At 40.8% G+C, this 71,466-nt stretch overlaps 4 protein-coding genes and 1 pseudogene across 17 annotated transcripts; 4 read left to right on the forward strand and 1 right to left on the reverse strand.

Moving 5' to 3' along the window:
• Positions 1-4,711: 4,711 nt before the first annotated feature.
• On the forward strand, positions 4,712-10,508 carry LOC131310014 (protein NEOXANTHIN-DEFICIENT 1). Of its 14 annotated transcripts, none has more exons than XM_058336778.1 (11): positions 4,716-5,268; positions 6,010-6,166; positions 6,308-6,391; positions 6,490-6,539; positions 6,734-6,776; positions 7,394-7,466; positions 7,632-7,670; positions 7,941-8,112; positions 9,672-9,750; positions 9,827-9,883; positions 10,095-10,508. In XM_058336778.1, exons 2-11 carry the CDS (start codon positions 6,102-6,104, stop codon positions 10,354-10,356), a joined length of 924 nt encoding a protein of 307 aa, XP_058192761.1. In that variant the 5' UTR covers positions 4,716-5,268; positions 6,010-6,101; the 3' UTR covers positions 10,357-10,508. The 14 variants fall into 14 exon arrangements, with proteins under 14 accessions (XP_058192766.1, XP_058192768.1, XP_058192761.1 ...); XM_058336780.1 differs by having other exon boundaries at positions 7,944-8,112; XM_058336774.1 differs by having other exon boundaries at positions 4,717-5,268; positions 6,490-6,553; positions 6,734-6,780.
• A 3,557-nt stretch (positions 10,509-14,065) lies between these two features.
• Positions 14,066-20,734, reverse strand: LOC131310181 (RNA polymerase II C-terminal domain phosphatase-like 3). Its single transcript, XM_058337066.1, has 12 exons — positions 19,574-20,734; positions 19,315-19,447; positions 19,157-19,212; positions 19,013-19,073; positions 17,558-18,931; positions 16,435-17,046; positions 16,180-16,326; positions 15,810-16,078; positions 15,604-15,715; positions 15,249-15,506; positions 14,719-14,765; positions 14,066-14,616 (listed from the first exon to the last, which is right to left on the reverse strand). Exons 1-12 carry the CDS (start codon positions 20,260-20,262, stop codon positions 14,553-14,555), a joined length of 3,822 nt encoding a protein of 1,273 aa, XP_058193049.1. The 5' UTR covers positions 20,263-20,734; the 3' UTR covers positions 14,066-14,552.
• Positions 20,735-23,477: 2,743 nt separating this feature from the next.
• LOC131309497 (acetylajmalan esterase-like) lies at positions 23,478-33,177 on the forward strand (annotated as a pseudogene).
• LOC131310182 (uncharacterized) lies at positions 25,657-26,423 on the forward strand. Its single transcript, XM_058337067.1, has 2 exons — positions 25,657-26,120; positions 26,206-26,423. Exons 1-2 carry the CDS (start codon positions 25,809-25,811, stop codon positions 26,290-26,292), a joined length of 399 nt encoding a protein of 132 aa, XP_058193050.1. The 5' UTR covers positions 25,657-25,808; the 3' UTR covers positions 26,293-26,423.
• Positions 33,178-34,885: 1,708 nt separating the features above from the next.
• On the forward strand, positions 34,886-51,831 carry LOC131311319 (B3 domain-containing transcription factor FUS3-like). The gene is made up of 6 exons (XM_058338722.1): positions 34,886-35,262; positions 49,570-49,659; positions 50,305-50,405; positions 51,104-51,150; positions 51,250-51,326; positions 51,429-51,831. Exons 4-6 carry the CDS (start codon positions 51,129-51,131, stop codon positions 51,663-51,665), a joined length of 336 nt encoding a protein of 111 aa, XP_058194705.1. The 5' UTR covers positions 34,886-35,262; positions 49,570-49,659; positions 50,305-50,405; positions 51,104-51,128; the 3' UTR covers positions 51,666-51,831.
• The last annotated feature ends 19,635 nt before the right edge of the window (positions 51,832-71,466 follow it).

A 71,466-nucleotide genomic window follows, 5' to 3' on the forward strand; every position in this document is an offset into this window, starting at 1 on the left:
GATGCTCAATCTAGCTTCGTTACACCTTAAGTCGAATTGGTGGCTCAGTTAGAGGTATCCGCTAACTTGAGCTCAATGTACGCAAAAGGAGCCATAATCAAACAAAGGGAGTACAAACAATGACTATTCATTCTTTTATAGAAGCTTCCTAAATGGAGTAGCAATAAGAAATATCCTTACCCTCCTTTGTGACTGTGAGTGGAAATAAACTTAAGAAATCCAACTCCTACTACCATAGAAGCACAAACAATGACTATTCGTAAGAGGAAAAAAAATTATCTTGATTCATCAGAAGTTGAACAGGTAAGCAAATTTATGCTCTCCTAGTACAGGGATCAAAGCTTCTATTTCTATTAGCATCCTGTCCCGTAAAAGATCATGAGCTACCCAGAATCTGACTAAAATCCTAAACCCCAATATTATCCAAACCCCAACTTCCATTTTTACTTCCAGCCAACACAATTGACACTACTTTCACAACCATATACCCATTAAAATCCTAAAATCTGATTAATTCAATGCCACAACCAGATACCCATCAAAATTAAGAATCAAGAAAAAAAGACTGATATATAACAATTGACCCACATGCAGCAAATTTTAGTCCAGTCAACTAATTCACTGGTACACTAGTCTATGAACAAAATCAAACACTTGGCCCACATGCAGCAAATTCAAGCACATAGATCTGAAGCAGATTATATTTTCGAGCACAAAAGAGAGAGAGAGAGAGAGAGAGATAAACCAATGATAACAGTCGACTGAGTCAACTGGGCTCCGAAGAGTGGCGACTGCGGAGTGCGGACTACCAGACTGCTGCAATTGATTTCCTGAAAAAACCGAGAGATGAGAGACAAGATCGAGAGAGAGAGAGAGATAAACAGAGAGAGAGAGAGAGAGAGAGATCTCACGATCGAGTTACAGTCGACTGAGTCAATTGATCATCGTAGCCTGCAAAAATAGAGTTACAGAGACATGAGAGTGTGCAATAAAGATTAGAGAGTCCAGATTGAGAGAGAGACTAAGAGAGATCGAGCGAGAGAGAGATCTCACGGAGTAGTCGCTGCTCTGGAGCTGTGGAGTGGAGTCTGGTCTGGAAAGGTTCGAGAGGAATCAAGAGTGGCCGAGTGAATAGAGATTAGAGAGAGAGTCCAGATTGAGGGAGAGACTAAGAGAGATCGAGAGAGAGAGAGAGAGAGAGAGAGAGAAAGATCGAACGGAGCAGTCGCTGCTCTGGAGCTCTGGAGGTGGAGGCGAGTCTGGAGTGGCCGAGTGAAATGAAAACCCTAAGTGGGAAGTGTGTGTATATATATATATAAATATATACAAGGGTATTTTTGTAAATACCCAGTTTCGGTTCGGTTCAGGGAACGGTTCGGTTATCAGCTCCACCGTAAGCGAACCGAACCCGTTCGGTTATCTTCCAACCTCCACCATATCCGCACCAACGGGGAATTTTTCGGTTATGGTTCGGGGAAAAAAAGCGGTTTCGGTTCGGGTACCCAACGGTTCGGCCGAGATTGCCATCCCTAATCATAAGCTCTGTTGCATTGGACATTATGAGGAGAATGTCCTATCTGCCTGGTTTGGGCTTAGGGATTCACCAGCAAGGGATCCCGGAGTTCCCTACCTTTCCTTCCTGCAAGGGCCGCTTCGGTTTGGGGTACATCGCCTCAGCCAATGATGCCAAAAGAAGGAAATGTGCGGGAAAACCCCGAATCCTCTATGGTGATCCCGACAGCTACTTTGTCTGCGAGAAGGGAAACACTGTTTACACAAGGCAGGCTGAGCCCTTTATTGACTCAAAGACTGGAGAGCTGCTACCGAGTTTTGAGATTTTCGCTAATGACACCTGGTCAGATAGTGATGAGGAGCCAGCAAGGATGGAATTCAAGAAGAAGCTCAACCAGCCGAAGGTCAAGACTGACTGGCTGGGATCCACGCGCGACGGACTCACTACATCGCGCAACTGTTTCAGTCAACACGTGACGGTCCTCGTGGGGATGGGATGTTGGTCATTTTCTGTTTTATAGTATTTTAAATCACTGTGAAGCGTGTTTAAAACCAGACCCTCTGTCTTGCATGCTAAAATTTGTAGCTTAACTTAGAACTCTTAGTCATTTAGCTTGGGAATGCCCATGGGTTGCTTCTGAACATGTCTCAGAGCCCAGGCATGCAAAGCAATTCCTGGAAGTCCAGTCATGGCCCTCGCGCGACGATCTGACTCCATCGCGCGATAGTCAGCCTGTTTCCAGCAATTGCCCTTGCATGGGCAACTAGGTCTAAAGGCCTCTATTTTGGTACCCCCACTGTTTTGGGGTTGTATTTTATTCCTGTTATCCCCGTTTGTAATAATTATTTACTTTCAGTACATATAAACTGCTTGGTTTGAATCCTGGGTGTGCACTGGTCCTTCCAGAGCCCAGAAGGAGATAAAATTGAACATGTTGGAAGGATATAACCATCGCGCGATGGTATGAGTTGGTCGCGCGACGGTTGACTTGCATGCTGACAGAGCCATGCATGCAAGTTGGCTGCTGCCTGTATCACATTCATATCAATGCACTGTTTTGATGCCCGGTAACAGTGTTGGGGTTTTATTTCGTTTATTTTTCAAGCATGCCTTCCATCCATATTATTTTTTGATCACATGTTGCAAGGTGTTACAGTTTTGAATCCCCAATTAACTGTTCCCCCGCTCTAATTGACTAAAAATTGGTTAATAAAAGAAGAATTGCAAACTTTTTCACAAAATGCTTAAGTAGAGACCGATCTCCGAATTGGGCGAGAGGGGTGCCTTAAAAGCATTCCCCTCTCGTAACCTGGCTCCCGAACCCAGATATGGTTATGACGGATTGGTTTTTTAACTTTTTCAAATCAAATAGCGTGGCAGGTGCTTCGAAATACGGTTCCTTGGGTGTCGGACCTTCAAAACCCAAGTGGCGACTCTGTATTTTGCGAGCGCTTATCGTCCAGCTAAGCGCTCCCTCGAACCGGCATTTTGAAAGGAACGAAATTCTTTTGAAAGGGCACGCTGCCCACAAGTATATAGTATAAAAGTTAGATAGATGTTATTATTATTTTCCACGGAAAAGGGGGAAGATTATTAATTGGTGCAACGAGTGCAACGACTTGAGGAGTGCAATTTTGTTCACCCTCCTTAAAAGAGGGTGAACATTACCCTCTTTTTTATTGGTTGAAATGGTGTAGGTCACATTCATGTAATACACTTTTTGATAAGCATGACATCACTTTGTGGTGGAATCCACACCATTTTCAAGCAATAGGAATGATGGTAATGTTCATCCTCTTAAGTGGAGGGTGAACAAAACTTAATTCCGACCTGAGGGCCGAACATCATTAAGGGCAAGATTAGCAAGATGTTGGGGGATAGGAACCTCCCCTCTCCCTTCAACACTCCAACCTAGCACCTAATAGGGATTGTTTAGCCAACGAATATGCATGTATTAATTGGTTAACAAAAATGCTAATTTTGTGGTTGGTAATTTATACGTTTTCTTTGCATGGTCGGATCAATAGTAAAGAAATGTACTACCTCCATCCCAAAATGTGCCTATTTTCTTTTTGGGATGTCTTAAAAAATTGTTTATATCTTTTAATGTATAATATCAGTATTTGCTCGTGCCTGAAGGTACGGCTTGAACGCTCAATTAAAGTTCTACCGTATATGAGTTTTACTTTCATAACAAATAAAATCAACATGGATTGTGTGAACCAACATCTACATATACTAGTGTTTACCCGTGCCTACGGCAATACCCACTCCGGCCCGTGCCTACAGCACTACTCACATCGATTGGAATTGAACTTACCATTTGAATCTTGATAGTAGCTCAAAACATTATTTTAATTTTTAGATAGCTATAAAAAATTTAGAAAAGATAAAGGAAAATAGAGAAAAGGATAGCCAAAACCAAAAAAGTATTACGTATCAGAGAAAGAGCGAGAGAGCATGTTACCGAGGATAGTGAATTTTGGGTTCCGAGTGACTCACCAGCAAAGGCGATGACTGTTTGTGGCTAGACAATTAGAGGAGAGGGAGAGAGAGAGATGGTGACTACTGGGTTTTTTTTTAATCAACAAAACATAAGCTGATTCGTAGGGGAAAAAAAAAACAAATTGATGGCATTTTTATAATATATTTGTAAGAGTGAGTGCTTTCTTAAGAGAATTGGATAGCACTCATGAACTCTTGAATTAAATGAATCTTAGCCATTCCAACAATTTGTCTCCACATCCTTTTGTTTTATAATATATATATATATATATATATATATATATATATATATCAATTAAAGTTCTGCTTCCATAACAAGTAAAATCAGTCCAAAATCAATCCTTTTAGAGAAGTAAGTATTTGTGAAATTGATCATTGCCGTTGGTAGCGAAACATGGATGATCTAGATTTATAGAAACTCTTAATACATGCTAACCATAAGATTTATAAATGAAGGGTCTAGATTTATAACTACGGATATAAGATTTAAAAACTGAGCTCTGTTACTATATAGATTTTATATATTTAATACGGATCTTATTTGATAGATTTCAGTTCATTCTCGTAAACAAAGATTTTGAAATGATAAAAAATATTATAAATTGTGAGATATAGACAATTTTTTGTAAAGTTCTAAAAAAAAGAATCATGCACAACAAATTGTACCGGATGAAGTATAATCACTGTCCTCTCTTATCGTGTTCGTGTGGGCTAAACGAAACTCCTTATCCCTAAGTTGTGGTACCCCAACGCAAGCGAAAGAGACAAGACAGACAAGCGCAGAAAAAGGAAAGGAAATACTACTAGTAGTAGTAGGAGTAGGGAGAAAGGAGGAGGCCAATTGGGTAGAGGTGGTTTTCTGATACTGTGGGATTTGATGTGAAGATGAATTTGTTATACTGCGGAAGCGGAATTCAGTTGGCGCCAAATCAAAGGCCGTGGGAAATTGAAACTGGGTTTGCAAACGGAATTGGATTCGTAATCCGAATTGGATAAATACTAGTACATGGTTGCTGATGTCATCTACCACTGTCGGTTTCCATCTCTCTCTCTCTCTTAAAAATCTGCGACTCATTACTTGTTTCACATTGGCAGTTTTGTTGCTACCCCTCACTCACTAGACCAGACAGCATACCCTCGCACCCACATAGGAATAGGAATAGGAATCTCACACGCTGAAGCTTTCTGTCTCTGGGTTTCCTCTTGATTTCTTCTACTCATTTGGTATTTGGGTTGTGGCTGAAAAATTAGTAAGTTGCACGGTCACTCATTTTCTCTTTCTTCCATACATTAATGTAGTCTTTCCTTCCACAGTACACCTCTCTCTTTAACCGGTTAGGTGTGCTTTCTTTTTACATTCTTTTGGTTCATATATGTATGCTGTGCAGTGATCGATGTGGTTTTCTCCTTTTCTTAAAGACCAAGCTCAAATATCGATCTTGTTCTGGCTTTCATGTTTTGATTTCTCTTTTGTTCCAGTTCAATTGCTAGATGGGTCCAAATGCACTGTCCACTTCCTTGGCCATAAGGACAACATATGTGCCATTTGAACCCAGAAATCTACTTGCTTCTTAAAGTTCGTTCATATTGATGATGGCTTTGCAGTTCTGTTAGCTACATTTCCTTATATTTGAATCTCCTTGAATGCCCTTGTAGTCAGGTTGATACTTGATAGTATTACCATTCATCCATAAAAGTTGTAACTTTTAAGTGAAACTCAGTGGGCTTTGGCGGTTTTGCTAATGGTTTAGAGCTCCCTCCTTTTAAATTTACTGTTTCAGGTATATCTGTACCTGTTTCAACTTGCAACTTGGGCAACTTGCATACTATTGGCTGCACATGAAAGCCATAAATATATAGTAGTCTGATACATGGCTTTACTTTCTACAAGTTGCTTGGTAGATTAGTAGTTGTCTGTAGTACATTGATAATTTGGGGCAGCTTTGTCCAAAATCATATGCTGATGCTTTATAAAAATTGTTTTCCTGTAGGCAGTATGTGGAAGGAGCTCAAATAATTTGAATTGGGACTCTCCTAAAGATGCTATTGTTTTCTATTCCATTCTGTTGGAGGATTTAGTCTTATGGAGGTTAAAGAAGCAAAACCTCCTTCGGGGTATGGCAAACCTCCATGGGAATTCAAAGGCAGGCAAGAGTTTCTCTTGTCTATTTTTTATAACTCAGGGTGTCTCTATCATCTTACGTGCTGGGGATCCACATAACTAGCCAACTAGGTGTGGCTGTTTTTTGGTTTAAACATCAAAACGTGATGGTCTGCTTCCTGTTTCAGTGCTTTGTATCAGCTTCACCTTGTGAAATCAGAAACTGCTCGCGCTTTCATCCCCAAAGAGTTCAAATTAGTTGAAGCTTTCGGGTGTATATTTACGATACTTTTCCTAAGAAGTTGCAATTAAATGAGATGAACGTAGATATTTTATTTCTCATTAACTAACATGAACCTGCCCTCTACAGATATACACTGGGTGGCTTCTTTCTTGCCAGCTATGATGACAGCCCAGCTGGTATCTTTGATGAGGTTCTATGTATTGACCTTTAGATTGCTTCCTCTGGCTCAAGTTGTACCTTATTAAATTGTGGAAAAGCACAAAACGCTAACACATGCAATTACATAAACATCAATTTCTGCGAAAAAAATAATTACCCGTAATTGTGAACTAGCAAGGTGACTTGGCTATTTTGTTATTGTTTTGTGCAGCTCGTGGTGATTGCCGGAATAGTATGGAATCCACCTACATCTTGTGCGTAAGTTTTTCGCCTTTTTCTTCTTTGTCATGCTAAAGTAATAGCAAATAATTGGTTTAGGACATCTGCACATGTAATTTCTGTGATAGTACCCACAAAATGTTTACTAGTCAGTTGTAACAAACAAAAATCTGAGTATGGGTCTGCGTTCACTATTCAATATTCATGCTGAGGGATTTGATGCAACCACACCAAACTTCAATGCTCATCTGGCTTATAAAAAATCAAGGTGAATGCCCACCACTCACGATTAGCTTTTTGGTGACTTAAATGTGTCTTTTTTTCTTGTTAATCTTCAGCAAACAAATTGAAAGGAGCATTCTCCCAAAAAAATAAAAATAAAAGGACCAGTTTTTGTAAAGATAATGGTTACATGGTTCGTCTGTACGCCTCAAAGCACCATAAATCTTCAGCCAACTATGTATAAAAGAACCAAACTAGAACAGTTTGTCAAGTGTGCACCTGACCATTAACCGTTCTTACATGCTGATTTGACTTGTCTGGTTCATGCTACGATGGAACGCATTGATTAGACAATGGAACCATAACTTAAATGTAATATTTGCTGTACTATATATAACTTGTAAGTAGGTTTAAATGTTTCTATGAACAGATGGGCTGCTAGGGTACTTGTGAACAGTGATGAGGCTTGTGCACATGGAAGAAAGGTGGGAAGCTCCCTAATGGTATTTTGGAAATATCGACAGTTGGAAAAACTTTTTCTCCTTGTATTGACATTGGAAATTTTGAAAACGGAAGGGCTGGTTAAGAAATCCTTTAATACTGTCAAGGTTTCAGTTTGCTATTTGGTCTGGTGATTCTACTTGCCTTTCTTGTATTCATTTTTGCAGGATGTGGGACTTCCTAGTCAAGTTGCCAGGTTTTCCAAGGTGGGCCTTTAACCAACATTTCATTGTTCCTTTCATACTTGAAAATTAGAACATCTGTGTTGCTCCTTTTGGCTATTGTTTGATGGAGGTAATTCTTCAAAAATGGCCAATGGCCAACTTTTCTCAACCGAGGTTTATTTCCTACCATATTGTCTATACCATTCGGTTTCTACAAGGTAGGCACAGGATCCAGATGTGCCAAAATATGAGCAAGCCACTGATATTTCCGATTGCAAACATCTTTTTATGTGATATGGTTTCTGTCTACAGCAGAGAATTACACCAATAGCCAGGCAATCAGAAAACAACTCCAATAGATTCTTCAGAATGATAGGGGTCAGCACTGTTTTGAGTCATCCAAAGAATTGCTTAGATATCCAAGTGACTGAAATCAATGGCACTTCTGCAACAGATATCTGTACCATCAACGTTGGTACTGCTGGTAAGTTGGAGTATTCGTCTTGTTTGCTATTATCAAATACCCAAACAGTCAGGCCATTCCCTCGCATGAGTTGGGTTACAGATCATGTGCGCTAATTAAAATATTTTTGAAGTTTATTCGTATAATGGTAAGAGTAGTAGTTGAAGTTTTTAACTTCATACTGTAATTGCGAAGGCCTGATTTGAAGCTAAACCTATCTATTTTCCTTCCTTTGCCTGGCACATTTTCTTGCACTTTCATGTTCATTGGGGGGATTACATGGGTTCTGCTGTTGTTGTTGTTGTTGTTGTAAACATGTTCATTGGGTGGTGGTGAATGTGAACTATACGTTAACAGTAGGCTATCCTCTTCCGCCTGCAACTAGAATCCTGCTCTTACGGCTGTTGGAAAAAATAAGGGCAAATTTTCGTAGTCGTCCCTCTAGTTTTACGGTTGTTCCAATTTCGTCCTATCTAGTTTCAATTGCTACCAAATAAACCCTGTAGTTTGTTTTACGTTCCAAATTGGTAAAATCGTTAACACCGTTAATGAAACTAACGGAAAAATATGATTAAAAAATTAAGTTCTCCAATTTTCAATCCGGTTGAACCGGTGCGAAGATCTTTTTTTTTTTTATCATTTAATCCTAGATGGTCGTAATGAATTTTTGGCTATAAGGCCTTTCAACGAGCACCCGAAGAGTCCTTATTTAGTTTCAGGGCTCTCTTAGGGTGCTCATTGAAAGACCTTAGAGCAAAAAATCCATTATGACCGTTTAAGATAAAATTATCAGAAAAATAAGATCTTCGCACCGGTTCAAACGGATTGAAAATTGGAACACTTATTTTTTTACACTGTTTATATATTAAAAAAATATAGTTAAAAAATTAAGTGTTCATTTAAGATAAAATAATCAGAAAAATAAAATCTTCGCACTGGTTCAAACAGATTAAAAATTGGAACACTTAATTTTTTAACTATATTTTTTAACATATAAACGGTGTAAAAAAATAAGTGTTCCAATTTTCAATCCGTTTGAACCGGTGCGAAGATCTTATTTTTCTGATAATTTTATCTTAAACGGTCATAATGGATTTTTTGCTTTAAGGTCTTTCAATGAGCACCCTAAGAGAGCCCTAAAACTAAATAAGGACTCTTCGGGTGCTCGTTGAAAGGCCTTAGAGCCAAAAATTCATTACGACCATCTAGGATTAAATGATTAAAAAAAAAATAAGATCTTCGCACCGGTTCAACCGGATTGAAAATTGGAGAACTTAATTTTTTAATCATAATTTTCCGTTAGTTTCATTAACGGTGTTAACGATTTTACCAATTTGGAACGTAAAACAAACTACAGGGTTTATTTGGTAGCAATTGAAACTAGAGGGACGAAATTGAGACAACCGTAAAACTAGAGGGACGACTACGAAAATTTGCCCAAAAAAATAATAATAATAATCCTGTTCTTGTTTGATAGTACACTTTCACGATGGAACTGAATTTTTTGTTCTTGTTATAATACATAGAAGGTGCTTTTGCAATTTACGTATTGATTTTTAATTTCACATCCCTCATCTCAGCCTTGGCCAAGGCAGTACCAGAGCTAAATTCCAACAAGTTGATTGGGCCAGTTATCAAGATGTCACTTCCAAGCTTCAGGTAGTTTCTGCATTTGTCTGCATTACTAAACTCCTTTTTGTAGAAACTAATCTCTATTTCATCTATTATATCGCAGTGGACGTACAGAGTATAATCCTCATCTTCTTAAATATTCTTGTCAAATTGAGTGCAGGTTAGTCTGCTATATCTTGTCATACTTAATGCTTCACAATCTCTATGACTATCCACCGATAGATCTCCAATAATGAATAAGCAGCTGCGCCCCAACGGTTCAAAGCAAGACCATTGTGAACTTCAAGTTAATTTTTTTGTTGTGTTTTAACTAGTGCCTCCTGTGTTGGCAATGTTTCTGTTGTAAACTGTAAGACTCCTATCTTGTGCAGGATAAGAGCAGTGCGACCAGCAAAGGTGTCGGTGTCGTCCGTAGCACCAAAAAGTGCTACTGAACAATCTCTTGAAACCCCAAGTTCCAAGTTTGTGGATTCTATAATAAGCAGAGATCTCGTACAAAACGAAAGGAACCTCAGCATATCAGTGTTGTTATCGAAACCAATTTTGGCTCTGGAGTTCAATTGTCTGAAAATGCAGGTTGAAGCTCCTGCTATCGTTTGTCCCTGCTCTGAGTACACTTTTAGAGCAGTTTGATGGTATCATGAAATGTGTCGTCTTCTTTTCTTCTTCTTTTTGGCATTTCAACTTGCTGTTGGTTCCTGTATATTAGCACTAAATAAGTTATGGAATTTTCTTGTTTTGTTACTCTTTCTGAAGAGCGTATCTACTCACCGTTTCTAGTGTCAGATTCTGAGGAATTGTAGGGGTATACCAAAATTTCAGTTCTTTTAGAACCTTGTATTTTTCCCGGATGGATGCCTTGTGGGCATGGCCAGCTCTGGGCTAAGGCTTCGGACGTTAGTCTTCCCGGGCTCTAGGCTCCACAACCTTCACTCTTCTATCTTCAGCTGGTCTATTCTGCACTCCTCCAGCAACATTCGTCCGTCCCCCGATTGGGATAGTCACGAGCTAAATGCCTCACTCCTCTACGTTCAACACAGTTACCGGCTCTCCTCTGCTTATGCAAGTAGCTTCTTTTTCAGCCTCTGTGGCTTGCGGTGACAGAAAGTAGAGTTTCCTGGATGAGAAACTTCATCCGTAGCTCGTCTAACTGTTAAACTAGCTTGCTTTCAATGGTTTCCGCGGATCACTCTTTCCATTGCGGACTTGGTCGATAGGGATAGGGATCAAAGAATCTCTCAGTTCACAAGTCAGGGCGAGTAGAACTATTTCATACGCAAGCCTTAAGCCCCCAAAATGTCCAAAAACTAGGGTCTCCACTTATTTTTAGCACCTAGTGTATATGTGTTGCTATAGGCTCCATTTTTAACCCATGAATATGTTTCACATAAAAGCCCAATGACCCAGTAAAATGGAACGGAGGAAAAAAACAAAAAGTGAGAATAAAGTTGGATTACGGGACCTCAAGATCGATGATCTCTGGGAAAATTATTCTGTGTGGTGAGTGCATTATTAACATGGATGCATCTTTTCCTCTTAAACGATAATTCTCATTGCAAGCAAACCCAATAAACTGACGAAGAAGGAATTACATGTTAAGTGATAGGATATTAAGGGCCTTATTTTCGAAGATCGTCTTAGGCCTCTGAAATTTCAGAGCCGGCCCTGATTTTAGCCTTCAGACGATGTCCGAAACGGACTCGGAAATTTATTCAAGTGAAGTTACTCTATGTATATTCTGCAAATGGTGTTAGGTCAGTTATTTATATTTTTTTTTCTAGAAAGTCAAGAGGTCAATCGTTGCTGCAAGATCCGATTATTTCTCTCCATTATCGTTTTTTTTCCTTCCTTAAACAATGGTATGATGGATGAAGAAGTTGTTGGTTACGAAGACAAATAATTACTCGGTTAAGATTTAAATGACTTAAATAGTTGAGAGTATTACATAAGCAATGCCACGTGATATGTCGAGAACGCTAATAATTACTCAATTAAGACTTGTTTGTTTGTTGTGGGTCTATGTTGTTTGACTTTATTACCATTAAAATGTCCAAAATTGAAATTTATAGAGCACATGAAAATCAACTTTATTTCGTTTTAGTTTTGAAGTTAATACCGAATTCTTCATTGACATTTAGCAGTTTTTTTCTTAGCGAAAATGAATTAAGCAAGAGCGGGCCACAGACTTGTTCTATCGTCCATTTCAAAGTTGAGTAGCGCAATCAAGTTTCCATTAGCCGGCCGGTGGAAGCGAGAAATTTGAGATATGTTTCTTCGTACTCTTTCAAAAGACCCTCTTCCATGAGCCCCGTATGGCATGACAATGGCGACACCTGCATGCGTTTGCACATGAATTTGTTGAGGGATTTATGAAAAGAGGAATATAAGCGAAAATTTAAGAAGAAAAAAACGCCCTTTTAAACCCAATGTCCAATACACACCAGAGCTTTCATTATTTTGAATTAGACCCCGTGTTTTTCATTCTGTCATTAATTCCGACCCTGGCCTCAAATTCTGTCAATACACTAACGGAAGTTGGTGAGGGGACCATTTTCAGCTTACTTGGCAGGGATGCCTCCCATGTCAATGGCAATGAGCACTGGAGGAGGAAAAATTGGCGCCAATTGCAGGCTCCCCTATTTGTCCCTAACTTGCATCCCAGCAGTCCATCCCATGCATTTTACCCAAAACAAAATGCTATATTATCCACTTTAACTAGCCATTAAATAGATGAGGTGCCCAAGAGCCTAGCAATTTAGGCTATTGAAATCACAATATTTTCGGATCAAAAAAAAAAATCACAATATTTTTTAATTCATTTCTCAAATGCAATTGTAAGGGCAAAATCACTCCCGACTACGTCGCATGCGTGGTTCACCACTACAAGCAAACCCAAAGCCTTCGATGCATGCCTGACTTTATCGACAATCGTGTGTCCCGCAACATGAGGTCTATGACAATAATTGTAAGGGTTTGGGAAATTGGTCAATAACTTCTTTTCTCTAATATTTTAATTTTGTTGTATCTATGACAAGAATCGTAAAGTGGGCTTGGAAAATTATCAATCTTACCCATTACTTTTGAACTTGCATAATCTTTTTGGAACAATAAAAATTGCACAAATGAGGACATACCTTACTTATTAGACCATCTCCCACCTACCCTCCATGTCTTCAAATTTTCGTTCATTCTTCCATTTTGAAGTAAAATTTCACTCCTATCCACCCTCCGTATTTTCTTCCAATTGGGAGGATGGTCTTTCATTGTTCAAATATGAAGTACCAAAAAAATATGGAGGATCTATTCCGTTTTGATACTTTTTTTTTTTTTGTTGTAAAATTGGAACCAATCAAAAGATTTTTGCAATATCAGTTACTATAATAAGACTAATATTGAGTAGAATTTGGATTTTGAAGGTAAAGTAATGAAGTTTGAGATTTGGAGTGAGTTTCTAAGAATATAGATAGAGGAAGAAATCTAGTCTTTCATTATAAAACAGTTTTTTTATTCTCTAAGATAGTCTCTCTAAGATGAGAGATTTAGAGGATATTGGGTTGGAGAGAAAGTGCTGTAAGGAATGTAGAAAATACTTGGTGTGAAAATGACGTCCGGGACGGTGGCATGGGATAGGTTAGGAGGAGACGGGGAGAATAGACAAGCTTATAACCAACCAAACCTGGTACTACGACCTTTTTATACCGTCCAGAAAAGCTTTAACAGGGAAATAGGACCCTCGCTCACATTCCCTTGGCTAAACATGGAACATGCAGTATAAAAAGTGTGCTAGGTATTTGTGGACTTCAATTTTCTTTGTTTTGCACTCTGATCCTGACGCAACGCTCCTAAGGCACCCATCAGAGATCTCTCGTTCACCACTACAGATTCATATGAGACCATTATGGCATTATTTAATGTATTAATCCCACGGGAAACCATAGTTTTGATTGAAGAGTATTAAGATACCACTACCACCAGATGGTGTCAACAGTCCCAAGATGACTAAATAATTACTCCTTGCTTTGCCACACTATTGCTTCAGATTCAAGGAACGAGATTTGTCACTTTCTTGGACCACACACAGGGCCAATATCCCCCGTCCCAAAATAATCCTCGGCCGATCTCACAGTCCCTTTGAGAGAGAGAGAGAGAGAGAGAGAGAGAGAGTTGCAGATATAGGATCTCCCCTGCTAAGCACTGAATATGTAGGGTCTCAAATCCGAAACTGGGATTCTGAAGTTATCTTCTTTAAGACGTCCTTTTATTCAACAGCATTAGATCATACCATCTTGCGTTACCAAAGTTAACTGATTCATCCTCTCACATCTGCTCTCCCAAAATAAGATCCAGTTAAATGTTTTATTTTTGAAATTTTAAGGATGGTTTCAAATCCAAAATTTTAAAATTCATCAAACTTGTACATATGCTCTTATAAAGCGCCTACATCCGGTGATCTCCGAAACGCTCAAATTGAATCCAGTCAAGGCCATTCCATATCACCCCAGATGGAAAGAGGCCTGCCCCAAGCTATCCAAATTTCGATTGGTCATCGACCCTCCATTCTATTTCTCCACTCAGTTTTTGCCAGTCATCAAAAGCCTAAACCGCTAAGATTGGACAATCTGAGTTAAAAAAATTTCTCGTTTGCATTGGCTTTCCATTAAGGGCACTAAAGGGAAACCTAAGGGTAGCAACCACACGTTTAAGCCCAGCCCCTTTCCCAACCAATACGACCCTTGAATTCTATTTTCCACGCTTGGGCTTCCACTTCCGCTTGAACTGTGGGTTCTATTGTGAGGTCCCAGTATATCTGGTTGAGGTGTGATGAGTGTTTACGGTTTAATGGCAAAATCATGTTCATTTGCTCTCCGGTAAAGCAAAGCAGATGCTTCCACCCTGTCATTTTTTCCGGTTAGAATAGAGAAAATTATGTGTTAAATTCAATCAAAGAAACCAAATACACTCAAATCACATTTGAAAGTAGAGGCACATTCTTACCAGCCAGGATGTACAACAAATCTTCCTGTTGAAAGAGCCCAATTGACCTGTTTGAGACAAGCTTAAGAGTTAGCCTTCACAGTCAAAGAGAGAAGGGAGCTTCTGGTGGCGTACAATAGTTTGACATCAAATGGTCAAAACCCAGCCCCAACACAAAGGCTTCATGAAAAATAGGATTCCCTTTGTTTGGCAAGTGCTCATGGGGGATCGAGCTAACTCACATTTGTGTAGAAACTGCTAATGGTAGAGTGGTTCAAGAACCTATATCATAATCTTTTTACAAGAAAATCACACGCCAAAAAAGAAAGAAACAAGAAGAAACAAGAATCCTGAAGCCACATCATGGCTCTATCTCATTAAGGCATCTTCCTACATGCTTTCTTCTCAATTATCCTTTTTTTCCCTCACCTGAATTTATTTTTGTATGCTTACTCTAGAACATCCATATCATGATCTAAACAGCACCAGGCTATGAAGAAATAAAATATGAGTTGTTTCTCAGAAGACAGAAAACTAATAAGCAACTATACCTTGTCGGTACCAAGTGAGTTGGCCACTACATGGGTGACCTGCTCATCTATCTGGTTGGTGCACACAGCACCAAACTGTTCAGCTGTCTGCCACAATGGATGCAAGTGAGGATTGGCTTCACCAACCGGAAACACCCTGCTGAAGACAATGCGGCAACCGCCAAGAATCTTCCGCTGCTCTGAAGCTAGGATGTTTCTAACATCAGCTTCATCCAAGGATTGATGTGAAAAGAAGTTTTGATGTATTTTCTCAATTACCTATGTTTTAGGCAACAATACATTATACATCAACAGGGAGGGAATTGGTAAGGAAGTCATTTGTGAAATCTCATGGTTAAGTGGCTAAAAATCTCACCGCCAAAGAAGATGATAAAGTGCCATCTTCCGGTCTCTCATCATGATCAATCTCAAGGAGAGAAGGACCTAAAAGCCCAAATTGTCGTCTGCTGCAAGGAAAATAAATATACCTGCAAAAATATTTGAAATAAGAAAATAGCCAATAAAGCAAAGCAAACAGGAGAAATTGGATATTGTTTCAAGACCATAGATAGGCATGTTTACCTTTCTACGACTATCAAGTTTAGTTTGTTGTGTGGCCAGACTCTAACAGAATCATCTATAATTACCACAGACGACTCCATACCCAAAACCCCCTCCAAATCCTTACTCTTAGGAACCCTCTCATCACCATCAAAAAGATCACTATCGTCACCCCTAGAGATTACTCGTCCATTAAACAAGACCCCTTTTGGATCAAGCAGTTTTGCCATCTCTGTAGCATACAGCTTGTTCCCCATTGTGTAGAGATGCAGTTCAAAAAGCATACTAGCCTGAAAGAAACGCAAGATGCACTATGAGCTTCATGAGAAAAGCTCAAGAAAGAACCTTGTTTCCCAAAAGAAAATTAAAAAAATACAAGGATTCCTATTACCTTCTCCAAAAAATTCCAAATCCCTGGTCGCAATTTAGTCCACATACCCATATGAGGAAACCGGAAGAGATGCCTATACGGCTTTTCACGATCTTGTTCCTCTTTCTTCCTCAACAACTCATCATGCACAGGATCTACTTCGGAAAACTGAAGAAACAGATAGAGATTAATCAAAACAGAATGCTTTCACATTGTGTCCTACAAAGCCACAATATAGCCGGAACAATCTTAAAATAGACTAGGATACCATAATACCTTGGCTGAATTAAGAAGTGTGTGATCCAGATCCAACACAAGACACAACTTATGTGCAGCAAACATCTTGTTCTGTTCTTCAATCCTCCTAGCCCTCTCTCGTTGGATAGCAGCTTTCTGCTGGTCATCAAATCCATCAAACAGATGCTCAACATCTCCCCAGGTGTTCTGTGGTGGATAAGGGCCTGCAGCAACTTCCGCAGACAAAGGAATGGTCCCACTCTGCAGATTAACTGATTCTTGTACTGCACTTTTAATGTCCATTCTATTCGAGTTAACATGCACGGGCTGTGAAGAAGTATTCTGAGGTATAACTGGTGGAGGTATCGATGCTTGAGAAACTGATAAAATATCAGCTATGTTTTTCAGATTATTGGTGAATTGTGAAGTAATATCTGGTGGATTTTTAGGAGGCGTGGACTTCTTATCTGCTTGATCTTGGTTCTGAAGATTCAAATTGCCCTTCATTTCCTGAGAGCTCGATACAAGAGCTGCATTTGTTTTGGCCTGATCAGGTCCCAAGCTCCCAGCCTTTTGAGATATATTGCTATGTAGAATACGTCGAGGGTCACGTGGTTTCATGCGGATTTTTCCCAACTCGTCCTGCAAGTTCTGTAAATTACAAAACATGATCAAAAACCTTGGCCGTAAAAGAAAACAGTGAACAGGACACCCAATGTTGCTAACAAAAATGTAAGTAATAACTTAAAATGCGACGCCTTGAGCATTTAATATGTCTCATCCCACTCAATTTTCCCACAAGTGCATATTCCAGAACTATCATGAAAGTTTAGCGAAAAAATATCAGTACATTCAGACTGGAAGAGGACTAATTGAATTAGCTGTTCAGTGTAAACAGTTCCACTAGGGAATATCTGAAGTTCGAAATACAAAAGTATAAGCTGCTTAAGAATTGTCTACCATTGCAGTCCGGAGGAAACCATATAGCAATCAAGAGTCAAGGGAAAAAATGCAAATATTCTTCAACTAGACTATTTCTTCCCTATCGATTCTATGGTGGTGTTAGCAGGTTTCTTTCTAAACTGGGCACATAACGTTGGGAAGATATTGAGTTGCACCAAAACTGAAACGAGGAAAAGACTACCAGGTAATAGATCCTCACCATTGAAGATGTTTGAGGAGTCTGAAGTAATCCGGCAGATCCCTGCCCAAGCACTGGGGGTTTCAAAGGAGGAACACTCGGGGATGGAACTGCTCCCAGTATGGAATTCAAGCTTGGCGTATGCGTGGAGCCTGTCATAAGTTCAACAGACTTCTGTTGTCCCGTCTTAATTATATTCATCCACAAGGTTGGATTCCCTGCGATATCCTTCAACAAAGATTGCAAGGAAGGCGTGCTCCCACCTGCCCCCGATAAGGTCTCAGTTCCATTTAGTAGTAAATTTGGCAAAATCATGCCAGTACCAGAGGCAGTAACTGCACTCTCGAATTTCCAAGGGTCACCTCCTGTGTTCTCCACCACCTGACTCCTGCTGCTAGTGAACTGAGGTCCACTAGTGCCCCTATCCTCCAAACCACCACCACTTCCTAAAACAGTTTGCACATCCCTAACAACATCAGAATCAGTCAGTCCATTCCTTTGCCTTTTCAGAGCAGGGCCATCCAAAATAGGTTCCTCAGGAGGTTTCTGCTTCCTTGAGGTTGCTGTTTCCACGACAGCATCCGCTTTAGGTTCATTTTTAGTCATAGGCAACAGACGCTGATTGAGATCCAGACCTAAATCAGGATGGGCAAATCGCAGTCTAGGATCTCTACTCTTCACTGGGGATTTAAATGTTGTATTAGGTGCTGAACTTGCATTGATCAATGCTTTGGAACTGTCTACATGCGGCAATGGAGAAACAGCTGATTGTGCCAAAATTGGTGGATTGACAGTTTTAACACTGCCGACCATGGAAGAACTAGAAACCTCCCCACCAGTTTCGCCATCTCCATCATCATCTTCTTCTGAAGGGGTTGGGCTTGGAAGTTCATTCATAAGGAAGGAACTGCGACCAAATTTTTGTTGATAAGAAGAAACAGCTTTGAGGGCATCCCTTTCATAAGGATGCATTACAGTGTCTTCAGCTGGGTGGGGTAAAGGCCATTCCGGTTTAACAGCTCCACCTCCAATAGGCAATAGGCTATTCAATGGCATGAGCAATGGGGTTGTCCGGGTTGGGGATGGAAGACTGTCTTCATCATGATCTTTGTGAAGGTCAAGCAGGGGAAGCAACACCCCCCTGCCCCTAGAACTACTTGGTCCAACTTTCAATCGTTCCATAAATGTGTTGGCATCATTTGGATGCAAAGATTCAACAGACGCAGATTCAAACTCCATATCCATTGAACTAGTCAAATCATGACTAGCATTTTCAGAAGCATCAGAGTCTTTCTGATTCACCCTCTCAGTGAATTGTATGTTGTTTGCCTTATTGTTGCCTTTCAAAGGCGGCAAAACAGTTGGAGGATCCATAGGTGTGATCATTAACTCTAGCTGTAACAACAGATACCACGTTAAATTTTGACAACTACCAAAAATTATAGTCCTTGAGAAAAGTTGTGCAGAATAACAAACCTCTTTCAACTGCTCAGGAGAAAAGATAGGAGGGTTTTGGCTGGTCACATTAGATAACAACCTGTGACCAAATTCAGAAAAGAAAGGGGTAAGCAACCTATGTATGCCAATGTTTGGGACAACACAAAAGGGTGAAACAGAAACCTAGACAGAATGTCTTTATTTTGTTCCTTCTGGTTTTCGTTCATGGAGCAGAAAACCTGCGAAAAATTGAGTCTTAGCCTACGGAACAATTCAGCAAATTGATCCCACCAGGAAAGAGAGCAAATCAGATGAACAAAACAACCAGTGGATAATCTTACAGAATTCACAGTCTGTATTGCAGTAAATGAAAGTTGATTAAGAGCATCGGCCATAGGAGTGGAAATTCCAAAAACCACTTCCCGCAAGCTGTCTAACAGGCAATGTAGTCGGGAACAAACTGCATTATATGATCTACAACAGATAAATTTAAAAACGTTAATCCAGTATAATTCACTTGGGCAATTACTTTTTATACGTATATTCAAATTGGACATTTCTCATCAATCATTCTGGCTCCGGTAAATTCAGCCAACTTACTTTTCCACATCAACCATGGTTACTGTCCCAAGTGCTTCGCGTATCGAGTTAACCCTCCTCTCCACCTCATTCTCTTCCCCATCAGTAGTGTCCAATTGAATTGTATCCCCCACATCATTGTCCAATTGATTTGCATCCACCCCATCATTATTCCCCTTCAAACCCTCATCATCATCATCATCATCTTCAATCTTGACCACAATCTCAGAGTCCAAATCAATCTCACCTTCCTCCAATTCACCTTCCTCCTTGCTTTTCTCCACCTTATCAGCACCCTCATCGTCATCGTCGTCATCACCACTCACATCAATTATAACTTTCTCCGCATCCTTCAGCGTGGACAAACTTAAACCATTACTCGTCTTATTCGGTTGTTTCGTGTTGGTGGCTGAAGAAGAAGAAGACGATCTCTTCAAGTTGGAGTTGATGATCTCTTCTTGCTTGACCAGAACCTCGTCGAGGGATTTGTTCTGTACGGCCTGTGCCCAGGCGAGGTTGTAGAGACCGGAGGAGTAATTCCGTGAAACGGGAAACTTGTACAGATCTTGAACCGTCCAAACCCTAGGCTTATTATTGTTATTATTATTAGTAGCCGCCTCCAGCTTCACAAAGTCCTCCTCACTGATCTCCTCCACCGAACCCGAGTCGGAGATTTCACCTTCTTCCACGTCTTCGATCGACTGCCCCATCTCACAGCCTATTATTATTATCAGAGTTTCTTTGTTCTCGGAATTCTTAAATACAAATAGTAATAAATAATCCTCCGAACCTAACAATCAAGATCGGATGCCATACACAATCTGCTATCTGTTTTATCTATAAAAGACTCTACATATAAGACTCATATACATATACAGATATGGATAAGTATATATACAGAGATCTACGGAGAAGAGAACAAGGTCAAAATTTCAAACTTAGGGTTTTGTGTAAGTTTTTTTGCCCTAGATCTGAGAGTTTTATGCGACGAGATTTTGAATGTTCATGAGAATCAGATCTTGAATACTGTATAAGGTTGGTGATGATGTTTATACTGTATATTTTAATTATGTTGTGAGAAGAGGAAACATTTGAAACCAGGAAAATTTGGGAGAGAGAAGGAAATTGAGACTGACGAGAAGGGTTGGGAGAGGAAGGAAAGAGATTATGATTCTGGAGGACGAGCGACTCGAATAGAGAGGATCCGGGTGAGTTTGAATCTGGACCGTACATGTCAGCAATCCGAAACTTGTTAGGATGGCTACGGTAGGCCAATTGACAGCAAGGCTCACCGTGATTCAAATCTAGCTGTCATTTTATACGAAGGAGTTTTGAATAAATGAAATTGGAGTAAATTTCATTTCATTTACTTCCTCCCCCTGAAATTTCTAACAAATACTCGTACTACTCCAAAGATCTTCCTTCTGAAATTCAAGAAAATACACTAACCTTTAGAGCATCAGCAGTGCTGCAATGGAATAAATAAATGTGAATAATCAAAACATGATACATCGGATTTTGATTATCCATTTAGAGGTTGTTAAAGTTAACAATATCAAATTCTACATTGGTTATTTTTTGCCCATAATCAAAACCAATGGGCCCTCCAAACTTTTTTCCTTCATTTCACCCATATTTTTTGAAAAAGAGGTTTTTGAAGGAAAAAAAAAACTGTTTATGTTAGAAACAGTTCAAAAAAAATAAAATAGTTTTTCGAAACAAAAAATAATTTTTCAAAAAACACACACCTTGTTCACTTAAAAACTAGAAATACAATTTTGAGAAATTTTGAAAGAATTGTATTTACAAAAATAATTTTGAAATTTTAAAAATATAAATACAGTTTTTTAAAAACAGATTTTGTGTAAAAAAACAGTTTTCTATAAAAGAGTTTTGAAATTTCAAAAACAGTTTTTTGAAAAACACACTTTATTTACTTACAGTTTTTAAAGTTTCTGAAAAAAAAAACAGAAAAAAAAACCTGAAAGTTACAGTTTTTTAAAATTATTTTTTGAAAACATTGTTGTGAGAGAGAGAGAGAGAATGTTTTTGTGTAATGTTGGTGTGCTTGATTGAGAGATAAAATTTGGTTATTGACAAAATATTGCTAGTTTTGAATATTGAAGAGCCAAAATTTGATGAGATATTAAGAGGTTGCTAGGTTTGGTTATTCCAATGTGAGCACTTTTTTTATCAACATTGTTAACTTTAACAATTTTTTATTTTGCTTATTCAATTGTCGATGCTCTTACTTACTTTTTCAAATATATATATATACAGGGCGGTTCCAGGGACACCCAAAAAAATACATCATAGTTTCTGATCAAATTTTGATAATCCGAGCAGCTCAAAGTGATAAGAACGTGATTTTAAGGGTACTCGCAAAAAATCAACAAAAAAAATGACCGGAAAGGGCTTGATCCGAACAGTTTTTTATTGAACGGTTCAAATAAAAACTGCTCAAATCAAGTCTTTCTCGGTCATTTTTTTTGCTAATTTCTCCCGAGTACGCTTAAAATCACATTCTGCACACATTGAACGGTTTGGATCATAAAAATTTGATCGAGAACTATGAGATTGAAATTTGGGATGTTTTTTTAGGTGTTTTTTGGGTGTCCCTTGAACTGCCCCGATATATATATATATATATATATATATATATATATATATATATATATATATATATATATATATATATATATATATATATATTTGAATTTCAACTACCTCCCCTAAGGTTTCTTACAAATGTACAAGTCTTGCCTCAATTTTCTTAAAATGCACTGCCCTCCTTTTCTTTTAAGGCCATGCTTCGTAAAGTACTTTATAATAAGAAGTACTTATTAAGGGTTCTTAACAAATAAGTACTTATTTATAATTTTTAAATTTAAAAATAATGTTTTTATGAAAATAATTTTTTATTTTTTTGCACCGTTCAAAAAATCTCATCGAAATCTATCAAATAAGATCTATATTGCACAAAAAAATTACTTCAATAAGGGTGCATTCTTGTAAACTTATAGTCTGAAAACTTATTTCAGTATTTTTTACTTTTAGTAATTTTTTATTTAGCTTTATCGTAATTTTTGGGATTAATTGTTCGTCTTGACGATATGAATCAAAAAAGTATAAAAAAAAAAGGACTAATGTTGAAAAAAATTCAAATAAGACAACATTTTAGACAAATAAGATAGTTGTTTGATACTTTTTTCGTTTTTGGTGAACTTTTTTTTTGCTTTCGGTCAAAATTTTGTACTTTCTAAACTCTTCTCGTCGAGTCGAACGATTAATCCGAAAAATTACGACGAAAAGCTAAACAAAAAGTTACAAAAATAAAAAAAATATCACAATAAGTTCCAAATTACTACGTATAAGTTTACAAGAATGCACCCTAAGTCTATTATTTTTAAATTTGAAAATTGCAAATAAGTGTAGTACTTATTTTTTAAGAATTCTTAGCGGAACACAACCTAAAATTAATCTAAGGGTTTTTCAGCTTAATAAGCCAAGTGACTTTTTTTTTTGTCCTTATTCAAATTTGTTTAGCATTTGTTAGTTTTTTGTCAATTTTTTTTGTGGATTATTGCTTCGTCATAACAAGATGAATCTAAAAAATAAAAAATTACGATCGAAACCAAATTTTTTTGAATAAATAAGTCAAATTTTTTATTTTTTAGATTACTCTTGTTATGATGAAGCAATAATCCACAAAAAAATTGACAAAAAACTAACAAATGCGAAACAAATTTGAATAAAGAAAAAAAAAAGCCACTTGGCTTATTAAGCCGAACAACCCATAGATTGAGTTATTACCAAATTGGTTTTTAAGTCATAAGCCTACCTGTAAGTTCTACTTCACAATTGCTATTACTGGCATAAAACCAAACTATCACTATGCAACTTTGCCGAAAAACCTGGAAAAGCAATCTTCTCAATGTGTTTATAACACAACAAAAATTTCCTAGCTTCTGCAAACTCGCCACACTTTCATGCAATTATGGCTTCTGCATCTCCATGTTACTACTACTCTCTCATTATCATCTCCCAGCTCCTTGTCATTTGTGTTGCCCAAGAGAAGATATGTCCCTTTGAATATGTATACCAATTGGGAGATTCGATCTCAGACACCGACAACCTCATCCGCATAGGCCCCGTTGGTGCATTTGCTGCTGCCTGCCTCCCATTTGGTGAAAACTTTCTTCCATAGGCCTACCGGTCGCTGGTCTAATGGACTTCTAATCATAGATTTCTTTGGTAGGTTGGATCAAACACCCATATTAGACTCAGCCTGTTAATGAATGTTATGCTTATTTCGATTATGGGATATTGCTTACAAATGGAAACAGAGAAGTGCTATAAGTTATGCATGCCATGAAATAGTCATAATTAGAAAAAGGGAATGATTCAATTTGGGACATAATTTTTGAAAAAGAGATGCACAAAATATGGGTAGGAAAATTAGTATCGTTCAGATTCATTCATATATGGTCTAACTACAATTTTAAATGTGTTTCACGCACTGATTTCTATGCGTTCTTTACTGTACACTTGTATTTTTGTGTGAATTATATTTCGCTATGTCACAGCTGTGGCTCTCCAACTACCACTACTCAATCCATACTTGGATAGGAATGCTTCATTTGATCATGGTGCCAACTTTGCGGTTGCTGGAAGCACTGCACTAGACACTTCTTTCTTAGCTGCGAGGGGCATTCAACCTCTTGTTATTGATATTTCTCCAAGCACTCAGCTAAAGTGGTTTAAAACCCTCCTCACCTCCACTTGCCCCTTACTAGCAGGTTTGACCCCCAATAACTGATTGATCTTAAAATCAATACCCCTACTAACGAGTTACAAAACAAACTAATGCATTCTATGTACTTGACTTCCATTAATTGTCAACTAGAATGAGGATTAAAGCTCAGGAGGGCTCTCATTTTCATGAGTGAGATTGGTGGAGATGACTTCAATTACGCTTTTAGTCAAGGCAAATCCATTCAGGAGCTCCAGGATCTTGTGCCAGATGTTGTTGGGGCCATTATAAATGCAGTTAGAGTAAGCTCTTTGCCCATACATATATTGCAGCTAGAGCCTCTGTGCGCTATATGGTTGCTTCTACTTGTAATAACTATGACTTCCATCCTTCATCTTAAGGCACTACCTATACAACCGTTGGATCCAATTATCTCAGTCATTCCTTAAAAAAATTTATTTATGGGTTCCACACAACTGTAATTAGTACTAACATATAGTAAGTAGTTAAATGCTATATTTCTTTTCCTTGTGTAGTAAGTGATACGGCTGCGTGCTATACGAATTGTAGTTCCTGGAAACTTTCCAGTAGGATGCTTTCCATTTGCCCTTAGGGCTCGTTTGGATGAGGTATTAGATTTGGAGGTATTATGTAAAAAGGGGGGATTGGATAGTAGGAGGTATTAGTTAATAAGGGATGACTCACATTGATGTGATGTTTATGAAGGGGGATTAAATAGTGATTGGTTTGGATGAGGTATTAAAAAGGGGGGATAAAATAGTGCGTAGTTTGGATGGAGGATAAATAGGGGGTATTAGGGAGGGTGGATAACGTAAAAAGCTGTCAAATGACTATTTTACCCTTGTGCAGACCCAAACTTAAATATGTATTACTTTATATGTATAATTACAAATATAATTAATCTTTCAAACTTAGCCGTAATATTTATTTTTATTAACAAATGTACTAATTTAATAATATTACAAAATGAAAAAGTCAGTTTTACTTTGGGAAAATTGGTGTTTTTTATAATAAAAAATCTGATTATTTTTATTTTGTTGGAAAAATACATTGTTTGGTAGTTAAAAATGTGTCCAACAATTTTGTTAGTTGAATTCACATGTGCCGAACATATTTATTTGGTGAAAATGTGCCTAACTAATATAATAATTATATAAAATAAATAAAATAATGTCATATCGTATTCAGTAATGTTTAATAAAAATACTTAATAATGGCTAACGTAGGAAATGTTATCATTTTTTGAAAATGATTAATAAAACCGAATTTTTTAGAATTTTTTAAAAAACCAAAATTTATAAAATGAATGGGGAGTAGATGGTGGTTGGAAACATGTGGGTGTTAGTTGAATTCATGTGAGGAGTAGGTTCAACAAATTATTGCCTCCAAATTTTCTATAAATAGCACTTATATTTTTCATATCTCATCCCACATCTCATCTTCATTTCCTAAATTCGTAATTTTGTTTTTTTCATCATTTCAATGGCGCGTCGGGCTTGGAGCGAGGAGGAGGAGGATACATTGTTAACAAACCTTACGAGCCTTGTCGATCAGGGGGTTTGGCGAACCGACAACGGAGGGTTCAAACCTTCCTACTTGGGAGTTCTTACAAATGATATGCGAGTTTCTTTCCCTCAAGCAGGTATAAACGAAATTCATATTGAAGCAAAGATCAAGAAATGGAAGAGTGATTATCGCATACTGGACGCTATGCTTAGGCGTCCTAGGTTCGGGTGGAATCCAAATGAAAACAAACTAATGGTGGGAAATGAAATTTGGAATGAATTTGTCCAAGTAAGTACTCTTAAATTTATTTTCAATTTTGTAAGAAGTATTGGTTTGTAAATTTTGATAATGGTTTCCTACCATTTATATGTAGGATCACCGACATCAGAGACATTTCCGGGACAAGCAATTTCCCCATTTTAATCGATGGGCCTATTGCTTTGTTTCTGATGAGAACTAGAAGTTCGAAGTTTAAGGCGGGCATTGGAAGAATAAATTGAAAGTTGTGATAATAAATGGATTGACAAATAAATTTGCAGCCTTCCTAATGTATCTGAAGTATTTAATTTTACGTATGTGTTGTGAAATGAATGGATTTTCCTTTTCGTGGGTTCCTAATTTGTTTTATGTATGTGTGTGAGCCTGCATTTCTGTTGGTCCTTGTATTGTAGCATTGTTTTCAAGTGAATATGCGAACCACAGATACATGACTAGTCTTCCATACATTAATTATGAATTGAATATCCAAACCAATATTTAATGAAGTGATTTATGAAATAAAAAACGTACAAGTAACGGAATTCTTACATTTGATAAAGTCTTCCCAACCTAATTCGTCCAAATTCTTAAAATAGAATACTTACAACTTCATTTCAAATAATGTGCTAATAAAATACAACATACGAAGCCTAAAAAAAAAGTTACAACAAAGTATGTTGTTAGATTAGTTTGCTGTGCCACTTCCAAATCACTTGTGGATGTGGAAGCACCGTCACTTGATTGATGTTTGGTTTGAGCGAACTGCATGTCTTGCATGAGCCGGTATCTTTCCTCATGAAATGCTAACAGTGCTTCTTTTGCTTCATCTAATGTGTTGTACTTTTTCTTCAAGTTCCATGCGTATCCATTAACTTGAAGTTCTGCGACCGCCCAACTTGTATATATTCCCGGTTTACGGCCAACAAAAACCACCCAATACTTATCTTTATCTTCACTTGCCATGGAAAATCTATTCGGATACAACAATTACTATATTTCAATGTCAAACAATAGTAAGAGTATGGTTACAAATAAATATAGCTCAGATATATTTGACCGGCACATAGTGCACTACTTGGCTACAAGATATGTTACCGAACGATTATTGAACCGTTGGCCCTCATAAGTTGTCCCGCCAAGGTAATGACTCGCCTTAAATTGTCTCGTTTTATATCATCATGGCCTACATATAACCAACAATTGGACAACGAAACAACCTGAAAACAGCAGCAGCAGTTCAAAAATCGTCAAAACTGTCCACAAACTGCAGTTTTTTATCACTGTCCCAAAACTGCACTGTCTATAAACTGCAGTTTTGACAAACCAACCTGGACACACAGCAGCACATCACCACAGAAAACCAACTTGGACACAGTACAACTGCCCAACACACAAATTGGAACATAGGCAGGAACAACAGCAGTTTGGACACAGCGATAACCCAAAAAAACTGCAGTTTGGACACAGCTCGTTTGTGATATCCCCCCTTCTAATCCGTGCGCCCGGCTGTATGGCATCGTTTGGCAAGTCAATAACAGGTGGCTCAGAAATTTTTTTTCATAGCCATGCCAAAACATACTTGGACACACACACAGCAAATAGACTCAACCTCATACACACACACACACACAACTGAACCTGCTGCACAAACTGAACCTCACACACACACACACACAAAAACTGCACCTCACACACACACTAACCAAACCAAATACTGAACCTGCTACACATTGATCCTCACACACAGACACACCAAAACACTGCAGTTTGGACACACCATTGGACACAGCTGAAAACTGGAGAGATAGGGCTCAGATCATGTATTTTAATTCACAAGGGTACGCATGGCTGCAACCAAAAGTTGCCCCACCAAGGCACTACCATGATTTACTTTGTCATTTTTTCATCATTGCCCTATTAAGAACCACTTAGAATAGAACAACAAACTTGAAGACAACACAGATACAGCTTGCTTAAAACTGGACAGAGCAGAAAACTGGACACACACACACACTCTCTCTGCACCTGCTACACACACACACACAACACCCCTTCCCAAACTGCAGAACCAGAACATAAGAAACAGCTGCACCAGAACAGAACAAAACTGCAGTAACAGAAAACTACAAAACAGCATGTCATTCTGATGAACAGGTGACGCAGCGGAATTAACAAAGAGATTAGTTGCGTACTAATCAAACGAATGATAGGTACTCGTAGCCACGAGCAGTTCTTGAATCTTCAAGAGAAAAAGACAAAGTCTGAATATTATTGATAATAATCTGCATAAACTCTAGGTTACAAACCCTTAAATAGGCTGAAACCCTAGAAACCCTAAAAATAAACTTGGAAAATAAAAAGTCCCAGAATTTGGGGCTTTTCCTAAAATTGAAAACGGGAAAGAAAAACAAGACTTTCCCAAAAAGAATCAACTTAAAAGGAATTACGGTCTAAGAGTTATTAACGAAACAAATCTTTCCTAAAACAGCAAAATAACGCAATTGAATGCCTAAACGAAGGAATTAGGCCGAAAAGCACCATCGATCATCAACTTAGGGTTCATGAGTATTAACCGGAGCGCGAAAATAAGTCAGCCCACCAAGTTTGGGCCTATTCCGAGCTCGTCCGAATTTAACCAATTTGGGTAATCTGAAATTAAACACCGTTTGGACTTTCGGGGCTTGGCTCGGTCCAGCTGATCATGGAATTGGGCCTCCACGTGTTCTACATCAACAGGAAAGAGCAGTACTAATGTCCAGCCTTCAAAACTGCAAAAATAAGCTATAACAATCCATATACAGCAAGCACAAACCCAGAAACTGCAGAACATGGTTTCTGCAGAACATCAAACTGCTGTAAACAGAAAACAGCCCAGATTCAATTGTGATATCCCCCTTCTAGTCCGTGGGCCTGGCTATATGGCGTCGTTTGGGAAGTCAGTAACAGGTGGCTCAGCAAAATTTCGTCATAGCCATTTACTTAGCAGGATTGATTCAGAGGCACATAGAAGTATCATCATAGCCCAAATTACCTAGTTCTATGCCATTACAAACACCATTGCAGAAACCAAAAGAAACTGAACATAACATAGACAGCAAACACGTATTGGACATGCCCAAATACGTATTCGACACGCTACGTGGCGTGTCCAATCATAATAATTATTTTTTTATAGGGGACACTGCAATTTGGACACAGCTGAAAACTAGACTTGTAGGGCTCAGATCATGTATTTTTATTCACAAGGGTATGCATGACTGCAACAAAAAGTTGCCCCGCCAAGGCACTACATTAATTTACATTCTAATTTTGTCATCATTGCCCTATTAGGGGTACCAAAACTGCACAAAATTGCTTCCCACAGTTGAGAACAGAAAGAATATGGCCAAAACTGAACCTGCTACAGAACAGAACCTCCCACACAGACAGAGACCAAACTGAATCATTGTCAATGCCACACACAGAGACCAAAACTTATCCTCACACACACACACACAAAACTGCACCTGACACACACACACACACACACACACACATACACACTCATCAACCCAAAAACTGAACCTGGTACAGACCTGATCCTCTCTCACACACACACCAAAACTCCACCTCACACACACACTAACCAAAACTAGAACTGATCCTGCTCCCAAAACTCAACCTGGTCCACAACAAACTGAGCCTGCTCCACAAATTTAAGGATTCTAGAGTCTGTGGCCGATCCTTCCCAACCAGACAATACATAGACAAATTTAAGGTCCCGGGTACAAACACCTAAGACATTTGTAGCAATCTCACCCTTCCTCGACCTATATCGTGGCCTGTCCGCGGCCGGGGGATTTACTGGCACGTACGTCCCATCCAAGACCCCAAGACAATTCTAACAAAAATGGACAAGAGTATTAATGTAAGTGAATATGTGGAACTAAGAGGAAAGCTTGACAATGGATGACATATGAACAATTCAAAAGGACTATACCTGAAACCAATTCCACCTATTGTCTTCGTAGTTAGCAGGTACAGGGTTGGGCGTCTCTAGGAGCATTCGGTGAAGGCGCAAGACAGCTTGGAGTACAGCATTGAAATGCCTACTTATTGTCTCAGTAGACCTATAGAATTCAAATTTTGTACGCCTCTGCTTCGTATGGTGACCGAGGACCCACAAGAATATTGCTACCCTCTCCTCAAGACATACGTTGCGTGAGTCGGTTAACCCAACACCTCGGACTAAACAACACAATCTCATAAAAGTTTGTCTGTTCACCCTCAACTGTTCATGGCAGTCCGCGTCACTACCCCTTACAAGCCTATTGATGTTGTTTACGTGCGTCTGGTAAAAGTCTGGATTCAGAGACAACTCCGGACGACGAGGGCGAAACGTGGATGTGATGAACAAGTACAAACGAAAAACACCAATGACAGCGTTCATAAAGGCCTGTAATGCCATCAATCCCTCTTGCTCTTCTCTTTTCCTTTTCTGTTTCCTATTTAATCTTGCCATCCTACAAAAACCTTATAAGATTTAGGATTTTTTTATGAAAACCTAATCTTTAAATCTTAACTAACAATGATGAACCCTAACTATTCATAAAAAATCAAAGCCATATCAGTAGGGTTTGGGTTTTTAGGTAGGGTTTCATATTATTCACCAATAATGAACACAATTCAATGGATATATACACATATACAAATTCCAAACTCATACTCATCTACTTACTTGGTTTTAATTTAAACTTCATACTCATCATATGTTTTATCGTACCTATTTACCATTATCCTACACCAGACCTCTTTTGCCATATTTTAGATGATATAAAAATCATCAAACTGTGTTCTCCAACCCAACTTTATGGGTTACGACATATTATTCACCAAGAAAACAATCCACAATAACAAATCCATGGATTTTCGTCCATAGAACCCACAAAACCAAAATGAACACTTAATCAATTAAGAGATTGGTGGGTATTTATAATATTAATGTAGTGTTGTGCAATTCATTCCATATAAGAAAAATATACAACAATATTTTTTATATATCCTTGTGGTGGGAGAACATGCATCGAAGGAGCTACACACCAATATCATAATTTATTATTTTCCTTTCTTGCCTTTGTCTAGAAGAAGGAATCAATGTAATGTGAAGCCACGACTTTGAAATACCCAAATTGGCCATCTTCTTTTTTTCAGTCATATTTAAGAATAGTCAGAAAGCGCTGGTGGATTTACTAATTTCTCTTTCATAATATGAATTGTAATTCCATAAAATCAGTCGGACACATATATAAATGTTCATATACAATCCAGAGCCATTTGACTTGTGCGAGTCCAACGTAAATCGTTTAAGATACATACATAAATCGAATACTTCAATCTGGGCATATTTATAGCCGTATATATCATTTTTAACTTTTCAATACTTTTTAACATGTCTATAAACAAGCGAATGTAAAAAAAAATTTATGAACACACAATATCACGCCGTAGCTTCGGACCATCCTACATCGGACAGCTTCGAACAGTTCAAACCCACATAACCCACAAACCAAATCGAACAAAAACTCTGCTGGAATAAAAAATGGCCACAAAATCGAACCTAAAAAACAACGGAACCAGTTCAAAAAAGAAGACTCCTGTTCATACCTAAGTGAATCCAACTGAAATCGACCAAAGCACCAAATCGCCACAAAACTCTTCCAGCCTTTCTTCTCGTTCCAACAACCACAGACCAAGAAGAGTAGAGATACAGAAATTGTACCTGGAGTCCACACCCACAAAACCCACAAACCAAATTGAACAAATACACTGCGGGAATGATAAATCAACACAAAATCGAACACAGAAATGCACAAAAACAATAACAAATCAAAGAATGTTGTTCATACCTGGAGTGAATCGAACTCCAAATCGACCAAAAGCACCAAATCGCCAGAAACCTCTTCGAGCCCTTTTCTCTTTTCGAACAAGAAGAGACCGAGAAGAGTGCGACAGAAATGATGCGTGGGGGTGGGTAAAGGGGATTACAAGGGGTAAGATGGTCCGAATGATGGGGGGATTAGGGCGGATTCGAGATAGCTTGCTCAAACCCTAGCCATCTCTAAGCCCCCCTCAGGCTGTATTGGGAGGGATTACCGAAGGACTGTGTAAAGATATCCACCCTGGTATTCAACTTCCCAAACCACGCCATATACATGGCCCCACGTATTAGGAGGGTGGATATCATAATCCCCCTTCACAATGTTGCTTCCAAACAAGGTCTTACTGCGTTGCCAAGTGCTGATCTTGGAGCCTATGATGATCTTGGTTGTTTGTGCAATTTAATTAACTTTGCAATGTTTCAGAACAACTATCTTCAAGGTGCTTTGGCCTCGCTTAGGCAAGAATTTCCACAGGCTGTCATACTTTACGCTGACTACTATTCATCCTTCGAATCAGTTCTTCGTCCCGCACCTAATATTGGTTAGTTTTTCTACTACGTCTTACAATACAAAATGTATTACAGATATCGCCGGAAGGAAAGAAAAATAAGTACAGTTTTTTAGTTCTACATTTCTCGAGTACTTGCACATAGTAGTCCTTAGCACTTAGTGTGTGTGTGTGTGTGTGTATACTAAGTTATAAATATACTTCAATTTGTATTAATTTTAATTACAATTTTTAAATTATCAAATTAAGTAATTTGAATATAAATTTCATAATTAATTCAATTTTATATTAGTCAACATTAATTTCAAACTATTAATTCTAATATCATAATTATTACAAGATATCCAAAGTAGAAACAACTATGTAAGTCTTCATGATGATAAGTTGTTTTTACAGGATTTGACGAACAAACACTCTTGAAATCATGCTACGGAATAGGAGGGTCATACAACTTTGATATCAATCGGCTGTGTGGATCACAGGGCGTGCCTCTTTGCCATAACCCAAATCGATACATATTCTGGGACGGTTTACATTTGACACATGAGGCTTACCATCGTATATCCAAGATTCTCACTACTGATATTTTGTCTAAAATCCAATGCGTCTGGTAGAATCTGTGTATGCAGACCTTGTTCTACATCGCGATGACACTTTTTACATGGCGTAAGTTAAATCCATGATTAGATGTGTTGCAGATGAGCGATGTTTCATATGAGCTTTTGCTTACGGAGTTTTTAAACTCTTACTTTTCAGGTCAATAACAGTAGATGGACTTGGCTTTCTCCCAAGCCGAAGTCTTTTTGTTTATCAGTTCGTGTGTGTTTTAAGTACCACGGAACTAGTAGTATTTTATTTGAATTGGGGGATAGTGCTATGCAGTGATATGCACAGCATCATGCTGCGCACCCTCGAGCCGTCAGATCGTGCATCCGATGGCTCGGATCTCATTTCAAATATGAACGGTTCTCAATCGTTGATTGCCGAGATGAGATCCTAGCAGTTGGATGCATGATTCGATGGCTTGGAGGTGAGCAGCACGGTGCTGTGCACCGCACCAAACCCGAAGTCCATTGTATTTGGGTAGCCGGTTTGTTCCGGTCATGTTATACCTTGGGGCCTGTTTGGATGGGGTATTGTGAAGAGGGATTGTGATATCCCCTTTTAGTCCGTGGGCCCAGCTTTAAGACCTCGTTTGGGAAGTAAAATGGAGGGGGTATTAGCTAAGCCCTGGATTATATTGTACCCTCTAATACCCTCGGAGGGGGGATTATTTATTGCAAGGTTTTGAGGTGTTATTACATAATATCCCCGGATAATACTCCCCCTTTCTTCCATTTCAACTACAAAACAACCTTATCCCCATTTTATCCCTCATTCAAACCAAGTACTATTCAATCCCTCCGTCACATCAATGTGGGCCCGCCCTTCTTACATAATACCCCTACTATCTTATCCCCTCTTCATAACTAATATCCAAAATCCTTATCCCGCGTCCAAACGGGTTATTTTGTATATTGGTGTTGTTGAGCCCTTTCTTGTTCTTTGTGCACATAGAACTCTAGTTATTTTGTGCAATAAAAGAAAAGCAAACAAATAGCTTTATTTGTCTTTGGTAGTCACAGAGTATAATAGTCCAATAGTACTGTAATAGAGCTAATCCAAAGTCAACATCCTCGTAGCAGAGAGTGGTTTCAACTTGCCGCTACCTCCAAACCCCATGAGAGAGAGAGAGAGAGAGAGAGAGAGAGAGAGAGAGAGAGAGAGAGAGAGAGAGAGACCTGAATTGACCGATGGAAAGGAGAGATTGAATTAAAGTTTCTTGGGGCGGGGGGTTTCACGTTTCTGAGCTCTCCCAACTCTCTCTCTCTCTCACTCTCTCTCACACACAAAACCTGATCCCAACAAAGGCACTGGCATTTATATCTCCACAATCTCCACAATCTCCATACTCTTCCTCTTCTGCTCTTCCCATCCCACAGGGAAAGCAGAGATTACGTTAATCTCTGAATTGGCACCAAATTCAGACCTTGGGTTCACGATTCTTTGGCCCGAGGCCAGGTAACCCCTAAGAATCAAGTCAAACGGTAATGAGCACAAGTGTGGTTCCCTTCAGAATGATTCACACCACATTTTTTCAAAACTAGATCGAACTAACGCACACACACCAACTTGTTGTCTCCAAAACATTTATCCGAATCTCTGCCCATTGCCGAGCGTTACCCAACACACAATGCTACTCACTCCACGCTTACTTTTATTCCTACAACCAAACAAAAACCAATATATCCCCATCCCTTCATCTCTTTCTCTCTCTCTCTCTCTCTCTCTCTCTCTCTCTCTCTATATATATATATATATATATATATGTACATATATACTTTCGCTCGCATATCACAACTTCAACCTCCGACAAATTCTTTTAGAGAGATACACTAGAGAGAGAACTTTTCCTCCTCCTTCTTCAACAATGGAAGATATCAAGGGAAAGGCTATGGAGGTGGAAAGCGGGGACATGGCCGACGTTGGTTTACCAATTCAAGGCATGGGGCCGCCAATGAGGGGTGATCAGGGGATTGTTTTCCACCAGGAGAATGGAAGTAATCGAGTTGGTGCACTGAGGTGACTCAGCGAGTTAAGGGCGAGGAGGAGACTTGCCACCGCCGAGGGTTTTGGCTACTCTGCTTCGGTCATGCAACGTCACTTCGTACCCAAACCCATCCACCCTCTGCCTCTTCCTACAACCGTAACCTTTCTTCTTCCTCTTTTCATTATCTATTCTAATTTCTTGCTTCATAATTTCTGCATATACAACCGACCCGATTCCCAAGTGTTTGACTTTGATTGTTACTATATGTGGAGTTGTGATTAAAGAGTAATTTTCTAAGGCAAATGTTTATTTCCTACGTGCGTAAAGTAGTAGTAGTTGTTACAGTATGTTTGATTGGGCCTTCAGGCAATTCCGTCTCAATTGACCATATGATTTGACGACTCATTTCATTTCTTTTGTTTCTTTATTTGCTTTTGGAATTACTTGTTTCAGTCTTCCGATTCTATGCATGTTGGGTTAAACCATTTGGTGTGTAGATGCTATGAACTACTATTTTTGTGACAAATCTCTCTTCTGTATATTTCGCACTTTTTTTACTAATTTTTTCACTTTTCCTCCAAAAGTCAGAAGTTAAGGTGTTGAAAATCAACATAGTATTTGTAAGAGTTGTTGGATTCAAACGAAATGAAGGATGGTGTGCTATATCTAATTTAGATAACCTATTGTCTTAAAATGTTGTCTTGTTTCATCGTTCTATCTATTATTCTCCTGAAAATTTCATCTATGTAAGTAAGATGAATTTGTTGTTTCAGAAACTGAAAATGTCCCTAACCTTGAAATCCTAGCACATCTTGACATGAATTGAATATAAATGGACAACCCATGCAGAAGTTTTTTTTGGAACAATCCCAACTGTGGAGGCTTCGGTCATGGCCTCGGTAATCTGACCAGACCACCATTAACCAAGGCCTCATATCGGCACGGTCTATAGGATTGTACAGGCGGGCCAGTGTATATCCTTCTGTTTACTCGCTTGGTGTTAAGTCTCCTGTTGACTCTTCGGGTTATTACCGAAGCAAGCATTCCGTTAGTCTCTTGAAAGAATGTACATAGCAGAAAGGTGACCAAGAGCGATACGTGGCGGATAGGATCATCTAGGCCAGGTCTGGCCATGTGCTCCGTAACCGCCTTATCCGGTGCGTCATCTGTGATGTCATCCGAGGTGGTTACCCGAGCGTATCCTTCACGCACTAGCTTGGAGGCCAAGCAAACCTAGGTCTATAAATACAAAGGGATACTCATCTTTAAGAGGTATGCCATCTTTCCCTAACCCTAGATCTATATCCTTCCCTGAGATCTGACTTGATCGTCGGAGGGTCACGGGGCTACTCCAGCCCTAGTGACTTGTTGCAGGTCCAGAAGAAGGGGAGCAGAACAGCGGAAGAGGAATCTTAATTCAGGTCAAGGTCCCGTCAAATCGAACCCTTACAATTGGCGACTCTGCTGGGGACCTAGCCACCCTTTCAGTTTTCACCCCTTCCCTTTTTTCTGCCCCATTCAGCGTTCCTGAATCGAACATGGTCGAGATCGACGACGCCCATCACGGTGGTACCGCCCATGGGCTCGGTTCCCTCGTGGATCACAGTCTGGCTTCCGGCGGAGCGGCCGCCCTGGGAAAGACCCATGTATCCGTCGGAATTGGCGCCGGAGCGTCAGTTCCAGACGCAGGCCCATCTTCCGAGCTCCACTCCTACATCCGCCATCTTGAGCGAAAAATCGACGATCTCACGACGGTGATGGAGCGCGACAGACACGTCCGGGATGAGTTGGCGGAGATCAAACACCTCCTCCAAATCTCCCTGTCTCATTCCTCTAGGAGTCGTGACGGAATGAAGGACCATCACACCTCCCCTCGCAGTCACGAAGTCGGTCACCTGCTAGAGCACAGACCCCGCCGCTCAGTCAAGGATCGTCTCGAGTCACCAAGAGCGGCGGACACTCGAGCCCCAAAAGACACATCGCACAGGAACCGTTCCCGTTCCCCTGTGCAACTTCGAAGGAGACCATCGGCCTTTGAGAGGCTCGGTGGTGGGAGCGTCTCTGCCTCCTCCACCCACTCGGTCCTAGTGGGCAGGACAGGCCGGGAATCTACCCCTAGCCTCACAAGGGCAGCCAGGGGAGATGACGACCTTGTAGAGATCCAGACCAGAGGATACCGCGAGCGCCTGAAGGGCCCCGGAGCCAGAAGTCCCATCGTCTCGCACCCCGGCGGCGCACACAGTAGGAGCCCGATCATCGAGCGCCTCGAGCCTTCCGCTCGGGATAGCTACCGCCATCACCACCAAGAGCGCTTTCCCAGGAAATCGGTTAGTATTGATCCAAAGAAAAAGGAATATGAATGATTGGACAAACTTGTCCCCAAGAAGCGTACAGCGACCGAGCGTCCAGACGGTCTCGACCGTTCGATCCGACCTCATCGCGACGCACGGCTTACACGACTCACGCCTCCCTCTTTACGAGAGAGATCGACTCGGTTACCCCCCCCAAGGGATTCACCTAACCCAAGTTTGCCAAATACGACGGCAAGACCGAGGTGTACACTCATCTGGTTCAGTATAAAACTGTCATGTCTCTGTTTCTTTGGAACGAACCGTCGGACGATGCCTTCTTATGCAAAGTGTTTCCTACAAGCCTCGGCAACCTTGGCCTCACCTGGTTCAATCAACTCCCGGCTCGGTCAATCTCTTCGTTCGATTCCCTCTGCGATGCCTTCATGGCCCGATTCGTAACAAGCAACAAGCACGAGAAGGAGATCGACTCTCTCTTAGCCCTCCGCAAGAGGAACGACGAAACACTTCGGCAGTATGCCGGCCGTTACTGAGAACTATTCAATGAGATAGAGGGTTGCGATGGCGTCATCTTTGCCCGAGGATTCAAGCTCGGCCTCACCTCCCAGGACGAGCAAGTCTACGACGACCTCGCTCGCCATAAGCCAAACTCAATGAAGGACCTTATGACTCGAATTGAGGGCTGGTGTCAGCTCATCGAATCCAAGGCAGAGAGAGGCATCGGGAAGCCTACGAGTTCGAAGACATTAAATACCTCGGCATCCACACCGGCTCCCGCACCTGTCCCAACACCAAAGAAACAGGTCAACACCATCAAGCAGTCGCCGAGGAGGGGACCGAAGCCAAGCGATTTCAACGCCGAGAAAACCGTCTTCACCATTCCCATCTACCTGATCATCGATCAAGTGAAGGACCAGCCCTTTTTCTCCTTCCCAAATCAAAAGCTAGGAACCAAAAATGGGAAAATCAAGAATCCCATCGTCCGATGCAGTTACCACAACGAACAAGGTCACTTCACCACAGCATGCAAGCCCTTCAAGACCTACTTGGAGCAGCTTGTCACGGGAGGCCACCTCGGCAACTTCATCGATCACGAGAAGACGACGGCTCGGGCACAGCGGACCGAAACAAACACCGAGGAAGAAGTCCAGACGATCCGCGTCATACACGGTCCCCTAAACCCTGATGCCGCTCACATCATCCGAGCTGAGTTGAATGAAGCCTCCTCCTCCAAGCAGGTCATGTTAGTCGGTCTCGAACCAAAACGCCCCAGAACCGATGACGGTTCCAAATGGACGATAACATTTACCGAGAAAGATCTCGATCGCATCCAGCTTCTCCACAACGACGCCCTCGTGGTCCCGCTACGCATCGAAACTTTCAATGTCCGTCGCGTCCTCGTAGACCAGGGCAGCTCGGCAGTAGTCATGTACTACTCTCTGTTCAAGGATCTGAAGATTCCCGACACTGACCTCCGTCCCTCTTATCGGCTTCAATGGAGCTCTTGTCTGGCCCATCGGTATGATCACTCTTCCTGTCCGCGCTGGCTCGGTGACTCTTGAAATGAAATTTGTGGTAGTTGACGTCCCTGGCCCTTACAACGCAATTGTCGGACGCACCTGGTTGCATAGGCTTAAAGCGATTGCCTCCACCTATCACTAAGTGGTCCATTTCATTGGCACTCACGGGCACCAGGAAGACTTGTACGGAGATCAAGCTGCGGCCAAGAAATGCTACATCAACGTCGTTCGAAGTAACAAACAGACCTCTTGGGTTAATCTCATTGAAGTCCCCGATGCCCTAGTTTTGGAGGACGTCGGTAAACTTCTCGATGACAAAACCATAGAAGACGTGGCCACCATCCCAATAACCAAAGACGGTTCTTGCTTCTTCCTTGTCAGTTCCTCACTTAGTGATACTGATCGAAATGAAACGGTAGCTTTTCTCAACCGGAACATCGAAGTTTTTGCTTGGACCCCATATGAGATGCCCGGGGTCGATCCCTCCTTCATTTGCCACGAACTCAACATCGACTGAGCCAAACGCCTGGTCTTGCAAAAGGCACGACGGTCGTCTCCTTTTCATTCCGAGGCCGTTATCGAAGAAGTTAACCGGCTCCTGAACGCAGGGGCAATTACAGAAATCCAGTACCCCAAGTGGCTGGCCAACACTGTCGTTGTCAAGAAAAAGAATGGCAAATGGCAGGTCTGCGTCGATTACTCAAACCTCAACGACGCCTGCCCAAAAGACTTCTTTCCCCTTCCTCGTATTGACCAACTCGTCGACGCCACCTCCGGGCACGAGCGACTCAGCTTCTTGGATGCCTACCGGGGCTATCACCAGATTGCCATGAGCGAAGGCGATGTCGAAAACACGGCCTTCATCACCCCCCACGGCATCTTCGGGTACCTTGTTATGCCGATTTAAAGAATGCCGGGGCCACTTTTCAGCAAATGATAACCAAGATGTTCGAGCGGTTACTAGGTGACACTATGCTGGCTTACATCGACGACATGGTGGTCAAAAGCTTGCGTGCCAGTAATCATCTAACTCACCTCGCCGAAGTCTTCAACATACTCAAGAAACACAAACTCCGCCTCAATGCCGAGAAATGTGTCTTCGGTGTCAGCTCCGGAAAATTCCTTGGCCACCTCGTTTCCCGACGCGGTATTGAGGCCGATCCTTCCCAGATTCTCGCCATTGATCAACTCTCGGCTCCTCACAACAAGCGCGACGTTCAGCGTTTGACAGCCGACGGAGCTTCAATTGGACAGAAGACTGTGATCAAGCCCTCCAACGACTAAAGGAGTATCTTTCCAAGGCTCCACTCCTCGTCACCCCCTCAGAACCAGGAGGACTTGTTCCTCTACCTAGCCGTCTCTCCGCACGCTGTAAGCTCGATGCTCGTCTACCAGGAGGGCCGGGAGCACCAGCCAATCTATTACTCCAGCAAAATAATGACTCCTGCCGAGACGCGTTATCTATCATTAGAGAAGCTCGTCCTCACCCTCGTCTCAGCTTCCAGGAAGCTCGCTCCCTACTTTCAGTCACACCGTATCATCGTCCTTACCGAATACCCTCTCAAGTCTCTCCTTTGGAAGGCCGACCTCTCCAACCGAATCTCACAATGGGTCGTTGAGCTTGCCAATTTTGAAATCCATTTTTAGCCTCGGACAGCAATAAAAGCCCAGGTGCTCGCCGACTTCGTCGCCGAGCTTACGCTGCCCAACACACCCGTTTCAGCACCCACCCCGAGCACCGAGGCAGTACTCCAGGCCAACCCTAGCACAGCCTGGCAGCTTTTTCACGGCGATGTTTGGAAAATGTACGTCGATGGCGCCTCCAACAGCCGAGGCGCAGGTGCGGGAATTGTTCTCCTCTCGCCCTCTGGTGTCCTGCACGAAAGCTCACTATCCATCAACTTCCCAGCCTCTAACAACGAGGCCGAATATGAAGCACTAATCTCGGGACTCAAGACTGGCGAAGCCATTGGCATCGAAGAACTCGTGGTTTACAGCGACTCCCAATTGGTGGTTAACCAACTCTCCGAGGAATATGAAGCTCGGGATGACCGCATGCGTACCTACCTCAGCACCGCAGTCCAGCTCATTAAACGCTTCAACGCAATCAGAGTCGAGCATATCTCCAGGGAACAAAATGCCCACGCCGACGCCCTTGCAGGACTCGCTTCGGCTTGCTCGTCTACAGGACACCGTTCCATCTCCTTCAATTCCATTGATAAGCCCAGTTTCGAGCTTGAAGTACTAGATAAGGAGGTACTCAACATAGAGCTTGACCCGAGCTGGATGGACGAAATTGTCCTTTACCTGCGAGACGATTCCCTTCCCACTGACAAAAAGGAGGCTCGCCGACTCCGAAACAAGGCCGCTCTCTTCTGGCTCAATCCAAACGGGAAGCTCTACCGAAGATCATTTACCGGTCCATATCTACTGGTTGCACACCCACACCAAGTATAGGGCATCATTGAAGAGCTACACTCCGGCGACAGCGGTTGCCATTCCGGCGGTCGGTCCCTCGCTCACCGAGCCGTTTCCCAAGGATATTGGTGGCCGACAATGAAGAAGGATTCTGAAGAGTTCGTCAAACGCTGCAAGAAATGTCAAATATTCGCCCCTATCATCCACCAGCCAGCTCGAGATCTTAGTCCCCTCACAAGCCCTTGGCCTTTTTCCTAATGGGGCATGGATATCGTCGGTAAGCTCCCCGTTGCCCCAGGAGGATTTAAGTTCCTCCTAACCGCCACAGACTATTTCTCAAAGTGGGTCGAGGCCGAACCTTTGGTAACTATTAGAGAAACAGACGTCATTCGTTTCCTTTGGCGAACATCATTTCACGCTTCGGTGTCCCTTTCGCCATTATTACAGACAATGGAATGCAGTTTATTGGACAGAAGTACCGAGCCCTATTAGATGAGTACGGCATCAAATGGGACACATCCACTCCGACTTACCCCCAGGGCAACGGACAGGCCGAGGCTGCAAATAAGGCAATTTCATCTGGACTTAAGCGATGACTCGAGTCACGACGGGGAAAGTGGGCCGAAGAGCTACCCAGGGTACCTTGGGGCTACCGTACCACCCCTCGGCGATCCACTGGTCGCACTCCTTTCTCCTTAGCATTCGGAATGGAGGCGGTCATCTCTCTCCAAGTCAGACTCCCCATTATGCGTACAAAAAACTTTGATGAGTCGGTCAACAACAGCAGCATTGCTTCGGACCTCGACTTAGCCGAAGAGGAACGTGACAATGCAAAGATCAAGCTCGCATCATACCAACAGGAGGTTGCAAAAGGCTACAATCGAAGCGTGCGCCTCAGGTCGTTCAAGCCCGACGATCTCGTTTGGAAAAAAGTGGTGGAGGAGTCCAAAAAGCGAAAGCTAATGCCCAACTGGGAGGGCCCCTACCGAGTTCTCAAGCACCTCGGCTCAGGAAACTACAAATTGGAGAAGCTGGATGGTTCCCCCATCGCTAAGTCATGGAATGCAAACAACCTGAAGAAGTTCTACGGATAGTACTCGATTACCGAAGCCCAATTAATCTCTATTATGTTGCATTTTCCTTTAAAGTTTCGAAGGCAACTTGCTTATGTATTGACATCACTCCAAGTTTGAATGAGAATTCTCTTTGGCACTATTCGTACCCTTTGCTGTTTAAATTACTTACACTCGGTCCGTTCTTGCCCAGACCGTTTTATACCGACTTCAGGGATATTGTTCTCCCATAGGTGATACCCTCGGACAAAATTCCCACCAAGTCGCCCAGGCCTCTTCGGTCGTCTGGAATTCTGGTCACTCGCTTTAAGGATACTCGGTCTCCTCCCGAGCCCCTTATACCGACCCACCAAAAGTTTCCCACTACTCGGACTCGCTGCGTCCCGAACATATGGCAGAAGCCATATCCCTTCGTGACTCCGGCCTACATCCCTAAGCAGTAATACCATCTCGTGTTTACTCGCTAGACTTATTTCCATTAAACAAACGGGCGTGCAAACCCAAAATTCATTGAATAATTGTTTCCGCTTCGGTCCCTACCGACCCTCCTAAAAGCAGGGGCTTCGGATCAAGTCACTTTTTCTTGATTAAACATCTTTTTATGCTTGGCAAAACTCTTCGGTTAACGCTTCGGTTAAACTTGTTTCTACAAACTTTTCAAGTCTCACCGAAGCAGGGGCATCATAACCCAAGGAGCAAACCAATCATACAAGCATCTCAAAGATAACATTCAGGAAAAGAAAGCATTCATTCACAAAGCATTATGGGTTTCAGCAACAAACCATAAATAAAAAGTTACTGCTTCGGTGTTAAATATTTAAAAGCCCTGGAACGGCAAACTCCAAATGTCCGGAGCCGTCCACTCAAAGTTACAGAATCTAAAGACATGAAATCTCAAAAATAAAAGGAAGACATTATCCTAAGCACGAGCTTGGGGGTCGAGCTGGTCCTCGGGCGCAGGGGCATTTGGATCGGCTTGGTTCACGAGGTTCTGGTTCTCGGACACAGGCTCCACCACCTCTTCCTCTTCTTCTGGAAGGACAAGCTCTTCGGGAGCTGCCTCGGGAAGTGTTCGGAGATCGGAGTCTTCAGGGAGGTTGAGCCTCCTTACCAAGGCTTCATGGCCATACCGAAGGCCGTCCAAGAAACGGTCCCGATGCAGCTCGGCCTCGATCTCCCGAACCTGCTTTTTATATTCCACTCCGGCTGCGTCCCAACCTTTATCGTAGCCTCTCTTCCTCGCGAAGTCAACCTCTGTGGCCCGGGTGACTTGCAGGGTGTTGGCATCCTCCTCGGCCTTGGCGGCCCTGCCATCTGCCTCCACCCTCTCCCTGTCACACCTTTGAAAGTCTGCCAGGTAGAGCTCGCAAGTCTCCTGAGCCAGCTTGAGGTCTTCCTCCTTCCGGGCTAACTCCTGATTCAGCTTCTCGGTCGCTTCTTCCTGCGCCTTGTACCGGTCATTGACAGCCAATGCCCGAGCACCCGCCTGCAAACAAAGAGCAAAAAAGATTCACCAAGTGCGAACATTTAGATTGAAAAAAGCGGGACACAAACCAGTAACTTACAGTGAAAAAAGCTGGAGCTATCTCGGCCATGACGTCCTCGGTCAAACCCGTGACAGCCCGGGCATCCCTCGGAAGAATGCTCCCTCGGAGCATCCCGAAGGCCACGCCGAGGTTCTTGATACTGTCGGCATGGTGGATCTGGCGACCGGCGAAGTGGCGGAACTCCGGAGCTCATGGGAGTTCCCTCGGATTGACCCAGGAGCCTTCCTCCGCTCCACCGATCCCCCCTCCAGGCTCTCCCTGCTCCTCCTCGATCAAGATCAGCTCCTGATCTCCCCCTTCTCCGTCTCCCTCCTCACGCCGAGTCCTCTTCTCCGGGGGCTCCTGTGGTGAAACAGGAGTCGCCCTCGAAGTCCCGACGCCAGGCATACCGGGGACTGTTCCCCTGCCTTGACCAGCTGGCCTCCGGCGCTTAAGATTCAGCACCTCGCGAGTTCCGGGGCTCGCCATCTCCTCGCTCAGTCCGGTTCTCTCTGGAGTATCTCGGTCGATCTCCTCGCGAAGGATGCCCCGAGGTCTGAAGTTACTCTCCTTGGTCTCGGTCGCGCCCTCTCCTCTTCCCCTCTCCCCTCGTCCTCGTCCTCTCCCTCTGCCTCGTCCTCGGCCTGCCCTCGGGACCCCTTGCTGCCTCGGCTTCTTCTTTAAAAAGCTCGTATAAGTGGGGACGTACCCGAGCAGTTCTGGAGCGTACCGACTAGTGATGGGAATGGCGTAGGCCGCTGTAATCCGGGCCCGGTCAGCTCTCTCCCAAAGCTCTTGAACGATTCCCTCGGTTGCAAGGCAAAACCAAAACAAGGGGTCAGTATAAGTACGCAGGGCATAACAAAAACATACAAAGTATCTACCGAAGAGTAATTTCTACCAACCAGGAGCCCCGATCCCAAATTGCACCCTAGTAGTGGTATCTGCATTCTCCCCGGGCCCGAACATATAATTTCCGGTCACTGAGACGTAAATGTTCGCCCACTCCTCGGAGTCGGGGAGACGGTTGACAAGGAACGTGTCATATCCCGTCCTGCACGAGAGCTAATGTCGGTTGCTCTCTCGGTTGACTTCCACGAGATATACGCCAAAGAGTTCCTCGACCGCAAAGGTCAGGTTGAACTGCCTCCTCAGCTCAATAACGCTTGTGATGATGCGGTAGGAGTTTACCGTGAGCTGGGAGGAGGTAAGAGAGAGGGTTCGGAGAACTTGTCGGATAAATTGATAAAGGGGGAATCTAACCCCTCTCTCAGTGATTGCCATCAAGGGAAAGATCAACTCCCCTGGTCGGTGAGGAAGGGTCTTGGGGTTGTTGTCAGGAAGCAGCCGGACCTCTACGTCCGGAGGGATGCTGTAAACCCTTCTGAACTCGGCGTAGGCAGCTGGGGTCCCATTAAAGTATTGGTTCAAATAGGGACACGGCCTCATCGGCCTCTTTCGTCGCCGAACCTCCTCGGGGGCATCGGCGAATGGGCCCGGTCCGTGGCCCGAAGTACTAGGGATTTCCATCTCCCAAGGAGCGAAGGCTGTGACGGGGCGTGAAGCTCTAAGAGGGGTCCGAAGGCTCAATGACGTCCAATGGGATTCGGTAAACAGCCTGGGCACGACACTCCTCAAAGATTTCCTCAAGGTCGGCAGAAGAGGAGCTACTGGTACTGTCCGAGGAGACTTCAACAACCATTCGCCCCTTCCTAGCAAAAAAAGATATGTGCAAAAGTCCGTTAGCTATATGCCCAGGGAAAAGCAACATGACCTAGCAAATAAGGACGAAATGGTCATCGCTCCTCGGTATATTTCTGGGGACCTTTCCCCGAGAAAGGTCTCCGAGGCCAGTGGTTGTCTCTATGATCTCGAGTTGAAGATTGGCCTCGGGAAGAATATGGCCCTCGGGTTGAATTTAGACCTCGGGGAAACTAAGAACAAAGCACTGGAGACGCCCAGCGCCGCCGTAGGACGAACAGCGGCGAACGGTGGTACAACCACAATGCGTAAGGAATGTGGATCAAAGGGAAGAAAACTTGAAGAAAATGATCAAAACATGAAAACCAGCAACTGAAGATCGTCATACCTTGGTTTAGTGTCGAGATCTGCTTCCAAAACGCTTAAAATCTCGATTGAAAGCTGGAAACAGTCGGCGGCGGCGGTTCATTTTCAGCAGCGGAGGAAAAGTAATCGTCTCACCTCTGTCTTCCCTATTTATAATGGGAGAGGTGGAAGGCTGCGCGGGAAACGAAGCGTTGTGCACCGAGCCGTCAGATCTTTGACGCGTGATAAGCACCCGACAATAACATTAAGGGTGCGCTAGTTGTCTAGTTTTAGTTATTTCTTTTCGTTAATTTGGTGGGTTTTAATTTGCTTTTTGCTCGTAGGGTATTCTGGTTCTGTTTTGTAGGAAATCGTTCTAAGCAAGGGTCTTTAAAGCCAAAGCACGTTAAGACAATGGAGGTTCAAAAGTGACCAAGTTCGAAGTCATCGGAATCAAAGCCCAAGCATTTAAGGACCCGTCGGCTCAAAGAAGCAAGCCAAAGATCAAAGAAGCAAGTGCTGGACACTAATAGCTTTGGTATTGATACCTTGAGATTTCTCCTATCAATACCGAGATCATCATGCAGCAGCCCCTAATAGCCTCGGTATTGATACCAAGTGATTCAGTCTATCAATACCGAGTAGCATAGTGGTAACTCCTTAACCACTTCGGTATTGATACTACTTTTTGGCATCTATTGATATTGAGGTCATTAGCACAGCAACTTAAGGGCTTCGCGATCGATACCGAGGGCCTTAGGGGCGAATTTTTGGAGCATCTTGGGAATATTCCAAGCACGGATCCCCGGAGTATAAAAGCTTATTACATCATTTTGTACAAACAAGTAGCATAGATTCAATAGTACAATTTTCTAGATCTAGATTAGATTTCTTTGCATTTCAAATTGTTCTTGAGTGTTCTTCATTTCCAGTTTTAAATATTTCAATTTCTGCCCTTAGTTGTTAATTTTTGTTATTGTTGCCTTAATTAAAGTTGTTTATTTTCTCCCGATCTATCTTAATTACTAGTTTAGTTCAAGTCTTGTTATTTCATTATGTTAAGTAGATTTTTGCTTGCTCCTATCTCTCTAGATATGTGCGAGTAGTTTCAAGGGTTAGGTCATGGGATGATTAGCATCTCATGGCTCTGGCAAAAATTGCATTTTGCACCCAATAAAGCTTTAAACTTTGACTTGAAAATTGATGTGGGGTTCGGGTTTGTTTGACAAATTACCGAGGTGTTAACCTCTTTGATCATGTGTAGGTGGGAGCATCGCCTACCCACCACACATGATGCTTAGAGCTCTGTCGCTTGAGGTATTTGCCAAATGAATTCTAGAGCTAGCTTGGTTTTCAAATTATTTTATCTTCCGATTTGAGAACTATAATTAAGTATCTTAAATTGTGTAATTGGGTGAAGAGTGTGATTTAGCTCGAGTCTTGGGTGTTAATAATTCCTAGACCTAGCCTATCGTTTTTAATTTAGCCCTTTATTTCCACCGTTTAAAGTAAAACAAAGTTGGCTGTCTAAAAGCCAAAAGCCCTTACTTGCGTCTACAAATCCGACCAAGCCATATAATTATTCCCTTGGGTACGATCCCGGATTTTCGGTTTATTATGCTTCAATCGACGTGTTAAACCCTACGCTTGGGGTATTATTCCATATTATCTTGGAGAACGAGGCATTTTTGGCGCCGTTGCCGGGGATTTCTTATTATGGCTTTCTTGGAGGTTCGACAAACCACTGTAAGTGTCCCGCTTTCGTTAAGTAGTAGTAGTTTAGTAGTTTATGCGCGTGTTATCATCGGACGGCCAGCATCAGGGGCTCTGCACCGAGGACAGGCGCCGGATATTCAGACCTTAGGCGTGATGACGCGTGTCACCGAAGCGACGTTTCGTACCAATCAACTGACACAGCACGTGCCGAGACAGCCTGTCTATTCTGAGACCTCGGCAACTGCTGACACGTGGCTCTCGTCTCTGGCACAGGTGGAACGGGATCTACCGAGGCAAGCGTACTCTCTGGTAGTTCTTTAAGAAAAGGATCAAGGCCTGATGTTTCATATAATGAGGTCAAGACCCTGAAGCAGAGGTACAAGGCTCCAGGGGCTTGAGGGGCTATTGTGGAGGCTTCGGTCATGGCCTCGGTAATCTGACCAGACCACCATTAACCGAGGCCTCATATCGGCACGGTCTATAGGATTGTACAGGCGGGCCAGTGTATATCCTTCTGTTTACTCGCTCGGTATTAAGTCTCCTGTTGACTCTTCGGGTTATTACCGAAGCAAGCATTCCGTTAGTCTCTTGAAAGAATGTACATAGCAGAAAGGTGACCAAGAGCGATACGTGGCGGATAGGATCATCTAGGCCTGGTCTGGCCATGTGCTCCGTAACCGCCTTATCCGGTGCGTCATCTGTGATGTCATCCGAGGCGGTTACCCGAGCGTATCCTTCACGCACTAGTTTGGAGGCCAAGCAAATCTAGGTCTATAAATACAAAGGGATACTCATCTTTGAGAGGTATGCTATCTTTCCCTAACCCTAGATCTATATCCTTCCCTGAGATCTGACTTGATCGTCAGAGGGTCACGGGGCTACTCCAGCCCTAGTGACTTGTTGCAGGTCCAGAAGAAGGGGAGCAGAACAGCGGAAGAGGAATCTTAATTCAGGTCAAGGTCCCGTCAAATCGAACCCTTACACCAACTATTAAAATCTCCCAAATTTAAAGAACTTACAATGATTAGTTGCTTCCTAATTTGTTGGACATTTATTCTGTCGTCGGCGCTTAACGGCCGACAAAGTCATGATTGACGTGAATCTTAACGTTATAAAAAGATAAGCACATAATGAAAGTATGAAACATGACATTTGATTGCTTTGTCGTCTTCTAATTGTTCGTATGCGTACATTTTTTTTTCTTGTAATGGAAAGAATAAATCAGGTGCCACGTCCCGACATAGACGACATTTTTAAATGCCAATTGATTTAATTCTAAATGTTCGGTTCAATGCTGCTTAGTGGTTTGATAAGTTCCCCTGATGTAATGGTTGTGGACCTATGGTAACAATTCTGATGAATCAAAACCACTAAACATAGTTAAACTTCAACTGTTTATGATGGGGTAATATATATATATATAGTTAGGTACTATAATTTGGTTTCACTATATTGGTAGATAGAAAATAAACTTGCATTTATATCTGGAAACTGATGTAAGATAGTGAATCTTACCCATTTCACTACATGCTGCAAATTGGTCATGTGCCTCTAATGTTTAATTGTAGTTGCTAAGCATGTAGGGTGAATGGATCATAGCCGCAGTATGGCCTAAATAAATATTTTTTGGTTGCTATGTATGTGAAAGGAAAGGAATTTTTAGCATATCAAATTTTGTTAGTCGTGCATTTAGGCTTCATGACTGGACTCAAAAGTCTTAATCTTTAATAGTTCGTGTGAGATTGAGTTGAAAACACTATGGAATCTGTCCCTTCATTCGAATTTCATCTACCTTCTATCTATTAGTAAGCTGTATGATTACGGAATGTAATCTTTCAACCATTGTGTATTGCAGGAAGTTAATCCATTTACTGCGCAGTTTCTCTTCGAGAAAGAACTGAAATGTAGTGATGTAGGACCAGCTTGTCGTATTGTAATTCCCATGGTTTGCACATTTACTGCTCAATTTTATGGGGATTTCATGCTCTTGTCAAATAATTGATAATTGTTGGCTAACTGCCAACAGTCAAGTTCTAGGAAATATGATGTTCCCACATGCAAAAAAAGAAAAACTAAAACAAAAAAAGAAAAGAAAGAGAAAAGCAGCTTTGAATCTATGCATGCTTTCAAAATTGTTATACCTCATAGAGCTAATCCTACCAGCTATGTCTGAACAAATTTTGGGTTTAAAGAGTTAAGTTGAATTAAAAATAATAAAGTTTGATGCATGTGGAAAGGGTTTCCAAATTCTATTAGTTTTATGAGTTATACAGCTTTGGCCATGGAAAGTACTTGAATTTTTTTTGTCTTAGATTCTAATTATGTTTACCAATTTCTTTTGCTTGTGCTATTTAGTTTCTTTCACTTAGTTTAAGTGTGAATGTTCAGTTTGGGGCTTGGAATTTGGACAAGCTATTTTAGTCAAACGAAAATTGATTTTTGCAAGACCACGTCTAACAAATGAATTACTTGGACGAAGTACAAGCACTTCTAATTGATTTGGGTGGGCAACTGAGCATACAAGCATGTTACTTTTTGAACTATTTCTTTATCCAATATCAAATGCGTCAATGCATGGGTTCTCTTACAGGGTTATGCAGAAAGGTATCTCCCGGCTCTGACTGATAAAGAAGGTTTTTTCGTGTTCATGGATGACATGGATGCTTGTGAAATTTGGGTTTTCCGCTACAGGTTTGAGTTGCATTGCTATCTTATGTTATTGTCCCAGGAGCAACGACTGACCAATCTGATAGGCTATCAACGACTGACCAATATGATAGGCTATCGATCACACTCATGTATCTTCCAAATTACACTAGATATGTGAGGCTGGACTTGGCTTTTTTTTGCATCCAACATATAGAAAGTAGGAAAATCCTATACGTACCGACAAAAAATATAGGGAAATCGCGGCCGTCGGTAGGAAATGGTCGGTGCAAATAGCACCACTCTAGAAAGTACGTGGATTGTAAAAAAAAAAAAGATTTTTGATCAGCAAAAAGATTAGAGATACCAGAAAGACATAGGTGAACTGTTCCATTTATTATGAAGTCAAACATTGGTGGCTTCTCTCAATGAAGTCCTTTCTAAAAACTCCCCACATTACATGAAAATTAAAGTACATCGTACGGAAAGAAATAAAATAAAGATAATCAATCACATTGCTAAGAAGACCAACAAAAAGAACATGTAGCCTTGCAGATTTGTGCTACCACATTTAAGGTGGTCCATCTTTTAGGTTGGCCTGTCTTAGAAGGGTGTGTTTCTCGGGTATACCTTCAGAAACGTGTCACTAGTTCGATTCTAATATGCTACATATAGTCAAAAATTGCAATCTTCAGGATTTTGGGTATATTTATGCAATTTTGGTCCCATGCATCTTTGTGCAGGTATTGGCAAAACAACCGTAGCTGAATGTTCGTACTTGAGAAAACTGGTGAGGCTATGTATCTCATTGTTTTTCGTCAGATCGTAAACTTGAAATCACTATAACTGACTTGAGGAATTAATAATCGATATGATTGAAATGTTGCAGGTGACTTTGTGAGGGCGCATGGACTGCAATCTGGGGATTTCATGATGGTTTACAAAGATGGTCAAAGTGAAAGATTTGTAAGCATTTTTTTACATGATTTTGGAAGTCTTCTAGAAATATATTTCAAATCCTTACGATGCATTAATGGAGTAATTCACTGTGTTTTCGTTTTTTCCAAGGGTATCCGGGCTAGAAAGGCTAGTTCCCAAGTGACAGGTCCTCAGCATGAGTTAAATAGGTCAAAGAACTACTACGCCGATCTTACTGCAATGAATGGCACCTGCTTTCCCCCTGAAAATATCCTGTACAACTTTCCGATGAATTTCACCGCTGAGGTGGTGCCAGATGTTTCAAATGTCGAACAATCACTGAGCTATGGATCAATTAATACCTTCTCTCTGGGTAACTTCTGGTAGTTGAGACGTGGTCATAAGCTGTCAGCAGAGATGGTGATCTCCGGTAAGGTCATCAGAATGCTGATAATGTAAGTATATAACTAGAACAAAGTCGATAATTAGGGATCTTAAAGGGAGCTATATATGTAAATCTCATCAACTCAAGATGGTTTAAAGTAATTATAAATCTAACTGTGTATGTCTGGGAGGATTCTCTTCTGTTGTATTGGCACTGACAAAGTACTTTGGTTGTTGTCAACTGGGCAAAAGCGCATCTACCGGTGGAGCTTGAGGCTCTTAAATTTTTTCTTTTGAACCTTAACTTTTGATCCTAATAATGTTTATGGTAAGTCTCACGTGAAACACGTGCATATTGAAGTCAACTTCATGAGCAGGCCCGACCCCTGCCTGGGCGGCCCCCAAATGGGTCTTCCTTTAGAAATAAGCAATAAATATAAGAGAAAATTTCAAAATGGCACCTGAACTTTGCACCAAATGTCACAGAGACACCTGAACTTAAGTTTATTTTAATTAAACATCTGTACTAACAAGATTCTCAAATTTAGACACCTGAACTTAAGTTTATTTCAATTAAACACCAGGGCGTGGTGAACCGCAGAGGGGTTGCCAAAACAAAGCAACAGTTCAATGCTTCAACTGTCAGGCCATGGGCCACTACAAGTGTGAATGCCCCCAACCCCAGAGGGAAAGGAATGAGAGCTTTGGAAACCAGAAAGCTCAACAACCTGGACAGGCCGGATTTGGGAAGCAAAATCTCGGAGGCCCACCACAACAGCAGAGTGGCAAAACAAGGGGAAACAATCCATGGGAACGCAACAGAGCACTGGAGAGCGCATCTTTGAGCTACAGACTGAGGAGCAAGAGCAGGATCCCTCTGTGATCCAAGATAAGCTATTATTGTACAGTACCTGCGTGCAAGCTTTGTTTGACTCTGGAGCATCACATTCGTTTATATCTTCTGCCTGCATAACTGCTCTAACACTAGAAACAAAACCCTTAGGTACGAGTACGAAAGTCACATCACCATTGGGAGGGAGTATAGCTGTTAATCTAGTGTGTAGAGGGTACGAGATAGAAATAGCCCACCTGCGTCTGACCTGCGACTTCAGGGTGATCGACATAGAGGATTTTGACGTAATCCTTAGAATGGGTTGGCTATCAGCTCACCGTGCGGTCATAGACTTCTATCAGAAGACAGTGACGGCTCATACCTCTGAAGGAACTCGTTTTCGATTTAAGGGACGACAAGTTCGATGACAAAACAATCAAGGTGGCAGAATCAACTGTTTGGATGGCTACCTAGTCTCCAAATGGAAGAAACCGACCAGATGGAATTGGGATTATCGCACATCATTTGCGAGTACGCCGATGTTTTCCCTGAAGAGTTTCCGGGCTTACCACCTCAAAGAGAGATAGACTTCTCTATAGAACTCCAATCGGGAACAGCACCAATCTCTATGGCATCGTACCGAATGGCCCCTGCAGAACTGAAGGAGCTCAAGACCCAATTGTAGGAGCTGTTGGACAAAGGATTCATCAGACCAAATACATCACCATGGGGAGCGCCTGCATTGTTCGTGAAGAAGAAATAAGAAACACTTCGACTGAGTATTGACTATAGGAAGTTAAACCAAGTCACAGTCAAGAACCGATATCCGTTGCCTAGGATCGATGACCTATTTGATCAATTAAGAGGAGCAACTTGCTTTTCTAAAATTGATCTTCGATCAAGTTACCATCAGTTAAGGATTCGGGAGGAGGATATTGCCAAGACAGCCTTCCGCACCAGATGTGGACACTACGAGTTTGTGGTGATGCCGTTCAGACTAACCAACGCTCCGGCAGTATTCATGTGTCTCATGAACAAGATTTTCCAACCCTACCTAGACAAATTTGTAGTGGTGTTCATTGATGACATCTTGATATACTCCGCCAGTAAGGAGGAGCACGAGGAACACCTTCGGATAGTGTTACAAGTACTCCGAGATGGCCAACTCTATGCCAAGGCGAGTAAATGCGAGTTTTGGCTGGAAGTGGTTAAGTTCTTGGGGCACGTAATATCCAAGGATGGAATTGCGGTGGACGACAGTAAGGTAGAAGCAGTGCTGAACTAGAAACAGTCAACCTCGGTATTCAAAATCAGGAGTTTTCTAAGATTGGCTGGGTATTACCGAAGATTCATACAAGACTTCTCAACCCTAGCCAAACCAATGACCAGGCTAACTCAGAAAGGAGTGAAGCCAGATTGGAAAGAAGCCTACGAGAAGTCTTTCTAGGAACTAAAAAAGAGACTGACCAGTGCACCGACACTCATCATTCCCGAATGGGGTGTAGATTATACGGTTTACTACGATGCGTCAAGAGATGGCTTGGGATGCGTGCTAATGTAGAATGGAAAAGTTGTAGCCTACGGATCACGACAACTCCGACCGCACGAGAGGAATTACCCCACACACGACCTAGAATTGGCTGTAGTGGTATTCGCCGTCAAATCTTGGTGTTACCATTTGTGGGGAGAACAATTCGAGGTCTTCACCGACCACAAGAGCCTCAAATACCTCTTCACTCAGAAGGAGTTGAACTTGAGGCATCGTCGATGGATGGAATACTTGGAAGACTATAAGTTCACGCTGCAGTATCACCCCGGTAAGGCCAATATGGTAGTTGACGCTCTAAGTCGAAAGGATAAGACACAAAAGGTCAATACAGCTATTAAAGAATGAGAGATGGTGGATAACCTTAACGAGTTCAACCTGCGACCATCATCAAAAAACGGGAACGCTCGATTGTACGCTCTAGTTGCGGAACCGGCACTTCACCGAGAAATCTTACTGGCCCAAACCTTTGAGTAGGATTGTGAGTTCATTCGGTATCGAATCCGAGAAGGAAAGGCGCTACCAGGATGGACAATCGAGAAGGATAACAGCCTGAGATTCAAGTGAAAGGTGTTTGTACCCAATATTGGGACCCTTCGAGAAGCTGTACTCTGAGAAGCTCACCATTTGAACTTCACAGTTCACCCTGGCGGTACAAAGGTGTATTATGACCTGCGAAGAACGTACTGGTGGGAAGGAATGAAGAAGGACGTAGCCCAATTTGTATCAACCTGCCTAGTGTGTCAACAAGTCAAGGCTGAACATCAGAAACCGGGAGGAGATCTCCAACCCTTACCAATGCCAACCTGGAAGTGGGAGCACATTTCAATGGATTTCGTAACTGGATTGCCAAGATCCGCCAAATCAAACATTGCCATTTGGGTAATTGTGGATTGACTCACCAAATCTGCGCATTTTCTGCCTGTTAAGATGACAGAGAATGTGGAACAACTGAGTCTATTGTATATTCATGAGATTGTACGCCTACATGGAGTACCTCTCTCGATTATATCTGACAGGGATATCCACGTTTCGTATCACACTTTTGGAAAGGATTGCAGAAGGCGTTGGGAACAGACGTAAGGCTTAGTTCAGCCTTCCACCCGCAAACAGATGGACAAACGGAGAGGACTATTCAGACATTGGAAGACATGCTGAGAGCCTGTGCCTTGGATTTTTTCGGAAATTGGGAACAACACTTACCATTGGTAGAGTTTGCCTACAACAATAGCTATCAAGCGAGTATTAAGATGGCACCGTACGAAGCTCTCTACGGTCGACCCTATCGATCTCCAGTCTACTGGACAGATGCTGGGGAAACGGGATTGATTAGGCCTGACATAGTACGGGATACCACGGAGAAGGTCAAGACCATCAGGCAAAGGATCCAAACCGCTCAAAGCCGACCGAAGAGTTATGTGGATAAAAGGAACCGACCATTAACCTTCGCAGTAGGAGATCATGTATTCTTGAAAATCAGACCGAAGAAAGGAGTCATCAGATTTGGGAAAAAGGGAAAGCTGTCCCCACGCTACATTGGACCATTCGACATCGTGGAGAAAATCGGGAAGGTTGCGTATCATCTAGCGCTGCCGCCGCAAATAGATAGAGTACATAACGTGTTCCACGTTTCAATGCTCCGCAAGTATCTTGCATTTCCCATGCATGTCCTCAATTGGGAAGACCTTACCATCGAGGAAGACGCGACATACGAAAAAGAACCTGTAGAAATTCAGGACCAAAGTGAAAAGACAATCCGAAACAAGACAGTCAAGTTGGTGCGAGTTTTGTGGAGATACCGCGGTTCTGAAGAAACCACATGGGAGAGAGAAGAAACCATGAAGGCAAATTACCCTCACCTGTTCGAATCCGAGCGTCCACCTAATTTCGAGGACGAAATTGTTTAAGGGGGATAGTTTGTAACGATTCGGATTTTTATTGAATAAAAATTTCGTTATATATTGGAATTTCTTTTTAAATTATTTAGTATTGCTTTTAAATTTTCTTTTAAATTTCTATGATCCGTCATAATTAGATTTAAGCCCTTCAAATTATATTTCTTAACTAGAAATCCTACATGGCATGTAGAATTAGTTTTTAACCGACTAGTTGGAGGAACCGAACTACCAATTCACCTAGTTACATTTTCCTAACCCTAGATAGACCTTTTTGACCATCATTGAGCCTTATGAACCCCTCCTAACCCTAATTGAACTATTAGGCTATTAGAGATAATCATTATACCTCATGACTAGTCATTCAAGCCCATACCTACCTTCTTTATTTCTTTATCCTTTGTTAATAAATGCTAGGGAAATTCTTATCCCTTGGATAATGGACATTTGACTTGCCAATGTGTATATAACTTTTACAAGACAAATCATAGCCATCATTTTGCTTCCAAAAATAGTTAACCTAGCCTTGCCATGCATGCAAACCTAGGGTTATAGCCTTAAGCCTAATTATTCTAAGGTTACTTTCCTAGATACATATATATACCTATATATACGTATATATATACATTTTACTAGAGAGAGAGAGAGAGGGAGGAGAGAGAGAGAGAGGGGGGGGGGGGGGGGGAGAGAGAGAGAAGCCGAGAGTGAGAGGGAGAGGTGGAGTGTGTGCATGTGTTTTGGACACTTGCACAAGCTGCCCTTTTAGCCTTAAGCCTATTTGGCAACCCATTTCTAGTCTTCCTAAGTACAATCTAGCCAATCATCTTCTTCTTTCTTGCAAGCAACCTAATCTAGGACATGACTAGTCAAAAACCCTTAATGATAACCTAGATTTTGAACCTAAAATTGGATGACAAGGCATGGCATGCTTTGTGATGTGATTTGACTACATAATGGAGCAAAACCATAGGAGAAAAAGGAGATAGAGAGAGCCGGCCATGGGGGAGAGAAGGGGAGCCAAGTTTTGCCTATAAATAGCACCCCCCATTCACCATTCAACTCACACCTTCCAATCCTCCAACTTCTCTCTAGAAAATCCTTGTGTTCTTACTTTGTTCTTCTTGTTCTTGAGTTCTTCTTGTGTTCTTCAAGAAACTCAACGTAAACCACTCTTTCGATCCATAAAGTTTAGTAATTTTAGTCACGAACTAGTTTCGAGAGAAACCTTTCTCTTTCGAAGCTACCGAAAGCTTACCGTAGGAAGTTATTCTGCCCGATCGTCAACTTACGTTCCGTAGTTGTCACTACCGCCAAGAAGAAAGGTAGAGTTCCTTGTCCACTAAACTCAACGTATAACATAGAACCGTATGTTGGAAAGTATAACGTCTCTTATACCCTATCTCTAAATATATAAGGTTATCTAACACTTATAATGTTTGGAACGCATGATAGTTAACAAACCTATTTTTGCTAAATGGAAGTATGAGCATGTTGGAATAATCGACTTTTACTCTAATAAATATATGTTGTTTTGAACTTCCCACAAATGAGGAAAGAACAGTTTTTCAAAAGATAAGACTTTATCTTGATAGAAGTATTTGTATTTTGATCTTTAGATGGTTATGAGCATGTGTTATGAATTGTTTGTATTACTTGTCTTGTTGTAAAGCATAAGTGATTTTCACTCCAAAGGCATCTGTACATGTGGCGTTATGCTTTAAGTGGTAATTTGAGCATGATTTGTAATATAGAGTTGGATGATCTTGCTAGGTTAGTTTTAAGATTATAATGAATAATTTATATGTACTTCCGTGAAAAGTCTTACCGTGGAGTCTATGCATGAAAACATGACACGGAAATCGAGAAAGTTAGAAACATGACACCTAAGGTGTGGTTAATGAAAATGCGTGTTTTGGAAAGGTGAAATGTTTTGGAAACCGCAATGTGGCCGGACGTGGTAGCCCATTGTGTGGTGTATGTTTTGTGTGCCAATGGGAACCCGGTGCGACGGAACCATTATGAGGATACTCGGGAGATCGGAACGGCGAAACCAAGGTCGGGTGTGTGGCTTGGTTATCCGCAGAGAGGAGCCAATGCAAAGTGTGTCAATGGGAACCCGGTGTGGCGGAACCATTGTGAGGATACTCGGGGAGGCCAGAACGGCGGAACTGAGGTTGGGTGTGTTAAAATCGATTTTGGAAATGTTGATATGATTATGAGATGTGGAAAATGACGACACGGTCTACGAGGAGTCACGTAGGAGAAACTTGGAAAATCATGGACACCAACGTCAGTTTGAATAATGAATGTGGATGTGTCATTGTTAACTGTTTTGTTGAATATGTATGAACTATGTGGAAATCTTTGAATATATGATCGTTTGTTCATAAGTTAAGGGTTAGTGGGTTTGGGTTACTCTATTGAGCTTTTGTAGCTCACGGTGTTACCTTTGGTGACCTTGACATATTATATTGGTGGCGACACTAGTATAATGTGTCAGATCTTATACACGAACAGGATGAACTTTACACCTTGGAAGCCTTTGGAGCCGAGGAGATGGCCAGGATGGAGGAATAGGCAGAGCAGTAGATAGGAACCTTAGTTCCCACCCTTATTTGAATAAAAGTACTTTTGTAAGAGTTATGATGTAATATCGAGCCAGACTCTATTTAGTTTTTCAATGAAAATGTATATTTAACGTTCCCAAAATTAAGGGCGTTACAATAGTTATTAATTCTTCCTTTTATTAAGATTTTCAGGTGGTTCATATCAATTACTAGCATATAAGTATATATACTGTTTATATCTCTCATCCTTATTTGGTTATAGGGCTCTCTTAGAACGCTCGTTGAAATTCTTAGAGACAAAAATTTATTATGACCATTTAGGATAAAATGATTAGAAAAATAAGATATTCGCATTGGTTCTAACGGATTAAAAATTGGAGCACTTAATTTTTTATATTGCTTATATATTAAAAAACATGATTGAAAAATTCAGAACCTTACTAGTTACCCCTATCACATGACCATTTGAAGTTGATACAAAGATATTTCGGACAGTTTGTGGGCAGCATGACCTTCGAAAATTTCCAGATTTCCGAACGCAAGGGCCCGTAATCGAGGGAGCTCATGCGCGAACGGCGAGCGCTTGCAAAATACAAAGTCGCCAGTCGGGTTTTGAAGGTTGGACACCCAAGGAACCGTATTTCGAAGCACCTGCCATGCTATTTGATTTGAAAAAGTTAAGGAACCAGTCCGTCATAAACATATCTGGGTTCGGGTGCCGGGTTACGAGAGGGGAAGGGTTTTAAGGCACCCCTCTCGCCCAATTCGGAGATCAGTCTCTACTTAAGCATTTTGCCAAAATATTTGCTATTCTTCTTTTATTTAACCAATTTTTAGCCAATTAGGACGAGAAAACAGTTTATCGGGGATTTAAAACTTATAACAATTTGCAGGATGTGAACAAGCTTGCACGGATGAATGATATACGAAAAAATAAATGGGATAAGATCCAACACTGTGGCTGGACAATAAAACATTGCGTTGGAATGAATCTAATACAAGCAGTAGCCAACTTGCATGCATGGATCTGCCAGCATGCAACTCAACCGTCGCGCATCAGACTCATACCATCGCGCGATGGTCATGTCCCTCCAACAGGTTCAATTTTACCTCCTTCTGGGCTTTAGAAAGACCAGTGCACACCCAGGATCAAACCAAACAGTTTATATGTACTGAAAGTAAATAATAATTACAATAAGGGTTAAAAGGAATAAAACACAACCCCTAAACAGTGGGGGTACCAAAGTAGAGGCCTTTAGACCAAGTTGCCCATGCAAGGGCAATTGCTGGAAACAGGCTGACCATTGCGCGATGGAGTCAGTTCATCGCGCGAGTGTCATGACTAGACTTCCAGGAATTGCTTTGCATGCCTAGGCTCTGAGACATGTTCAGAAGCAACCCAGGGGCATTCCCAAGCTAATGAATAAGAGTTCTAAGTTAAACTACGAATTTTATCATGCAAAATAGTGAATCAGTTTTAGTCATGCTTCACAGTTATTCATAATATTGATAAAACAAAAAATAAACTAGTGTTCCATCCCCACAAGGACCATCATGCGCTAACGAGAACCGTCTCGCGTGTGATTAGGTCCATCGCGCGTGGGAGTGCCAGTGCACGATTTCTTGTAACCTTGCTGACTCTAGGACCAGGACTGGTATAGATTACCAGCCTTGGCCCTGACAGCCCCCCTCAGGGATCAAAATAGTAAACAGTAGGAAATTATACCTTTACTTGAGTGTTTTAAAAATGGATTAAACAAGGTGGTGTAGCTTGGAAAATGAGTGTATGGATGTGGTTTGAGTGAGGAGATATCAAGTGTCCTAGGGCTTGTAGAATCTTTTTTTGCTTGAGAATTGGTAACCTTAGTCTTGGAAGACCAATGGGGTATATATAGGAGATGAGATAGTGCTTGGTGGGTGGAGGGCTTGGCCTAGCAACCAGTCAACAAGGCTAGCCAGCTTCCCTTGGTGGAAAAAGAGGCCAACAAGGTGATGAGAGTAGTTGTGAGGGTGGTGCAACCCATGCACTGGCAAAACGCTGTTCAGTCGACGAAAACGGGGTTCTATAGATCAGTAGTCCCCTGATCATCACAGAATCCAGCTAGAAAAAGGTGAAAGTGACAGGTGTTGACCATCGCGCGAGGGAGTGACTTCATCGCGCGACGGTTGTACCAACCCACGTGATGGTCAATAGTCAAGGCTTTGACGTTGACCAACACCTGGCAGGCAAATCATCGAGCTGGAGATTCAACTAATCGCGCGACGATCAACACCTGAGGTCAGGGTTTTGGGTTTAGGATACGTTCCACACACTCCAAGCTCAAACCATTTCACTCTCAAGACTGTTGATCTGATTCATCATCGGGGAAATAAGAAACCGAAAAAAACAACGTAAAACAATTGGGAAACCAGATTGGGGTGTCTACACAGTTATGGTGAGAATGTTTGGAGACGTTTGACGTTAGTTGTGTTTGTGGACAGACTTTTCTAGAGATACCCTTAGCGTTCTCTGTTAATCATTTGGCTCTTTTTAGGGAATATGACATGTTTTTTGTGTTCTTTTTAGAAATCACCTCGAGGAACGCATTTTCATTGGTGTTGTTGAAAAATGTATGCATTATAATTTGTGAAAATTTATATGCATCTCTATTAATTATTTTGATGATTAATTCAATGATATTTTTATTCGGCAAATACAAAATTATCGAAAAGTCAATTCCCGAACTAAATATTTTCGTAACCTTGAAATATAGCATAAAGTCTCTTGGATTCATGATTTATATTCACAAAGACTTTATTGAGCTCAATACATGCTTTAACGGTTTATTTAGATGAAATTGTGAGCCACAGGTTGACGAACCGGCTGACAAGCCGGCTGTCTGAACAGAAAGCTGTGACAACCGGACGACCACCCGGATGACCACTCTATCAAACGGCTAGTTTCCAACGGCTAGTTTCAAACGGCTAGTTTCCAACGGCTAGTTCCAACGGCTAGTTTCCAACGGCTAGTTTCCAACGGCTAGGAAGCATATGGATGGCTATATAAGGCATCAAGAACTCATTAATGAGTACATACACAAGCTACAACATTCCATATTATTGCAAGAGCAAATTCTCAAAAGATCAAAGCCAAAAATTCTCATTGTTCTTCCACTTTCATATTATTCTTGAGAGAAAATTTGTACAAGTCGTGAGCGATAATTTTCATACCTTCTTCACATACTTGTATTTCCTAAGTGAGTGTTTGAGTCAAACACTTGAAAGCTTAGAAGACCAAATTCGGGTTGGAATTTGGGTGTTATTGTTTTTGAGAAGTTTTCGGAGAAAATTCTTGCGGTTGTGCTAGCTCCTCGGGAAAGCTAGAGGCATTCGGTTCTTGTAAGCACCCGCAAGACTTACAAGTTGTAATCTTTTAAAGATTAGTCTAACCTTCAAGTAATTGCTTGAGGAGAAGTGGAGTAGGGCCGGACCGTGGACAAATCCGGACCGAACCACTATAAACGGGTTCTATCTCTCTATCTCTCTATTTTGATTGCATACTTATTGTTTGCATATATTGTTAGAGATAAATTTTTATTGGTAATTATTACTAGCAATCCTATTCACCCCCCCCTCTAGGTTGCATAATTTGGGTAACAATTGGTATCAGAGCCTCGGCTCTTGTTTGTAGATTTAACCATCTAAGAGTTAAGATCCATGGCAACCACTAGTAATGTTTCTTGTATCGAAGGTCAATCATCCAATAGACCTCCCTTGTTCACCGGAGAAAATTACTCTCATTGGAAAAATAGAATGATGATCTTTATTCAATCCACGGATTATGATCTATGGAAAATTATCAAAAATGGTCCCATTATTCCTACTAAGAAAGTTGGAGAAGAGACTATGCCTAAACCAGATTATGAGTGGAGTCATTTGGAAAAGGCTTCAATAGAAAAGAACTATAGAGCTATGAACCTTCTTTTTTGTGCTATTACTCCCAATGAATATGATTGTGTCTCCGCATGTGAATCGGCTAAAGAAATATGGGATAAGTTAGAAATGTCACATGAAGGAGATAGTCAAGTTAAGGAGTCCAAAATTGATATTCTTGTGCATAGCTATGAGCTCTTCAAAATGAAACCGGATGAATCTATATCTCAAATGTTTGCTAGATTTGCTAGTATTACTAACGGTTTAAAAGCTCTTGGAAAGATTTACAGTCAATCCGAAATGACAAGGAAGGTGCTCCGTTCCATGCCAACCAATTGGGACACTACCACCTCCATCATCCTACAATCCAAAGATTTCTCAACATACACGATGGACAAGCTCATGGGATCTCTCATGACGGAGGAAATGCATCACAACCTCAAGGGTGAAAAAGAGAAGAAAGTTAAGGATCTTGCCTTCAAAAGTACAACAAGCAAATCAAAAAGCAAGGAGGGTTCAAGCAACGAAAGTGAGGATGATGAAATGGCGCTCATCACAAAAACGTTCAAGAAACTCCTCAAAAATAGAGCATCTCACAAAGGCAGAGGATTTTCAAGAAAAGATGGAGGCAAAGAAGAAAATAGTAAAAAGGATCCAATCATTTGCTACGAGTGCAAGAAGCCCGGCCACATCAAAAGTGAATGTCCATATGCAAAAAAATATTCAAAGAAGGACAAAAAGAGAGCTATGATGGCCGCATGGGACAATAGTGACGATAGTAGCTCCGATGAGGACGATGAGCAACAAGAGGTCGCTAACTTGTGTTTCATGGCCATCGAAGAAAACGAGGTAGATCTCGACTCATCCTATTCCTTTGATGAATTATTTATTGCCTATAAAGAGTTGAAAGTAGAATTTGAAAAGGTTGTTTCTAAAAACAAATTTCTTAAAAAGGTTGCTAAAGATCTTTCACTAGAAATAGATGATTTAATTGAAGAGAAAGATATTTTGGAGGAAGAAAATGAAAGTTTAAGAACCTCTTTGGAAAAAGAAAAAGAGTATTTGAAGGATACTTCCAAAAACGAATCTTTAGAAAAACAAATTGATGATTTAACTAATTCTCTTTCAAAACTCACTAATGGAAAAGAAAGTTTAGACATTCTTCTTGGAAAACAAATGGTTTCTTTTCACAAGGCCGGAATTGGTTATAATCCCACTCAACACAAAAATCTTTTTGAAAAAGATGTTCCTCCTTCTAGCCATTCTAAATTGACATGTCATTATTGTGGTAAAATTGGTCATATTTCTCCTACATGTCCTATGAAAGGATACTCATCTTCTAATGCAAAAAAGGTTTGGGTTCCTAAGAACCGTATCAATGCTAACCTTCAAGGACCCAAGATGATTTGGGTACCAAAAGTCAAGAATTGATGTGCTATTGTAGGTATGCTTCAAAAGTTCTCTCAAGGAAGGAAGTTGGTACCTTGATAGTGGATGTTCAAGACACATGACCGGTGACAAGAGGGCTTTCAATTCTCTTTCGTCTAAAGATGGTGGACATGTCACATTTGGAGACAACAACAAAGGTAAAATCATAGGAATCGGCAATATAGGTAATTCTCCTATTATTGAAGATGTTTTACTTGTTAATGGTTTAAAACACAATCTTCTTAGCATAAGTCAATTATGTGATAGAGGAAATCGTGTTATCTTTGAAAAATCCAAATGTATCATTGAAAATGACAAAAGCAACAAGACACTCTTCGTTGGACAAAGATTTGAAAATGTATATGTTTTTAATCTCAATGATTTAAGTAATTGTGATATAAAATGTTTTTCCGCTTTGAGTGAAAATAGTTGGCTTTGGCATAGGCGCCTAGGACATGCAAGTATGGATGCTATTTCAAAACTCTCTAGAAAAAATTTGGTAAAAGGTCTTCCTAAAATCAAATTTGAAAAAGATAGACTTTGTGGTCCTTGCCAACAAGGAAAACAAACCAAGGTTTCTTTTAAGTCCAAAAATGTTGTTTCAACTACTAGATCTTTGCAATTACTTCATATGGATTTGTTTGGACCAACTCGCTCTCCAAGTCTTTGTGGAAACTATTATTGTCTTGTTGTTGTTGATGATTTCTCTAGATATACATGGGTGATGTTCCTAGCTCATAAGAATGAGGCTTATCCTAATTTCACTAAACTTTGTAGAAGAGTTCAAAATGAAAAAGGCTTTGTTATTTCTAACATTCGTACGGATCATGGAAAAGAACTTGACAATTCTTTATATGAAAAGTTTTGTGATGAACATGGTATTGGTCATAACTTTTCCGTACCTCGTACTCCTCAACAAAATGGAGTAGTAGAGAGAAAAAATCGTACTCTGGAAGAAATGGCCCGCACTATGCTTTGTGAAAACTCTTTGCCAAAATATTTTTGGGCGGAAGCCGTTAATACCTCATGCTATATTTTGAATCGAGTTTTAATTAGGCCTATCCTCAAGAAAACTCCTTATGAGCTTTGGAATGGTAGAATACCCAACATTAATTACTTTCATGCCTTCGGTTGTAAATGTTATGTATTAAACAATGGAAAAGATAACTTGGGTAAATTTGATTCAAAATCGGATGAAGGCATCTTTATTGGTTACTCTCTTACTAGCAAAGCATATAGAATTTACAATAAGCGCACTAATCTTGTTGAAGAATCTATTCACGTTTCCTTTGATGAATCTAATCCTTGTGCTACTAAGGATGTTGTTGATAATGATGACTTAGAGATTACACATAAGATTCATGACTTGACAATTCAAGAAAAAGTTGATGGTGATACTCAAGTAGAAAGCTCTCAAATCAAAGAAGATGAAGTTATTAATCAACCTCAAGATGCCATGGGAGACAACCAAGATCTTTCCAAGGATTGGAGATTCGTGCAAAACCATCCAAAGGACTTGATTCTTGGAGAAGTTTCAAAAGGGGTAACCACTCGCTCGTCTCATAGAAATTTTTGTGAAAATCAAGCTTTTGTTTCTCAAATTGAGCCTAAAAACTTTCCGGAAGCTCAAGATGATGAAAATTGGATTTTGGCCATGCAAGATGAGTTAAATCAATTTGAAAGGAATAAAGTTTGGGCATTAGTACCTAAGCCTCTTGATCACACTATTATAGGTACTAAATGGGTTTTTCGTAACAAGCTAGATGAATCCGGAAATATTGTTAGGAATAAAGCTAGACTTGTTGCTCAAGGTTATAATCAAGAAGAAGGTATTGATTTTGAAGAAACTTTTGCACCGGTAGCTAGATTAGAGGCTATTCGCATATTACTTGCCTTTGCATCTTTCAAAAATTTCAAGCTTTATCAAATGGATGTGAAAAGTGCATTTTTGAATGGGTTCATAAATGAGGAAGTTTATGTCAAACAACCTCCCAGCTTTGAAGATCATGTATACCCCGATCATGTTTTTAAACTCTCAAAAGCTCTATATGGTTTGAAGCAAGCACCACGTGCATGGTATGATAGACTTAGTTCATTCTTGCTTGACAATGGCTTTACTCGTGGAAAAATTGATACTACTCTTTTCATTAAAGCCAAAGGTAAAGATATGCTCATTATTCAAATATATGTTGATGATATTGTCTTTGGTGCCACTAATGATAATATGTGCAAAGAGTTTGCTAAGTGTATGCAAGGTGAATTTGAAATGAGTATGATGGGGGAGCTTAACTACTTCCTCGGACTTCAAATCAAGCAAACTAATGAGGGGATCCTAATCAACCAAGCCAAGTATGCGAAAGAACTTATTAAGAAGTTTGGCATGGAAGGATCAAAGCCAACAAGCACACCAATGAGCATATCAACTAAGCTAGACAAAGATGAGAATGGTAAGGCCGTCAATGAAAAGATGTATCGAGGTATGATCGGCTCATTACTTTATCTCACGGCAAGTAGACCGGATATAATGTTTAGTGTCTGCATGTGTGCTAGATTTCAATCATGTCCTAAAGAATCGCATTTAAAAGCTATTAAACGTATTTTTAAATATGTTGCCGGTTCTCATGACTTAGGATTGTTTTATCCACGTGGAGTTGCATTTGATTTAATTGGTTATTCGGATGCGGATTTTGGAGGTTTCAAAGTTGATCGTAAAAGTACAAGTGGGACTTGCCAATTTCTAGGGCACTCTCTAGTGTCTTGGCATAGCAAGAAACAAAATTCCGTAGCTCTATCTACCGCCGAGGCGGAATATGTAGCGGCCGGAAGTTGTTGTGCCCAAATATTGTGGATCAAACAACAAATGGAGGATTTCAATTTGCAATATGATCATATTCCTATTAAATGTGATAATACTAGTGCAATTAGCTTAACCAAGAATCCAATTCAACATTCTCGAACAAAACATATTGAGATTAGACATCATTTTATAAGAGATCATGTTCAAAAAGGGGATATTGAACTTAACTTTATTAGTACCGACAAGCAATTGGCGGACATTTTCACAAAACCCCTTGGTGAAGAACAATTTTGTTTCATTCGACGAGAACTCGGCATGTCTAATCATTTATGAAAAAGTTGTGTTCTTGATGTCAAAAGTTTTTTTTTGGATTCAATGTTGAGTTGATTGAATTCGTAAATATCATACTTGATGGAGAGTACAAATGATCTTGATAAAGAAATCACCCTCCAAACATTTTATCATATGTTTCATTTTCCTGTGTTTGGTATGAAGAAAATCAGTTTTATGGTCTTTAATGTTACTCCTCTTAAACGATTTCTGGACTTAACCTGCATTTGTCAGTCGGATGTCCAAGCGGATGTCCAACCGGATGACCGTGAGGTTGAGACTTATTCAAGCTTTTGCGTTGCTAACTCTGATTTATTAAGTCTGTTACACTTAGTTTGTATGAACTTCATGGCTTAGTGCTTAAATTGTCTCTTATATACTTCGCCGATATGAATTTCTTGTCTCTAAGCTTGCAGGGATAATCATTCTCGGTAATATCCCTTGCATTCTTTAAAAAGCTCTCTTTTAGGGGGAGCATGTATTAAGGGGACACAACAATAAACACCCGAACACAATTTTCTTCCCCTATTCTATATCTCTTTCGGCGCCGCATCTCTACCGCATCCCCTATCCTATCTCTATCTCTTCATCTATCTCTCTTTCGGCGCAGCATTTCAAACAATTCGGCGTAGCATTCCAAACACTTCTCTCATACTCTATAAATTCCACAACACTCTCTCTATCTCCTCATCTATCTATCTCTCCTTCTTTCTCGGCCTAAAACTCTCCAAATCTCTATCCTTCAAAATCGAGCAATGGCAAACATACCGCAAGGATTACCGATTGAGTTTTACGAAAGAGATGCCGAACGAGCAGAGTTCAGGTTGTTTATCCAAACCATTTGGATGCAACTCTTTATCTTCATTCTGCTGTGTGCGTTACTTACAATGAGAATACCACCATGGTTCGGGTGGAATGTAAATGTGGATACTCTGTGGTATTGGATTGGCATTGTAGCTGCCGCTGTAGCAGCCATTATTCGAGAATACGAAAATCAAGGACGCCAAGCTCTCAATGAACGAAGATAGAGTGCTACAGGGCAAGAGCGGCATGGTGCTAGAACCATTGTTTTTCTCTTTTTAGTTTTTTTTTTTTTGTTGATGTCACAGGGGGAGAAAAAGCCAAGTTTTAATTGATCTATCTTGCCATTTTTAATATTTTTAACCGTTGTGGGCTAATTTAAAAAAATTGCTCGCTATGATCTGTTGATTTAAAAAAATTGCTTGCTATGATCTGTTGATTATTGCTATTACTCGTTGATCATAGATAACTGCTTTGGTGCATGTATTAAGGGGGAGATTGGCATAACTCCTACTTGCATAAAAACTATCATTTTGTGTCATCATCAAAAAGGGGGAGATTGTTGAAAAATGTATGCATTATAATTTGTGAAAATTTATATGCATCTCTATTAATTATTTTGATGATTAATTCAATGATATTTTTATTCGGCAAATACAAAATTATCGAAAAGTCGATTCCCGAACTAAATATTTTCGTAACCTTGAAATATAGCATAAAGTCTCTTGGATTCATGATTTATATTCACAAAGACTTTATTGAGCTCAATACATGCTTTAACGGTTTATTTAGATGAAATTGTGAGCCACAGGTTGACGAACCGGCTGACAAGCCGGCTGTCTGAACAGAAAGCTGTGACAACCGGACGACCACCCGGATGACCACTCTATCAAACGGCTAGTTTCCAACGGCTAGTTTCAAACGGCTAGTTTCCAACGGCTAGTTCCAACGGCTAGTTTCCAACGGCTAGTTTCCAACGGCTAGGAAGCATATGGATGGCTATATAAGGCATCAAGAACTCATTAATGAGTACATACACAAGCTACAACATTCCATATTATTGCAAGAGCAAATTCTCAAAAGATCAAAGCCAAAAATTCTCATTGTTCTTCCACTTTCATATTATTCTTGAGAGAAAATTTGTACAAGTCGTGAGCGATAATTTTCATACCTTCTTCACATACTTGTATTTCCTAAGTGAGTGTTTGAGTCAAACACTTGAAAGCTTAGAAGACCAAATTCGGGTTGGAATTTGGGTGTTATTGTTTTTGAGAAGTTTTCGGAGAAAATTCTTGCGGTTGTGCTAGCTCCTCGGGAAAGCTAGAGGCATTCGGTTCTTGTAAGCACCCGCAAGACTTACAAGTTGTAATCTTTTAAAGATTAGTCTAACCTTCAAGTAATTGCTTGAGGAGAAGTGGAGTAGGGCCGGACCGTGGACAAATCCGGACCGAACCACTATAAACGGGTTCTATCTCTCTATCTCTCTATTTTGATTGCATACTTATTGTTTGCATATATTGTTAGAGATAAATTTTTATTGGTAATTATTACTAGCAATCCTATTCACCCCCCCCTCTAGGTTGCATAATTTGGGTAACAGGTGTGTATCACTTTTATTTTCATTGGTGTTTTGAATGGTATTTTTTTTGATTTTATCAAGTTAAATGCATTTGAGTATGTATGCAAAAGTTAAGGATTAATAAATTGTTTGTTCTTTATTTGCTGATTCAAGTTAGCCATATCGATGGATATGATGGGTTATTGTTTTTCGCATAGTTGAAATTGATTAACAGAGATTGATATATTGCATGCAAGTTCAGTATTTATTTGCATGTGTTGATTGTTCGAACTGTATATTGCACGCGAGTTCAGTATTTGTTTGCGTGTGCTGATTGTTCGAGCTGTATATTACAGGCAAGTTTAGTATTTGTTTGTGCATGCTGATTGTTCGAGTCGTGCCTTAAGGCACGAGCATGTGCTAGTAATATCATATACCAAGTCATCTATTTGCTAATGTATCCTTTCTATAAGCCTCTGGGTTTATAATTGCAAAATCCGAAAACATTTATGAAGCATTCTCATTCTTAAGCCTTGTTTTGCCTCTTAATTATGCTTTCAAACGTGGCACAACATAGTTGTGTACTTGTGTGGTATATCATCTGGTTTTGTAATTAAAATTAACTCTTTAGTGATTTTTTTTGATGAATTATAAGTGATTTTTGTGGCTTACTATGACCAATGTTTTGATGGTGTGATGTATGCATCCATGTCGTATCTTCTCTACGATGATTCCCAATAACTCAATGGGTTTTAGACGTAGTGAGCTTGAATACTGAAATTTTAGTTGTATTGTGTAAGTAGGTTAAGCTTTCTTCATCAAATCAAGAAACTACAAATGTATGCTCTAGTGTGACATAACATCGCATTCCAAATGTGTTCAAGATAGGCATTTATGTTTTTGTGCTGATTTTAAGTTTATATTGATAATTGTGTTCAATGTGTATCTTTCATTCTATGTAGGGAATAGTTCTTTCATATGTTCAATTATATGGTTTTAGTAAACATTTAATGTCCTCCAAAGTAACTACTGATTTTGCGGCGCTGTCCTCTTTTTGGTTCATAATGTGGCTTTGTTGCAGAAACAATGGCATTTGACTTGGTAATAATAAATTTCAATGAAAGTTCAGCCTTTTCAACAAAGAAATTTGTTGCTGCATGGCGCATGGAAATGGTTGCTGACTGTATTTGCATTGTATTATGGTGCTTCAGATGCTTACACAAGGCTAAGGTAATGTCATCTTCTTTCTTCCAAAATGATGTAGCCCATTTACTATAAGAACCTATTAAATAAAATATAAAAAGGAAAATAAAGGGATGACCGAACTTTAATTAATAAATATCATCTATCGATGGAACTTAGGTTTTGGGTTTCTAATTGTCCCGACTCATGTTTTTTTTTTTTTTTTAACATTTGTGGTTATTTGTGCTGATTATGTCAGTTCCACTTTTAAAATTTGACAGGCTTATATTTTAGCATGTTGTTAACATTTTGTCTTATATTTCCTCACATGTGTGTTATTTTGTCATGCGTTTGTTGTGTTCATTCCCTTATTTTTAGTCTACTATGTTGTTGCTCTATTATGACTCTTTTGGTCACTTCTTCATTTTGTGTGTTCTGCAATATTTTTTATTCTTAAATATTTGGGAATGTGCAATATCTGATAATTTAAGCATAAGAGCATCCACAATGTAATAATCAAGATCAAAAGATTGCTAAAGTTAGTAATGCGTGCTTAAAAAAGTGTTCACATTGTAATAATCAAAATTAGCAACCTCCTAACCAATAATCAAATTTGGGCATTTGAATAATCAAAAGTAACAATGTGAGACTTCACATTGCTAACTTTTGCAACCCTTTAAATGAATAATCAAAAGCTGACGTGACAAGTTTTGATTATTCACTTTTGATTATTTCATTCGGATGCTCTAAGTATCCTAGCGGCTTTGTCGTGGATTCTGTTCCCCCCCCGGACTTGCTCTTATATATAGACATATTAGCCTTGTTTTTAGTTGCTGCTTTTGGAGTTTTGGGAGCTCTTTTAGACATTCTCATAGCGTCTTAGTTGTTTGTGTTGTGATTGGATGAGCTTGATTCGCCTATGAGATTGTTGGCTTTATCCTGTTTAGTTCACAACA

This window comes from Rhododendron vialii, chromosome 12a (genome assembly GCF_030253575.1).
Source record: "Rhododendron vialii isolate Sample 1 chromosome 12a, ASM3025357v1".
NCBI classification, from domain to species: domain Eukaryota; kingdom Viridiplantae; phylum Streptophyta; class Magnoliopsida; order Ericales; family Ericaceae; genus Rhododendron; species Rhododendron vialii.

Bases quoted from the DNA above. Each gene is read 5' to 3' on its own strand.
- LOC131311319 (XM_058338722.1), top strand. From the start codon at position 51,129: ATGTTCGTACTTGAGAAAACTG. The intron at 51,151-51,249 runs GTGAGGCTATGT...GAAATGTTGCAG, and splicing joins GTTCGTACTTGAGAAAACTG to GTGACTTTGTGAGGGCGCAT. The intron at 51,327-51,428 runs GTAAGCATTTTT...GTTTTTTCCAAG, and splicing joins ATGGTCAAAGTGAAAGATTT to GGTATCCGGGCTAGAAAGGC.
- LOC131310181 (XM_058337066.1), bottom strand. From the start codon at position 20,262: ATGGGGCAGTCGATCGAAGACGTGGAAGAAGGTGAAATCTCCGACTCG. The intron at 17,047-17,557 runs GTGAGGATCTAT...TGTAATTTACAG, and splicing joins CTCCTCAAACATCTTCAATG to AACTTGCAGGACGAGTTGGG. The intron at 15,507-15,603 runs GTGAGATTTTTA...CCTAAAACATAG, and splicing joins CTTTATCATCTTCTTTGGCG to GTAATTGAGAAAATACATCA.
- LOC131310182 (XM_058337067.1), top strand. From the start codon at position 25,809: ATGGCGCGTCGGGCTTGGAGCGAGGAGGAGGAGGATACATTGTTAACA. The intron at 26,121-26,205 runs GTAAGTACTCTT...ATTTATATGTAG, and splicing joins TTTGGAATGAATTTGTCCAA to GATCACCGACATCAGAGACA.
- LOC131310014 (XM_058336774.1), top strand. From the start codon at position 6,102: ATGGAGGTTAAAGAAGCAAAACCTCCTTCGGGGTATGGCAAACCTCCA. The intron at 7,467-7,631 runs GTATTTTGGAAA...TCATTTTTGCAG, and splicing joins AGGTGGGAAGCTCCCTAATG to GATGTGGGACTTCCTAGTCA. The intron at 9,884-10,094 runs GTTAGTCTGCTA...TATCTTGTGCAG, and splicing joins TCTTGTCAAATTGAGTGCAG to GATAAGAGCAGTGCGACCAG.